Here is a 55,259-nt window from a genome sequence, read left to right on the forward strand (position 1 = left end):
ATCAAAATGTCTTTTCAAGTCTTTCTGAATTTTCAAATTCTGCAATTTAGCATTGAAGCTTTTTTTAAATGTTCAGGTGCGCATCATACAGGGATAGCTTAGGGTTAATTTATCCATATTTTCCAAGGAGGATATATGATTGGTTGATATGAATATAATAAAAAATAAATTAGTCTTTCGAATACATTTTTCTTTCTGCAATTTAATATATAAATAAATGAATAACCTATAGGCGGCATATCAGTAAATCCGCTTCTGTTTGAAGAGTCATTTTGATATCATTTAAGGTTTCCAAGATATCAAGGAAACCGATTTTTTTCCAAACTTCAACACCTCCTATTTTGTTAAGCAAGCATTTGCGGACCAACGTTAATTCAGGAACAATCCCTTGAAATGTTTAATTTCCATCAACTACAATTTTCAGATTTTACCGAAGGGTACCACTTGGACTCAAAGTACTCATCAGCAATATCCGGTAGTACCAACATACTCGCCATAGTTAGGTAGCGTTCACACGCGCCTCTTATCGGAAATAAAAGGTCATCATAGGTGTGGCGAACTCCGACAACAACAACAAAGTCTCGAATGAAGATGGTACCAACAGTGGATTGCATTTCTCCGGTATGGCCCCGGACTGAGGCGGAGAAATTTTGCGAGATACATTCAATTTCTTCTTCGCGATCTTCAGTCTTCCTTTGGCAGTGCCAGTGTCAACGCACCAGTGCTTTTTTATTGTTTTTTTTTCTCAGCTGTCGTCGAGATGAGATGGGTAATTATCAACTGAATTTGTCCAGAGTTATTGTTCAAACCAACGTTGATTTATTTAATGATTTGGTACCGATTGTTCGTGGTGTTTTAACTCTTCCGGTGTTTGTGTCGCATTTGTCGCTAAGAATTTCGCGCTATTCTGCTTGATGGTTTTTTACTTCCGCAATTCGGTTTATTACATTTCAGATAGTTATCCTTATTTATAATTGTTCATAACGCGTCTTGGTTATTGTATGATTCGGGAAGGAACTTCTACATCAATTGATCTCAATTTAAAAACCATTATGGCACAAATTGTGGATTAGAGTTTCTGCTATTCAGTATATTTATAAAAAATATGTATTTGTGTCTTTGATTTAAAAGAAGAGAACTTAGATAACATTTTCCAAAAACGACGATCGAATTTTTGTCTTCAACAGTTTATAATTTACACTAATGATGCCTACTTTTCGAACACTCCAAGATTAATTTCTTTTATTTCATGGATTGAGCTTTATTTTCAAAATAAAATTCGAAAATAAATATTACACAATTACTTGTCCGAATTTGAAATAAGCATTAGAAGTTGAATTTAATTTTTTAATACAATAGGTGAATCATACATTGTTCAAATTTCACGATTTTATTTCCTTGAAAAAACAATATCACTGTACGAAGGAAAATGAGAGAATCCTTGGATCATTTCAAGAAAAAAAAGTCCTATAAACATTGACCGCAAACGCTTGTTTTTCGAGATATAGGGCGTTTCTTGTAGTCTTTCTTTTTTGTGATGATTATATCAGTTTATCAAACCTTAATTGAACTTAGCTACAGATTTGGTAAATGAATAACAAAATTTATAATTAATTAAGTCATCACAGCTTACTAACTAGATCTTTATAATGAATTAGATTTTCCTAAGGATTGCTAGAGAATTGTTTGAGATTTTTTTCTCGAAATTGGTAACGGAGAACTACAAAAAACCAAAAATGTATTACTGGACAAAGTTTCTCTTCACAACTACCAGTGGTCCACCGAAAAAAGTGTTGGAGGAAAGAGTGCCTACAGTCCCTGTAGATTTATAATAATATAATAATAATAATAAATTGCCTTTATTGAAGAAAAAATACATATCAAGAGGCGAAGTTTAGCATAGCTACTTTTACTCAACCTCTTTAAAAAAAAAAAATAAAAAATTGCATTAAAAATTATCATATCACGTGATGAAATTTTTAAATAAAATTATCTTTGCCAAATTTAAATTGAATATCTTGTGGAGGGAAACTTTAACACACCGTATCTCGAAAAATAGCTTTTGCTTTTGATCGGAATTTTTTTATGATCCGGGAATTCTGTCATTTTTGTTTGTTCCTTCAATTTGGAATGTTCAGTGATTAATTGATTCAAATTTATTTGTTGAATCGTTTTCATAACCTATCCCTTCTCAAATGATGAATTAACGCCAATAAATACCATTCTTATCATCAAAAAATCTTTCAAAACCATTTTTGAGAATCGATTTCAATAGTTCTTATGTATTTTATTGTGCAAAGCGAGTACCTTGAATGGTTGGTATTTTTCTCTCAACTACAGCTATATCAGAAAAATCAGTGATTATTCGATAAGGTTCGTTGAATTTCGGCCCGAAATTGATTTTTTTTTTGGTTCAAAATCCATGAGATTTTTGCCTATCCTTTAGAATGGAGATTGTTAGACTCTTCTCTTGCTTTGCAAAAAGAATTCTATTTGCAGTGAAATATTTGGGAGAGATTGTCTAACTGTCCGATAAGTTAATTCATTTCAAAATATACTCGAAAAGAACTCAGAAAATGACAGACAGTCAACAAATTTAGTGACAATTGACACTCAAACTGCTCGTCAGTATGTAACATACAAGCGCCAACTTGTCATCAAAAGAAATTATCCTTTCAATCAACAAATTAACGATACTTCCTTGTTAGAATATTTGCCATTATCGACTTCTTCTAAATTCCTTCATTTTGAGCTACAAAAAAAGCACTGAGCTGAAGTCTCGGGTGAAGACAAGAGCTTTGCATATCCACTTGTTCAAATTCGTTATGTAATTTTTTTTATAAAATTTTGCATGAAACGTTCGAAATGTTTCAATAAAATGTAATTACACTACAACACAACATGCCATGATGATCTACATAGAATTTGGCGACTATTTCAAAATAATGCCGTATATCATTTATTATCAAAATAATTAATATATGCTTGGAAGGCTCCATTCTTCTTCTCTCAATACCAATATGACAAAATGAATGAAAGAGGAACATACCTACTTCATGTTTCTCTATTCTGGATGAAATCTATCTTTTTATTGAAACTTAATTAGGAAACTTTTTTTTTTTTTGATAGTGAAATAGACTCTCCGAAAGATATTCTTCGGTTAAAAGATCATAAGATCAGAAAAACTATTATTTTTTCCATGTGAGAGCTACCAAGATTAATTTTGTGTGCATCAAAATTCATTTTCTGATGTAGAAACAATATTAGTAATTTTGCTAGTGGCTTCAGTTTCGCGTTGACTATTTCTGGAGAAAATATTCATTCTTGAGCAAATTTTTTTTTGAGTTTATTTCGCTGAAAAGAGTTTTTCCCCCTTTTGACAGACCGTTTTTTTATATATGATTTTATGTGTGGAACAAACTGCCTTGTTCACATGGATATTGCGTGAGTGAAGTTTTTCAATATTGCTTCGATTGAAATGATAATAATGAACTGAACTATTCCGAAGATTCATTAAAGTTAGTGTTAATAAAAAATCTCGCTCTTTGACTTATTTGTAGAATTGCCTACAGCGCACTCCCACGCTACGCCCAGATCGCGCAATTAATCAAATTTTAAGCAATCCGACCCTAATGTTCAATAATAACATGTTTTAACTATTGTTAGCAAAGTTCCCAAGGGGACATAGAATATAACATGAAAAATTGCGAATTATTCCTAAAGTTAGAGATGTGTCGAAATTCCATTTTCGAAATTAATTATTCTATTGAAGGATTTCGATACCGAAAGCTTTATAATTAAGTAGAAATTTGATTTTATAGCATCTAATTATATTAAGGCATGTGAAATTCATTGACGTTCATCTTGTTGAATTTCGCGGAAACATCTTATATGTCTGACTTTCTTCATCATTTAATGGGACGAAAATATTTTACCTAATAAGAGAGGATATACCTATTGTTTCGAAAAGTTTTCTAAATTAGATCTATAAATTTTATTACTCACTCTTTTCATCGATGATTTTTAAAATCTACAATAGAGCTATATCCTCATTATGGGGGACCATAAGATATGCCTCTTTTTTTTGGTTTATTAGGTACTTGTGGATAATCGTTTAATGTACCAGTGTGTTTGGATTAGTTTCCAATCTGAACATTTTCGATATTTTTGTCCACTCGTTATTGGAATTTTTTGGGGAAAACTCCAATTTTCAAATTTATTCAATAAATAAAGTACAATCCATTTGAATGAGTGAAAAATGAGTACCTTTTTGGAATTTTCAAATTTTAAGTTTTTTCTTATAAAATCAGTAAATGAAAGTATGACTATTATCTATTGGTAATTTATTTTCAATAATGAACTTTCGGCCAAGGAAAAGAACCTCTGAAATGTTCAGTTTGAGATTTTGTATATATAGAATGCAAAAATCGAATAAAAAAACATTAAACCGTCTGCTGCCCTGAACTTTTTTCAAAAATATGAAAGCTATTCGTATGAAATTTGGTACAATAAATTGGTTGTTTCTGCCTCAAAAACACATAGAGTGCCTAAGTACTCACTTTTTATTAACTTTCAGGAGTTATAAATTTTCATTTGGAATTTTCCTGCTTGTTACTGTAAATATTCTTTAGAACTTTTCATATTCATATTTATTATATATTTTTTTCACGTATAGAGTAATTTTGTGATTTTTGAGATAAAATGATATATCAACTTTAGTGTAAAGAGCGGTGTTTTTCTGCCAAGTAGGTTATTTGATCTGTTCAATCGGAACTTGAAAAATAGTTATGTTTTATTATGTAAGTAAGTTTGATTCATTTTAATTGTTTCAACGGATCGACATATTTAGATCGGAATTTAATTGTTACTATTTAAACTGTAACGAAGACATAAATTCAATAATACTTACTAAAGTACATGAATAATGAAAAGGAACAAACTTTTTAATTACAGGGTGTAAATTGGAGGTGAAAAGAAAAATGAGAGATTCATTGGGTAATTTCAAGAAAAAATGTTGGGTCCGCAACGCTTTGTTTTCGAGATACACGGTGTTTTTTGTAGCCCTTTTTTTTGTGAAATTATGCTGGTTTATCGAATCTTTATTATTATTCGTTGAATATTGGGTGAATAGGTACCAAAACTTATAATTAATTTATTCATAACAGCTCAATAACTGAATCTTTTAATAATTTGGATTTCCCTGAGAATTACTATAGAATTGTTTAAATTTTTTTTCTCGAAAACGGTTGCAGATACCACATAACTACAAGAAACCAAAAAGTGTAAAACTGGACCAAATTTTTTCTTAATATTTTTTTATACTACCAGTGATACACTAAAAAAAGATCTGGAGGAAAGAAGCGGGCACTATTTCAGGAAAAATTTCACCTTGTTGATTTGCATTCAAAATAGGCATACCTAATGATGAAATCTTCGAATTGAAATATCTAAGCCAATAAGTTGAATATCTTGTGAAGGGAAGGTGCTAAGAGAAAAAAAACTTTGAAAAAAATCAAACTTTAACACTCTTATCTCGAAAACAAAGTGTTTCTAGGACATTTTTTTTCTTTAAAGTATCCGAGTAGTCTATCACTTTCATTTGTATCTCCAATTTAGAAACAACTGTATATTCTAACTAGAAGATCTTTGATTTTTCTTGTTTATTGAGATAAATGATGTTTATTCTGGAAAATGGAAATATTTAAAGGTCATAAAATTGTCAATTTCTTTTTAATTCACGCGGAAATTATCGTTCATTCAGTTTATTAACAGTGCTTCATTCCATCAGTTCATGAAAAAATGTATTTTTAATTATTTTGCAATGGATAAAAATTTCGAACAGAGATTCTCCTTAAAAAAATTGGGGAAGACTCATTACCTACCTTTGAACCATGATTATGATCAAAAACACACCACCATATTCCCCCAAAAAAGCTACGTTCGACTTTTTTCTATCCAAAACAAAAATTACAATTTCGAAGATCTATTTTTGGACGATTGAAGACACAAAAACGGAAATAGTAGAAATTTTTTCAAGAATGTTTTGTTGATTATTGATTATTCGTTGAATTAAAAGTGGTATTTCACGATTAATTTGAAGGTTATATAATTTCGGATAAATAGTACTTACATTAATTACTAGGGTCCACACATTTGGCTTTAATTTTCTTTAAAATAGAAAATTAATACAATTTTTTAATACTTCACCAAGTGATTTATGATATCAACATAGGTTATACACCTACATGTTTTGTGTTTGGTTGCTCAATTCCTGGCACTTTTTGACATTGTAGTATATCTATCGTCTATCATAGAAAGCTTTTCGTCGAGATAATTTGTAATAGCAACATGAGAATGAGGACTTGTTACAAGTATCGTAGGATGAAGGATCATTACAGTATGTGTATATGATCATACATTTTCAAGGGTTACCGCCAAAGAAATTCTTCAAGATTACACAGACAACGCCATGTAGGGCATGGGTACCAGAGAAAGTGGAGCCTGGCTGGTTTTGTTCGACTCATTACCAAATTTATCGACATACGGACAAGAAACGTTCTGGTATTTTTTTTTCAATAATTGACGTTTGAAAATAGTTGATAATTGGGTAATTCGCCTAGCAATTTTCGTATATGTGAAGCGGTATCATTGTGGAATCGTTCTATTGAAATGTGATTGATTTTTAAATTACTATGAAATATATTATTATAAATCACGAGTTTGTCAGATGGTGGTCCATTTTTGCATGTTTATTCAAGTGAAACAGTGGGTTATAATTTGGGCAGAACGTCTGAAATTTTCGAATTCTAGGTCGTGAGTGGTATTTAATAATGAGGTTCAATACAAGATGAAGAATTCAAGGTCCAAATCGATTCTGTCTGTCCGGCGGGCCGGCCGCCGCTAATACGATAACTCTCGATCGAACTATGCAAGAGACAAATTGCCGTTAAGTGCGTAAATGGGCCAAACCCATTCTGATGAGGTTCTAGAATTATACCCATATGAAATATCATTTTTTGTGGTTTTTATCAGCTTGAAATTCTATATGAAGCTTGGAATTATTATTTCATTTCAATGCCCAGAATCACGAATCTGTTGTTTTTTTTTGTGACAAAAATATTGGGTAATTTATTTTCTATATTCAAGCCCAATTTTTTATAGTTCCGGTTATGCGATCTGTATCAAATTTTGCACGAGGCTTGGAATTGTCATTCTACATCGAAATGCAAATTTTCATCTCGATTTGAAATTAGCAGAAGTACAAAATTTCGATCATTCATATTCACGGCCATTTTAATAGAAATTTCTATGATTTTGGTGGAATGATCTCAATGAAATTTTGTACACTATGGAATTAACTCATGAAAATTTTCGAGTTATAAAAATTATGACTTTCGACGAGGTCCAACTTAAGAGAAAAATGCATCTATCAACTAAATTCAACTTTTTTTTTTTTTTCAAGTACCATTTAAAGCCACTGTGTATCGCTGGTACACTGAATTCAAACGTGGACGTATTCGCTCACGGACGAAGTTAAAGAAGGTCGTCCAAAATCAGTCGTGGTGCCGGAATAGTTATTTATAATACAAGTGCAGAAGGCATTGATATTCTTCCACGAGTTCAAAATTCAAAAACGATCCACGAAGTGGCGAGTTTTTGAATGAAGGAGTGGTAGGATGAGCCTTCTGTACGAGTATTATACATTATTTTCTATAATTCATTGCATTTTTATTGAAATCAATGAAATATTTCCATAAATATCATTTAGTGATTTTTGCATTGAAAAATGTTGGTTGGCAGAACTGATTTCTTTAAGGCAAATTGATTAATTGACAGATAAAGCCGTGGCGGAAAGTTCGGAAACCAACATATAATAATAAAATATAACCATGAAAACTGTGCGTTTCTGATATATTCTCGCACGATTTTGTTCTACAAGATGTGGAAGAATGATTGGAGAAGATCGTCATGTGACATATCAGGGAATCGAGAGATGTTTAAGCATTGGATTGACAAGCATACAAAAGATTTAGCACAAATGTGTGTTCGGTAGCTCTGTGCAAGTTGGATTCCACATTTTTTGAATGATGCTCAAAAAAATGCTAGTGTCAATTGGTGCCGTGAAATGAGTTCTAAATACAACTGTGATGCATCCAAAGCGATATACAACATCGTCACAGGTGCTGAGTTGTGGATTTATGCAAAAGAGCCAGAAAGAAAAGGCCAATCAGCAGTTTGGGTGTTTCAATGTGTAAGTAAAGCCAACAATAGTTGTTCGTTCTCGAAGCGTTAAGAAGCAAATGGTGGTGCCTTTCTTCACGAAAACTGGTCCTGTGGCAATTGTGGCTCTTGAAAATCAAAAGCCTGTTTGCCTGAAGTTTTCGGTAAATTGAGAGAAACAAACCCAAAACGACGATCATCTTACATCATGACAATGCAAGCTTACACACATCAAATGCAACGAATGAGTAATTGGAGACACAAAAAATCAAATTAATGGGTCATCCGCCTTAAAGTCCCGACATGGCACCGAATGACTTCTTCCTCTTCCCAGAAATTAAAAACAAACTTCGTGCACAATGATTTTAATCGCAAGATGCGGTTGAGGCCTTCAAATCGCATGTTTTAGAACTCATATTTTCTGACTGAAAAAAATTGTTCGAATGATGGTTCAATCGCATGCAAAAGTGTATAGATCTTGAAGGCGATTTTTTGAAAAGCAGTAAAAATATTTTGCATCAATATCGCTTGTTTATTTTTTGTATTCTCAATACATAAATAGTAACCCTCGTACATTGCAAGGAAATGATAGATCGATCGGTTTGGAGAGAACGAGCGCTCAAAAAGCAATTCTACGTAACTCCCTTTTGCAGAGATTGGAAATCGACAGTTTCATGTATGCTGTGCTATATTTGGTTTCAGAGAAATGGAGAGTTGTAATTCCAAGATTTGTCACACCCAAATAAAGGAGAGGAAAAAGAAATTGCATTTCTAATTCATCACATTGGCCACAGATTTCCAAATTCATATTACAAAAGTACGATTAGGGGAAAATGCTATCGTATTATTTCGTTTCTTCATGAAATTGTGTCATAGAAATATCACTGGTTTATTATTTCTTTTCTAGCAATGAAACAGCTTCAGAAAAAACCTGGGTGGAAGGGTGTGGCACTACCCTTCGTTATTGGTCTTGTAACACTACCCTTAGGAGTTATAATTTGGCCATACGCAACGGACAACGTTCATTAAGAGGGAACACCACCACGTGGGTGCTCAATTCAAAACGAAATTGGAAATATTTCTTCTTACGAATCACCGATTTTTATGGGGTTTTCACATACTTTCCTTAAACAATAATCTACAGGGAATGAAGAGAACATTTTCAATTTGCGAATGAAAAGAATTTTTTTCTTGGTACATAAGCGTACAACTTTGCTTCCGCCGTTTTTTTCGAAATTCGAGGCTTTATTGTAGAAAACTGTTTATTCAGTTATGATTCAAAGTATTGTCCATCGCTGGACACTACCTTCTCTCAACTTTCGGGCAGCGTACGAATCCCGCGTTGAAAAAACTGGTCATCTCTTGAAGCGATCCACGAATCGATCCAATTTTTTACTTCGTCCTAAGACCGGAAGTGCTGGTCAGCCAGGCTGTATGCTATTGATGGACACAAGTGATAGTCCGAGGGGGCAACGTCTGGAGAATACGGCGACTAGGGTAGGACTTCCCATTTCAACGTTTCCAAGTATGTCTCGACCACTTTTGTAACATGGCGTCGAGTATAGTCATGCTGTAAGATCTCTGGTTGTATTGCAGCCATTTGTCTTTCAATTCTCGGCTCAAACACATTAATTGCGTTCGATAACGATCGCCTGTGATTGTTTCAGTCGGTTTTAACAGCTCATAATACACGACGCCGATTTGGTCTCACCAAATACTGAGAATGATCTTGGAACTGTGAATATTTGGATTGGCCTTCGACGTGGAAGCATGGCTGGGATACCCCGATGATTTTCTACGCTTGGAATTATCGTAATGAACTCATTTTTCGTCTCCAGTCACAATGCGATGCAGAAATACCTTCAGTATTCACCTTGCAAACAGCTGTTCACAAGCAAACAAACGTCGTTCAACATCTTTCGACTTCAACTCGTACGGTACCCACTTTCCTTGTTCCTGAATCATTCCCATGACTTTCAGGCGTTTTGAAATGGTTTGTTGCGTTACTCCAAATGATATTGAAAATTATTGTTGCGTTTGACACGAGTCTTGATCGAGTAATACCTCCGGTTCTGCATCTTCGAAAACCTTCTCTCATTCACCGCCATGCTGATCTTCGACGTCAAAATCACCGTTCTTGAAGCTTTGAAAACACTCTCGGAATGTTATTTCACTAATAGGGGCCTCACTATATGTACTTGAGAGCATTCGATGAGCCCCAGCCGCAGATTTCTTCATATTGAAGCAGAAAATTAAAACCTCCGGCAAATTACAAGAATTTGGATCGTTAGCTGACATGCTTAATCGAGAATAACTTTATGCTACAGAGACAAATCGACTAATATTTCGATGGCGTTAGGTTTACAAATAACTAAGCTTATTGTGTGACATCTACGATCTATTCATTTCGACTACCACTTACCGCTACAGCCATCTATTGCAGGCTAGAAGACCTGGATCTGACAAAAAACAATGCACATCGTTGAGGGATGACATATTCCACAAGTCTTTAAAATCGCCATCTCATTGCTGTTGAAGTTCAAAATCGATTGATGGGGGTAGGTCAGGTAAAGTGGATGGACCGTGAGATGGCGTCCCTTAAAATCAAATTTACGACCAAACAAACCTGCGATAGGTCCAGAACTCCTCAGAGAGCATCGAAATACGCATCTTCAATTTGCACGAGATTACATAAACTGGTTAGAAACTCAGTGGCCAATGGTACTTTTTTCTGTTGGATCTAGATTCAGTATTCCAGTAGCTGATGGTCAAGGACGCGTTTATAGATGTCCAAGAGAAATATACGCTGCAGCCTGTATAGAGGAGTTCCATTTGGTGGGAGATATGTTATGCTCTGGGGAAGTGTGTCTTTAGGGGTTGCACAGAGTTGGTTTTTATGAATGGATCTTTAACAGCAGGAAGGTACATAGAGGGAATTCTTATGGACCATGTTGTACCTTATATAACACTTCTGAGAGAGCCAGCAAGTTTTATGAAAGACAATGCTGGCCCACCTACTCCTCGAATAGTGAGAGCGTACTTGAATGAGGTTGGAATTTCAAGGTTCAACTGGCCTGCACGAAGTCCTGACTTGAATCCCATCGAACATCTATGGGACCAACTGGGAAAGCGAATCAGGACTATGGTTCCATCGTGCAATTATTTAAAAGAGCTCTGTGTAGCTCTTAGTCATGAATGGGACAATACTCCAGAAGAGAATATTCGATGGCTCATCACGATTATGCGTAGACGTTTGGAAGCTATAATCAGAGCTAGGGAAGGTCACACAATACCGATACTGAAATTTTCACAGTTTCGAAAATCTTTTCAATTTCTTAATTTTTTTTTCAAAACAGCTTATTATTTTTATACAAATCATTCATTTTTCTTTGGCCAATTCTCTTTTCCGTACCATTTCAGAAATTTCATGATTGTCCTAAAAATATGTAAGAAAGGTATTTGAACAGTAATGATAAAGTGACCCGTTTTTTTCTGCTAGTCAGTGTATTTTGGAAGTACCTACTGCTGTGTCCAGTCACCTTTGAAAGAGTTTATGTTTTGAAGCGACCAGTCTTTTTGAGGCCATTTTATTAAATAGCGCCACATACTGATGAAGAAAAGTTAAATATAAGCAATCCCGAGTTCAAGTTCCAAAATAGTTATTGATGCAACAAGTGCAAAAAGTGAATTTTTGTACGAGTTACATACAATATTTTTTCTACGTTCATGCAAAAAGCAAAAAATGATTTATTGAGGTGCGGCACTAGGTGTAGGAAAATGAAAAGAGCAACTTGAATACTTGATTATTAATATCGATTTGCATTGAAACAGGAACTAATACGTCACGAACAATTCAACTCAAACTTTATTTTTACCCTCAATGTTGAAAGTGAATGAACAATTGGTGCAATTTTCAATATGAATATTTCGTAGTGAAGTACTTTTTAAATCCACTTCTTGATTTGTTACTGCTGTGAACGTACTAGTACTTGGTAACTTGTACATCGTTATTTCCTTCAGGCTGAAATATTTGTTTTGCAACACTGAGTTTGTTTGCATGTGATTCCTCTACGTATCCCTCCGCTACTGTCGACGATTTCCATCAGCACGTTGAAGTAGAATGACAGATGAGTGCAATAAAAACTTTATTGCACTAGTGCAATAAAGAACTTCTTTTTCCACTAAATATAGTTCAATAAAGTTTTGCTTTTTGCATGAATGTAGAAAAAATTATTAAAATTTAATATAATCGAAGTATTTTTATATAGCAATAAATTACAAGCTCTCTAGAAGTTTTCACAGGTAACGTTAGGATAGATTCTGTTTCCTCGAACATTGGGAATGATAAAACAATTAGAAATGAAGAAATTTTCTACTTAGGGCGTATTAATCTCACCATAGTTGTTATAATTCTCCATTCAATTCCTACCCATCTCACTGACTGATGCTTAAGCAATTCTGAGAAAATGAATTATAAGAGCGATCCATCCAATTATAAATGTGTATCTAACATATTGTGGTGGTAATTGCAGGAAACTCTACCTATTTCTTCTCAGACCTCTAATGGTACCAATCTCGAGCAGTTCAGTGAAAGCAATGAACTTTCATCTGAAAAATCTAATGAATCACCGAAACAACGATCAGAAAAAAACTTATCCTATAGACTCTTAAAGAGGAAGTTAATAATAATGAAATAGTTTGCATAAATTCGAAATGGATCGAGATAATTTACATTTGTGAATCAATAAAAACCATAGAGGATCAGGAAATAGCTTTCTTAATTATCTGTATCATCATCTACACCGTTCGTAAACTATTCACAGTTCTTCAGAAGATTATAAACTGTGTCCGTAAAGTTTGGAACAAATTCATTTTTAGCTAAAAAGACCATTTTAAAAAATTTTTCTGAAACACGTCGATTTTTTATTTTAATTTACTTTATTATAAAATAATAATCTAATATACTTTCGAGTTTTGACGTCACCGTAATTTTTCTTTAATGGAACACCCCATTTTGTCTCAATTTTCTAAATACCCCAGCTGAGCTGATTCCAATTGGTACAGGGTGGACAAAAATACAATAGTTTTGTGTGTGCTCATAAAGTAACGCGTAACATTCTTTATTAGTTAAATTAACAATATTATCAAAAATTACTTATTGTCTAGCGGCAATTGGTTTGAATGTAACGCCCTGTAGTTCGTTACATTTTTAGATTAATAAAAATGAGCTGTTTCCAAACTTGTTTGGTACTTGTGGTCTAGCAGACAGAATATGAAAGAAATTATTTCTTATTTTTATACATTTTTATTAATCTAAAAATGAAATTAACTACAGTGTGTTACATTCAAACCAATTGCCGCTAGAGAATAAGTATTTTCGATAATATTGTTAATTTAACTAATAAAGAATGTTACGCGTTATTTTATGAGCACACACAAAACTATTGTATTTTTGTCCACCCTGTACCAATTGGAATCAACATGTGATACATTTTTGGAATCAGCTCAGCTAGAGTTATCGGAAAATTCATGCAAAATGGGGGGTTCCATTAAAAAAAAATGACGGTTACGTCAAAACTCGAAAGTAATTCACCCTGTATATTAAATTATCATTTTAAAATACGGTAAATTAAAATAAAAAATCGACGTGTTTCAGGATTATTTCTTAAAATGGTCTATTTAGCTAAAAATGAATTTGTTCCATACTTTACGGACACAGTGTATGTATATGTACATGCATATACCTTACTTACAGATTTGTCAGTTTTTTCTGTTTCTTTTACATTTATAATTTTTTGTTTGTACTCCCTTCAGATGTGAATATAGTTTATTTTTTAAGCAATTTCATGGCGTCAGCGATCCAAGGAAATGCTGTTGCCAGACTGTCAGAAAATCATTATATACTGAATACAAAATAAAGTTTCAGATTATATTCCGAACGTTTCATTGTATTTGGAAATTCTTATGATATCAATAAGTTATAGAATTGCTCATAAACATGAGTAGATGAAAATTGAATCGAAAACAATAAAAACCAATTAAATAAAAACGCAAAATCAGAATAAGTTTTGTCCGATTTTGTGTGCATTTTCAAGGCGGATATAATTGGTATCTCGGTTTCGTCATCCATGACGTCATACCATTACTATATAAATATAGATACTATATAGAATACCTAAATCCATATTCCATAAGGATAAAAATTTATCGTTTTCAAACATTGTTGTCAACCTGTTCAAAACAAACATTGAAGTGAGATTTAATAAACAAACGGAATTGATACTTATGAACTTTCTCTCAGTGGAGCTGTATAGTGTTATAAACAGTGACGGCTCGTGCCCTCGAGATGTGGGTCGGCCACACACACACATATATATATATATATATATATATATATATATTTTTTTTTTTTAAATTCACACTAGCCTGGTTATATATATATATATATATATATATATATATATATATATATATATATATATATATATATATATATATATATATATATATATATATATATATATATAAATATATATAAATTTTCCCACACCACTTATCATACTTATAACTATATAAACAAATAGATTTCCACGTCACCCAAGAGGACGGGTTGGTTTTTAGTTTTTAATGGGAAACCTCACCTAGAATAGCCCTATTATAACCCAATATAAAAATGTAGTTCTCAAATCAATGAAAACTGAAATAAAATGAAACTCTTGAAAAAACAGAAATAATAAAATATTCAATTATCAACATAAAATATATATTTGAATAAACATAGAGAAAACCTCTCACGAAAACATATAAATAAATGTATAAAATATAAAAAAATCTTATAAAGCCCAAAAAAAATATTGTGGAAATGACCGCATGTATTGTGGTCGAAAATGTATGAGCTTGCTTACCCTTTATTCATTTTTATAGATCAAATCAATTCGACGATCTTTCTTTGTCGCGAAGTCATCAATTATTTTCTCGAAAAAAATGTTTCCTCTGGCTAGTTCTTTAACTAAACCTCTTTCGATTGATATCAGTGCCAGGTTATTTAAACGGTCTTGAGACATCATGTTCCTACTGAAAGATTTTATTCTTTTGAGCGCTGAAAAACTTCTTTCTACTGACGCGGATGTTGGTGGCAGGGACAAAATCATACAAAATAACTTATATAATTCAGGAACATCGGAAACAATATTATTTGAGAAAATGAATTCCGTAATACCATTCAGCATATTTGAATTGCCGAAGATAGCATTGTCCCAGTACATGATCAGAAAATCAATACCTAACTACTATCGAACGGCATAAATAAGTTTTTTTCTGATTAAGACGTTATATCCCATAATCAACCATTCATTTGAATATATTTATTATATTTTCATGATCTGAAAATCAATTGCTACTATCGAACGGCATAAATAAGTTCTTTTCTGATTAGGACATAATGTCTCATAATTAACCATTCATTTAATTATCAAATATTTGAAATAAACTGTAAAAAGTTGCTGCTTGACGCTCTGCAATAGGATAACCGGCCAGCCGACCCTGTGTATTGGGAAGCGACCTTACATCGAGTTGTTGTGCCGTTCTACTGAGTGGTCGTATTCTGGGCGTATGTCGTAGTATCTTTTCCTTTACGTAGCGCTCTCGGTAGCGCTGGTTCCGCCATCGGCTCTCGGCCGACCTAACGTGATGAGATGCTTTCAGTGATATTCCAGGAGTTGCAATTGTATAATTGTAACATTTGTGTTACATTTCAGACCTAATGTTACGGTGTTACGTAAAATTCTGGAATAACTTGTTTGGGGTGATGTTACGAAAAGTAACCATTTACGATTGTGGTTTGTTACAATTTATGAAAGGGAATAACAACGCTGGATGCTTTGGAAATCGAATATTAGGTGGGTCCGAAAGAAAATATTGGCCGGTATAAGTTATATTTTCCTGTTCTGAGTGGACATATTCATTACCGAGGGAATTTGGATATCGAAATCGATAACTCCGATTGAGTTTGAATGAATTGAATATCTAGAACTATTTTCTATTTCCTGATAATTTTTGGGTCGGCCCGGCCGACCCTGCCGACCCTGACGAGCCGTCACTGGTTATAAAGATGGCAATTTTTGTTACTTCCTTTGGAAAACTCGTTCGGTATAATAATGCCTTAATTGAAAGTGTACAATATGATCTCTGGAGTCTTATAGTTCGAGTAGGTCAAACGTGATATATTGAAAAAGCCAGCAGATATGAATTCCATCACGTTTTTTGGGATACACCCAATATTGCATTCATTCTTGATATTTTACGTAATTTGAATGTTATATCTTGTGAAAGAGAAGTTTTCTTGATATTGAAATTAATATTTTTCTGATCTGCTTAGATAGCGCAATTCTCAACTTTCAAATTACGAAGTGCCTAATAACTAAAATTGTTACTATATTGTATTATTTTTTTTTTCTATTTTGTAAACTGGAAAGGTTAAGAGTTTAAGAGTTACTTTAGCAAATCTTCGCCTTTTCAGGGCAAATGTATATACATTTGTTGAATAAAGTCGATTTATTATTATTATTACCTCATCAATTGAGACAAAGGACCAGTTAAAGATAACAAACTAATTCCTCTGTATGTGTGATCTCAGCTTTGACCAACTTCCTATAAGGTATTTTACAAACTGATTTGAAGTTAAGAGCTCTTATTAACGAACTTAACCGATCCATTCAAGATCAGTTGAGTAGTTATCGTATTTACGGCCAAACGGCCGGACAGTTTTGAATTTGACCACGAATTCATCATCAGTGAATTGAACCTTATCATTTGAGACCATTCCCGAGTTAAAATTCGAAATATATAAACAAACATTGTGATGAAATGATAGAACAATCTGTTCAGTGACGAGTGCACAAAAATCAAGAGAAAGCTGATTAGTGGTATAAACGAACAAATAAAATAAGGTATACTCAGTCTCATAATGAAATGAATATTCGCTCACAATTAAAAGTCATCGACTATTTGAAATTTAGTATTCATGATCCTCCATCGCGTTTCATTTATGCAAATACAATAAAAATATAAACAACGAAAGATGTTCGGGATGATTTTCACATCACTTTCACTAGTTCAGCTAATCTCCGAGTACATATTTCTTGGTATCCGTCTGCGACCTAGACCATCAACATCTTGATGAGCCAATGTCGTGTGACTTGAATAAATTAATATGTCAGACTATAATGAGTTATGCTAATACATATGCATGAGTTAGGGTCATCTATGGAATTTGGAGATGAAACAGTTATGAAATGAGTCCTCAAGCAATATTAGACTAGATAAGTCTAAAAATAATAATAAGATGCATTTCTTCACATCATTTTTTTGAAGTTCGTCACAATGTTTGTAATTTCGAGCCGGGAATGGTTTAAAACCAGGGCTGGCGTTGGGGGTGAAACAGCAGAGCGACAGCTTCAGGTGCCTCTATTTGAGGGGCGGCAATTCGGCTTAGATTAACGGCAGCCTTTTCATATTTCATCCTTGATACTTGAAAAAACATACGGTTCTTCCGCTCCACTGATTTTGTTAACATTCCCTGCAATAAAAATCTCCAAACCACCTTCACTAAGACGCCTGGTTAATAAATAATACATGGCAGCCCAACCAATATGAACAGAGAATTCCCTATAACCCGAATTGAAAGAGGGATAAAATCATCATGGATTTCACACATATGAAAAACATCATTATCTTTTTTCTTTTTATGGAAAATTCCTATTAACACATAAATCCCAATTTTCAGAGCAATACTGAAACTTTGCCCAAAATTTGATTTTTATTGGGGGGGCGGTTACGAGAGAGGTCCTGTTGTTAATGATGCTTTTTCAGCATGGGCGCCAAATAATTATTTGCTTCAGGCGACAAATTTACTAGCGCTGTCCCTTTTTAAAACGATAAGACCTATTGCAAATTTTGGTGTTGATCAACTTACTAGAAAATTCATGAAGAATATAGAACAAAATTATCCATTAGAATAATAAATTAATATAAAATAATTATATTAAGTTTGGTGCAAAATAGTAAGCTGATCATATTATAACAACCATAAAAATTCGAGAAAAATATTGAGAAGGACAAAATCAAAAAAGTCCACAAAATAATTTTGAATGATCGTAAAGTGAAGTTGATCGAGATCGAAATAGCAGACATTGTGAAGATAACATCTGAATGTTGACATCATATCATACACGAATATTTGTACATGAGAAAGCTATGTGCAAAATGGGTGCCGTGCGAGCTCACAATCGATCAAAAGCAACTACGTGTTAATGATTCTGAGCAGTTTTTGAAGCTGTTTAAGTGCAATAAACCTGCATTTTTGTGACAATGTCTCATGTCTCCATCATTTCACTCTGGAGTCCAATCGACAGTCAGCTGTGTGGACTGCACACGATGAACCGAATCCAAAGCGAGGAAAAACACAACAGTCAGCTGGCAAGGTTATGGCATCAGTATTCTGGTATGCGCAAGGTATAATATTCATTGATTACCTCCAAAAGGGCCAAACCATCAACAGCGATTATTATAAAGCGTTTTTGGATCGTTTAAAAGATGAAATCGTTAAAAAACGGCCCCATTTGAAGAAAAAAAGGTGCTGTTTCATCAAGACAATGCGCCGTGTCACAAATCAATGAAAACAATGGCAAAATTGCATGAATTTGGATTCGAACTGCTTCTGCGTCCATCGTATTCGCCAGATCTGGCCTCAAGCGACTTTTTCCTGTTCTCAGAATTCAAAAGAATGCTCGCTGAAGACAATTTAAAAGAATTTAGCACCAATGAAGAAATAATCGCCGAAACTGAGGCCTATTTTGAAGCGACAGACAAATCGTACTACAAAAATGGTATCGAAAAGTTAAAAGATCGCTATAATCGATGTATCGCCCTCGAAGGAGACTATGTTGAATAACAAAATCGAATTTTGACAAAAAAAAACGGGTTTTACTATGGTAGACCGGGGACTTTTCAATCGGCCTGTTAGTGAAGATTTTGCTAATATGTGATGTAAAATAAATTTGATCGCGTCATTAAAATCATAGAATATCCAAGACAAGGACGTACAATCTATATATATAAAAGGAGAAACTGACTGACTGACTGACTGACTGACTGACTGACATATCAACGCACAGCCCAAACGGCTAAACGTAGGCACTTGAAATTTGGAAGGGACGTAGCTTAGGTACCGTAGGGGTGCACTAAGAAAGGAATTCCCGAAATTCCCACGGGAACGGGAATTAGCGGGAAAAAACTTTTGTATGAAAAAATCTAAACCGCGTAAGTTAGATGATTGAAATTTGACATGCATATACCTTAGTGAATGCAAAGTTAAGTCATGATTGGATTTTCCAAAATTCCCATGGGAACGGGAATAGCGGTAGCGAGGCGCGGAGGGGGGCGCAGATACCCGAGTGAGCAACCGGAACGCGGCAGACGCGTGAGGGCAGACGTCGTTGATGGTCGTGTCAAATATTGAATTTTGCGGGCGAACTTTTTACTATTCTTGGATGGTTTAAATCTTTAGTAGGTAGTTTTCTGTTGTAGATTACTGTTGAATTTTCCAGGCGGACATTTCACGGTCTTGGATTATCTTATAATTTTCTGTTGTAGTTTCTAAATTTTGTTCTAATAATTGTAGGTTATAAGTCTTTACGATTTCTTAATTTTGTTCTTATAGGCTTTTCGCCGTTCTTGGATGCTTTTTTTATTTTCTATTGTAGATTCTAAATTTTGTTCTTAAAATAATTGCAGGTTATAAGACTTCAAGATTTTTTATTTTTGTTCTTATAGGCTTTTCGCCGTTCTTGGATACTTTAATAATTTTCTGTTGTAGTTTCTAAATTTTGTTCTTAGAATAATTGTAGGTTTTAAGTCTTTACGATTTCTTAATTTTGTTCTTAGGCATTTCGCCGTTCTTGGATGCTTAAAATCTTTATTAGTTTTCTGTTGTAGGATTTCTTTATTTTGTTCGTAAAATAAATTAAAAAATTACTATTTTTTTTTCTTATTTCGGTTATTACGATTTCTTATTTGATTCTTAGTGGTTTCTTATAAACAACATAGGTTGATTTAGTTATTGTTTCTTTTATTTTGTTGGAATAATTGTTATCTTTTCGTATCTTTTAAAAGTATCTTTCAAAATGAAGGTAGAAAATATAAACATTAACGGAGAGATAGTGCCACAATTAGCAGTGGAAATGGAAGGAGATGGGGCTTGCCTTTTCAGAGCTCTTTCATTCCTGATGTACGGCACTCAGGAAAATGCTTTTGCCACACGGCAAGAAGTGGTCGTTTATGTAGTAGAACATTGGGATGAATTTTCTATAATGTCTCACGACATAAACGGTGACAATTACAGTTCCGCAGAACAATATTTTGCGGATATGATTAAACGCAACACATATGGTGGATTATGTGAATTAATCGCGGCAGGGAGAATATACAATTTCGTTTTTCAAGTTTATCGCAACGGTGAATTGTATGTTGAAGTTGGTACTCAAGGTCGCCCAATAAAACGCCTTCGCTTCAAAAATAATCTATCCGACGGGCATTTTGATGTTTACCTACCTTATGAAGAATTTAACCCCATGGTGGTATTGAACGTTGTGGAACTAAGGTCCAATCAACCAGGGCTAAACGAACCGAAGGCGAAAAAGAATAAAAATAGTGAAGCACTTGATGTTGTGCCTCCTATTTGTTCTTCCGAATCAGAATCTGCAGTTTCTGCTGACCTGTCTTTAGAAATGAGTACATCATCTGTCAGGAAGACTAAGAAACGTAGGGCTAGATTTACAGACAAAACAAGAAAGATGCAAATTCATCGCAATCAGAAAAAATATGTCCAAAATAATCCTGTGCCACACAGAAACGCTACTGCTAATTACCAGCGTAAAAATCCTGAAGTACATCGAAAATCTGTTGTTGTTTATCAGGAGAAGCACCCTGAAGTGCACAGAGAATCTGTTGCTACTTATCAGGAGAAACACCCTGAAGTACACAGAGAATCAGTTGCCGCGTACCAGAAGAAGCACCCTGAAGTACATAAAAAATATGTTGCTACTTATCAGGAGAACCATCCTGAAGTACACAGAAAGTCTTCCGGTACTTATCAGGAGAAGCATCCTGAAGTACACAGAAAATCTGTTGCCGCTTATCAGGAGAAGCACCCTGAAGTACACCGAGCAGCTCAAACTCGATATAATACAAATGTAACAACACGCCCATGGAATACTAAGTGTCAATCGGCAATGTCTTATCAGCCCGAAATAGATTACGAATGTGACAAATTAGTAGCAATAGGTAATATGAGTCAGAAATGTCAATGGTGTAACGCGCTTAAGTGGAAAGACGAGACCCCTGGACTTTGTTGCGGCAGCGGAAAAGTTCAACTCAATTCACTCAGTAAACCTCCTGAACCACTTCACAGTTTACTGATGGATCTCCATCCTGATCATAAGCATTTTATGGCTAATGTCCGTAAATACAATAATTGTTTTCAGATGTCGTCTTTTGGTGGAAAACAGGTTGGAGGTGATGGATTTACGCCGACATTTAAAGTACAAGGGCAGGTGTATCATTTAGCAGGTAGTTTATTACCAGAACCTGGAAAAGCAGCACAGTTTTTACAGATTTATTTTGTCGGAGAAGATGAAAGGGAAGCAAATTTAAGACTAGCCAACTATCCGCATTTGAAGCCAAACATTGTCAAGCAGCTTCAAAAATTGTTACACGAAGTCAATCCCTATATTAGAGACCTAAAGTGTGTTATTGACAAGGTGCCTGCTTCATGCGATACGTTCAAGGTAGTTATACATGCGGAAAAAAATCCACAAGGTGCTCACAGAGGACGCTATAATAGCCCTGCTGTCAATGAAGTAGCATTAGTGCTATTGGATCAACAGTTTGAGCAACGGGATATTATATTAGAAAGTCGCAGTAGTCAACTACAACGCATAAGTGAATTCCATCGGTCATACGATGCTTTACAGTACCCGTTAATGTTCAGCCACGGAGAAGACGGTTATTCGATTGGTATATCACAGCGGGACCCCAACACTAAACTACCTCTGAAAAAGACAGTTTCAGCTGCCAGTTTCTATTCATATCACATAATGATACGGGAGGGGGAAGAAAACTACCTGCTTTACTTCGGTGCTCTATTTAGCCAATACATAGTGGACCAGTACGCCAAAATAGAGACTGAGAGACTTAATTTCATTAGGTACAATCAGGCAAAACTCCGAGCTGAGAGCTACATACACCTAAAAGATGCGATTGGTCAACAAGATGTAGAAGCTAATCAGTTAGGTCAAATTGTTGTACTGCCATCCTCATTCACCGGTGGGCCAAGATATATGCATGAGCGGACCCAGGACGCCATGACATACGTCCGACACTATGGCCGCCCGGATTTATTTATCACCTTTACTTGCAACCCTAAATGGGAAGAAATTACAAAGCTACTGCACCCAAATCAAAAATCCTACGACCGCCATGATTTAATAGCAAGAATATTTCGCCTCAAAGTAAAAAAAATGATGGATTTGATAAATAAGGGCAAAATCTTTGGTGAAGTTCGATGTTACATGTATTCCGTGGAATATCAAAAACGTGGTCTCCCACACATACACATTCTTTTATGGCTAATTGAGCACATTTCTGCTGACATGATTGACAATATTATTTGCGCAGAGATTCCGGATCCAGATGCTGATCCGAAACTTTATCAAATAATCAGATCGAACATGATACATGGCCCCTGTGGCAACTTTAATAACAAGTCTCCGTGTATGAAAGATAGCGTGTGCTCTAAACGGTTTCCAAGACCTTTACTTTCAGAAACACAGACCGGTGATGACGGCTATCCCCAATATAGGCGACGATCTCCAGGGGATGGTGGCTTTACTGTACATATCAACGGGGTAGAGCTCGACAACCGCTGGGTTGTTCCATATAATGCGGTTCTTTTGAGAACATTTAATGCTCATATTAATGTTGAGTACTGTAACTCCGTAAAATCCATAAAATATATTTGTAAATATGTAAATAAGGGGTCGGATCAAGCGACTGTTACACTGGAGGATTCGAAAGATGAGGTGAAAATGTATGAAAGTGGAAGGTATATAAGTAGTGCTGAAGCGGTCTGGCGAATACTTGGGTTTCCTATTCATGAGCGATATCCTACAGTTATACATCTGGCGGTGCATTTAGAAAACGGTCAAAGAGTTTATTTTAATCCATCTAATTTGGCTGATAGGGTATCCAGTCCACCAAAAACAACACTGACCTCATTCTTTGAACTATGTAGATTCGACGATTTTGCAAAAACTTTATTATACTGTGAAGTACCGGCATATTATGTTTGGAACAATAATAAATTTGAAAGAAGAAAACGAGGAGCAAATGTAGATGGTTGGCCAGGTGTTAAAAAAGAGCACGCGTTGGGTAGGGTTTACACCGTACACCCGAATAATACAGAGTGCTACCACCTCCGATTGCTCTTACACGAAGTTCGAGGTCCAACATCGTTTGAATCACTAAGGACTATAAACGGTGTTGTACAACCAACATTTAAATCTGCTTGCAAGGCCCTTGGATTACTTGAAGATGACCAACATTGGCGTACAACACTTCAAGAGGCAGCCCTTTGTCAGTCTCCGTTCATGATGAGAGAACTCTTTACTAATTTTTTTGTTGTTTTGTCAAGTTGCAGATCATGTCAGTCTCAAATCTTCAAATCTTCAATAGGTGCCTTTTGGAGATAGAAACAGCATGCTTAGCTCTAGGTGGATGCGCAATAGAAGGGTACGGATTACCAAAGCCGACTAGATCGGAAGGATTTAATAATGAATTAGGAGTATATATTAATGAACTAAACTATGATGTCCCTACATTGCAAAGATTTGTTAATACAAATGAGGATTGCTTAACAGATGAACAAAAATTGATATACAATAAAATTATAGCAAACATCAATACAAACGACGGAAAAATTTTCTTTTTGGACGCCCCTGGAGGAACTGGTAAAACTTATCTCATTAATTTGATACTTGCAAAGATTAGAAGCAATCGTGGAATTGCCATAGCTGTCGCTTCATCGGGGATTGCTGCAACTTTATTGGAAGGAGGTCGCACTGCTCACTCGGCTTTAAAGTTACCGCTTAATTTATCTATTTCGGAAACCCCAATTTGCAATATTCCAAAGCAAAGCAATCTTGCCAAAGTTTTACGTAAAGCTGAAATCATAATCTGGGATGAGAGCACTATGGCTCATAAAAAATGTTTTGAGGCGTTGAATAGGACTTTACAAGACTTGAGAGATAATAACTCTCTGATGGGTGGCTTGACACTTTTGTTAGCCGGAGATTTCAGACAAACATTACCGGTTGTACCAAGGGGAACTCGGGCAGACGAGATCAAAGCATGTTTAAAAAGATCAGTTTTATGGCCATCTATTGAAATTCTTAACTTAACTAAAAATATGCGAGTGCTCTTAAAAGGGGATATCAATGCAGGTAACTTTTCAAATATACTACTTAAAATAGGAAATGGCATATACCCAGAAAAAGACGGTTTGATAAATTTACCAGAAAATTTATGCACTGTAGTTACAACAGTCCCGGAATTAATAGATAAAGTATATCCAAATATAGCTCGAATTCAACATAAACCTATAGAATCGCTGCATGAAAGAGCTATTTTATCACCCACAAATGAACACGCCGCACTAATAAATGACGTTTTGCTAAATTCATTTGAAGGTGAAGAAATGATATATAAATCAGTAGATACAGTAATACATACAGAAGACGCTGTTCACTATCCGGTTGAGTTTTTGAACACTATTAATCCAGCTGGTCTTCCATACCACAGTCTTAGATTACGAGTCGGTGCACCAGTAATGTTGCTCAGGAATTTGAAACCACCTAAATTATGCAACGGCACGAGACTTCAAGTCAGGGTCTTGCATCGTAATATTGTCGAAGGTATTATTTTAACTGGGTCTGCAAAGGGAGAAACGGTATTTATACCGCGAATACCGTTAATCCCAAATGATCTTCCTTTCGAATTTCGGAGACTACAATTTCCATTGAAGGTATGTTTCGCCATGACCATTAATAAGTCGCAGGGTCAAACACTCGCGCTAGCAGGAGTTGATTTGCGACAGCCCTGCTTCTCCCATGGTCAGTTATATGTGGCGTGCTCCCGCGTAAGTTCGCCATCCAGTCTGGTCATTCTCGCACCACCCTCCAGAACGACCAGAAACGTTGTTTATAAGGAAATTTTATAAATATGTTTCCTAAATACATTTCTGTCTAGCTCTTATCCCGGTTGCACCAGCCACCCACCAACCGAACCACTCTTCCATGCTACTCTTTTTAGGGTTCCGTACCCAAAAGGTGAAAACGGGACCCTATTACTGAGACTTCGCTGTCTGTCTGTCCGTCTGTCACCAGGCTGTATCTCATGAACGCTGATAGGTAGGCAGTTGAAATTTTCACAGGTGATGTTTTTCTGTTGCCGCTACAACAACAAATACTCAAAATAAAAATATAATAAATATTTAGGGGGGCTCCCATACAAAAATCGTGATTTCTTGCACGTTTTTACAGATAAGGCTGTATCTTATGAACCGTGACAGTAAGACAGTTGAAATTTTCACAGAATATGTATATCTATTGTTGCTATAACAACAAATACTGAAAATAAGAATAAAATAAAAAATTTTGTACGGAACCCTTCGTGCGCGAGTCCGACTCGCACTTGGCCGGTTTTTAGTTTTCATGTGGTCAAACTTTTACTTTCATACCGACTGACATTCACATTCACACCTCTGAACTCCAGACGAAAGCCTATAGGTACTTTAGGGTTATAATAGCCTCCCCTGATCGTTTTATCCTAAATTTATAAGAAACCAAATTATCCTAAACTAATAATCTAAAAATTAATAACAATACATTATTCAGCTGAGCTACTTATACTATAACCTAATTTAAAAATAATAAAATTAAGCATTTTTTAAACTTTTCTCCAACACCCACAAAGATCTCTCTTTTATAACACGCCACGCGGACGAAGTCGCGGGCAAAAGCTAGTATTTTATAAAAATGATCAATGCTACTATCACCTTGAGGTGGTTATCCTGTAGCGCCTATATAAAGCCGTCCTATAAATCACCGATCCTCAGTGACATTCTTGTGTGTTTTCATTGCGTCATCCACATTTGGCAGGTTGCGAGAGCATCAATGAAATTGATCATGCCCCATGGCAGTTTCCAGTATGCGTATGAGAGAAATTCCGAGTAGCAGGATTCACACTTTCTCCCCGATGTCTAGGTCGGTCTTCGACAATAAATCGTGCCGTATGACTTTTAGCAGGTTGGTGAAAACAAAACGATTTAAATATCGACGAATCGGATCTCAATAGGACCTAGTTGACATTCAGTTTAATGCATCGAATTGGGTGATACATGAGAACGTTGTATGATTTGGTATTTTGTTTGGAGAAAGAAAATGAAAGAAGTAACAGGCCAATGGAAAAGTCCCCGGTCTACCATAGTAAAACACATTTTTCTGACAAAATTCGATTTTATTATTCAATATAGTTGCCTTCGAGGGCGATATAGCGATTATAGCAATCTTCAAACTTTTCGATACCATTTTTGTAGTACGATTTATCTTTCGCTTCAAAACAGGCCTCAGTTTCGGCGATTTCTTCTTCATTGGCGCTAAATTTTTTTCCAGCGAGCATTCTTTTGAGCTCTGAGAACAAAAAAAAGTCGCTGGAGGCCAGATCTGGCGAATACGGTGGATGCAGAAGCAATTCGAAGCCCAATTCATGCAATTTTGCCATTGTTTTCATTGATTTGTGACACGGAGCATTGTCTAGATGAAATAGCATTTTTTTTTTTTCAAATGGGGACGTTTTGACGATTTCATCTATTAAATTAAATTTAATCTATTAAACGATCCAAAAACGCTATATAATAATCGCTGTTGATGGTCTGGCCTTCTGAAGGTAATCAATGAATATTATACCTTGCGCATCCGAGAATACTGATGCCATAACCTTGCCAGCTGACTGTTGTGTTTTTTCTCGCTTTGGATTCGGTTCATTGTGTGCATTCCACTCCGCTGACTGTCGATTGGACTCCGGAGTGAAATGATGGAGCCATGTTTTATCCATTGTCACATATTGAAGCAAAATTCAGGTTTATTGCACTTAAACAGCTTCAAACACTGCTCAGAATCAATAACAACTTGTTTTTGATCGATTGTGAGCTCGCGCAACACCCATTTTGCACACAGCTTTCTCATGTACAAATATTCGTGAATGATATGATGTACACGTTCAGATGATATCTTCACAATGTCTGCCTTCTCGATCAATTTCTCTTAACGGTCAAAATTATTTTGTGACCTTTTTTGATTTTTTCGTCGGTGACAGCCTCTGTTGGGCGTCCACTGCGTTCGCCGTCTTCGGTGCTCATTTCACCATGTTTGAACTTAGCATACCAATCAATTTTCCTGGTGCAGATCCCGGAAACTCTTCATCAAGTCAAGATTTTGCTTCAACTGTATTTTTGTCCTTCAAAAAGCAATATTTTATCAGCACACGAAATTCTTTTTTTTCCCTTTTTTTTAAATAACAAAAGTAGCTACACTCACAACGCAATATCTCACAGACTAATGGTCGGACTGCTATCAAACTTTGACACGTATCGTTTGAAGGTTAGTACTAATTAAAAATCATATAGATTTAATACTAGCACCGCCATCTGAGCATTAGACCGGGGACTTTTCAATTGGCCTAATATGCGTTTGAAGAGTGAGATATTATATCTCCTTTTTATTTTTCTAATGTCTAACCTTTTCAGAATTTGTTCTGAAATTTTTGGATAAAGCCACACAGGTGAATGCCGTACCTTTACATAGATTTTACGATTTAAAGCATTTGATTGTATAAATCATAAGATCATGTTGAAAAATTTAGGGACCAGATGGAGTTTTTCAGACGGTTTGGTACTGTTGATCGGATCTTATTTGTTCGATAGACGCCACTTTGTTAGTTTCGAACGGCACTCTTCTTTTGAGTTTGTAGCGGGATCTGGTGTACCACAGGGCTCAAATTTGGGCCCGCTTCTGTTTCTCCTTTTTGTCGATGATGTGATGGACTCCATTGATACTCGTAAAGTCATATATGCCGACGATTAGAAAATATTCGCTAGAATAAAGACCGTAAATACGGTAAATTATTGTATCAACTCAGTGCTGTATCAGATTGGTGTGCGGTGAACAAATTGAACTTGAATGTTGAGAAGTGCAATGTTGTTACATATAGTAGGAAGATTCATAATGTTCACTTTGAGTATACCATTGGTGAATCTGTTTTTAGTAGGGTTGACGAGATTCGGGATCTTGGCATTACCAGATTTTAACTTTCATCCCTCAGATAAACTCTGCCTTATATTCTGCATTCAAAGTGTTTGGTTTTATTATGCGCAATGCTAGAAGCTTTATGGACACTGGAAAAATTCTAGAATTATTTCACTCATTGGTTAAAAGCAGAATGATTTTTGGCTGTGTTATTTGGCACCCTATCTATAACATCCATCGTCGCCATAATTTCACTTTTGTTAGTGTTTTCCTTCTTTTTTCTTCTCAATTTTTTTTAAATTTAATTTGTTTTATTTTTTCTTAATATTAATTATATTGTAATATGTAATGATAGTGAGATTTCCTGTAACTGGATATATACTAAGCATAGTAAAAGATATAGGAGGTCGTTGAAGATTTTTTCTCTAAGTCTTATAGTTTTAGAGTTTCTGAGCAATATTTCATTGAGTGTAGTCAGTTAGGTATAACCTTTGAAACTCCAATTCTGGTCACATCAGTGTATATTCGAATGTTCAATTCGGAAAAGGTAAAGAACTCTGAAAAAAATTCAAAATGGCGGAAAAACTACAATTTTTGTGAATTACCCTTGAAACCTCCCTCCCCCCATATCTATGACCCTAATGCGAAATATCCTGACCCCAAGTTAATGTTTCTCTGGAATTGGATGAGTTCTGTTCAAATATTCAAATGGAATTCAATATGAGGAAATGTGAAATTATAAAAAACTCAGTCCAATAATGAATCTCTCCAATTTCATTGTTGCTAATGTTGTTGTACGATTACATTAGCACATTAAGCGTATTGTAACAAATAACTGACTTTTTTCTCTTTTTCAAGGTATTGGTCATCCTCCTCTCCCTCATAGGAATCCACGCTCAAGAAGATGAGAGCAACGAAGTCATAATAGCTCCATCTTCGACAAAATCTCCACTAAACCTGGACACCAACCTGCGTAAAGCTCTTCTCAAGGCTTTGGTTGAACTGGAAAACGAAGAGAAATCAACTCTACAACGAGACGTCAGAAACGATTACGTCAACATAATAACCCATCTGGACTCCAAAGACAGGACAGTCGAGAAAGCTTCAGCATCATCCATATCATTTTTTTCGCGACCTGAACGAGTCAACATGACCGTAACCGTGAAAAAGTCCACTTCCAAACCCAAACAATCCGTTGTCGTCCAGAGAAGTCAAGGTTTGCACAAGACAATCTACGATATCGAAGATCACAAGGGGTCAGATACACCTGAACAAATAATAACCAGCGCTTCCAATAGTTTTGCCTCTGCCAAATCTGAAAACTCAAAAATCATAACAGGGGGAGCGCAACTAAACTCACTTAGCAGAACAAAAACGAAGAAGAACAAATATGAACAAACCACAACTATAAGACCAACTTCATCTACTGAAGAAAGCGAAGCGAATGTCGAAAGTTTGCAGTTCTTTTCAGCCCCTTTGGTAGCAGCGTTCACCGTACATCAAGATGAAAAAGGTCTTCCAAAGAGTGTTGTTCCTATTTACAACCAAGGTAACGTTGCAACTAGCACCACTGAAAAACAACAGGAGGAAAGTTCGAGAAACCAAGAAGAACTTCAGAGGGAAGTACAGAAACAGCAGAAAGAACTGGAAGCTAGACAAGAGGATCAGCTGAAAATCAAGCAATTGGAGTTGGAAGGGGAGATTGAACGGCTGAAAAAACTCAGAGAAGAACAAGAGAACTTCATAAGGGAACAAAAAATTCTTTACGAACAAAAATTAGTGGAACAACAGAAGAGATTGCTAGACGAACAAACTAGACTATTCAATGTCCAATCTTTAGGTTCTACACGTCCCACAACCACCACCCCCACTCCTGAATTCCGGAATAATTTCAATGATAACTTGAGGAGGCAACCTGCAAATACATTAGTATCCATTCAACCAAGTGTAGGTTTCGTTCAACCAGTCGTTAGTACTTTGCCACAAAATGCTCAGATTTTACCTATAAAAAACCCGGTGGACTTCAGAACACCTTTTCCTCATAATTTCGATCAATTCGAAATCCACAATAGCTTAAGACCTTTAGGTACCAGTCAATCCTTCTTGACAAGACCTCAATCTACATTTGTCCCATCAATTTCATTTAATCCAATACAAAATTCGTTTGTACCTTCCATAGCTACAGAACAAAATTCCTTGGTACCTATTTTCAATACTCCTCAAAATTCTGGTGTGTTTCAAAGTCTTCCTTCGACTCAAATCACTTCAATATTCCATCAAGCGCCAACTCTAAGCCATAATGCTTTAGTAGCTACCCAAAGTCTACCACTGGCGACAACACAAACAATTGCGTTCAGAACTCCGCCATTGCACGGTACCAGAAGCTTAAGGCAGGAATCTGGTACTGGAAATTTTTTGAACAACAGATACAATTCCCAAGATACCAGTAACAAGTTCTTCAGAGATCATAGATTCAACACCAACACTTTATCTTCCCAGCAGACACATACAAACGCGCAAACTTCACAATTTCCAAGAAGTACCTTTAGTTTCAACAATCCAAATAATGTAAATCAGTACCAATACAACACGTTGCAGTATTCTGTAGATCAGCCTTCTTTGGATCAGAGGTTCAACAATCTTCTCTTGAACGCAGGTCTGGGTCAAGGAAGACAACAAGAAAATCTCAACATCGTATCAAAGGTGTTATCTTTGAACCACTTTGGTACCGATTCTCAAACCAGTAACACCAATAACGACTTCAAGAGGATACGAGTACCTCCAAACTGGAGGGTGGTGTAACATATCTAATTTATTATGTTTGTTTCATTGAGACCCTTTGGTGTGAGGCTCATGAGTGAGAGAGATTGGTTTTATTCTTTGGTTACCACTACCTCATATACCAATGTTTGAAATGTTCTAGTATTTTATTCTGAATAACATTGAGGTCTGAACTCGAATTGTTGTCAATGCAAAGTATAAAACCACTTGTTTATTTATGATTATTGTTTAAGCTACTAATGTATATTTGAATATTTGTGCCAATTCAAAATAAATATTTGTGAGAGATTTTTATCTTCTTATAAAAAAAATGTTTGTGTGTGTTTTTATATTTTCAACTACAATTTCGTTTTAAGATAGATATCATCTTACAATTTATCTCATATTAAATAGGTGTAAACAATGTGAAGATATCAAACCAACTGATTGCTTTATGGTGGAGGAGCGTAAGGTTGAGTTTTTCTAGTACGAAAGAAATACAATCCACTCCTGAAATATATAAGATATGAAAATGAGAAATTATGTGTATGTAGAAACGTACCTGTAAGTAGATGGTTGTCCCAAGTATATATCGGTTTCTTCAAAACAATTTTCACCCAAAGCCTCCTCTACCGAAACGCATCTTGTGCACTTGAAGGCCTTCGGATTCACAACAGACTCTGCAAAATATTGATACGATCTCGCATGGTTGCAGTGTAGACTTTCCCCGATTTTCCCTGAATAATCAAATATTTTCCTAGTAGGTTCAGTCAGAGATAAAACTTTAGAGTAATAAACATAGAAAGAGAGAGCATATCTCATTTTCAGTAAGCAAATTTTGTCCCCAACATGTAGGTACTATCAAATTTGACATGAAGCGCGCGGAAATGAAAACATATAAGTGATACGATATTTCACCCAATTCGCGAGTTTCTCCACAAAGTACGCATCTCATAGTGAATCAACGTTCTATATTAACTCAAAATATATTAAAATAAATACCTTAATATATCAGAAATTCAGAAAACATACTTCAAGCGCGCCAAAGGACACGAAACAAACGATGACACTAGGAGAGCAAAAGTTGCCAAACCATGGATTTCAGCAGGTAGATACAGAAAATAATAAATATTATCTATGCTTATTATAAATTCGACAATTAGGAAGAATATGGGATTCCAAATATCCAAATTTGCATATTTAATCGGGAATCATTCAAATGAATATACTTCAATCAATATAATATACATTCATAATGATATAGTAAAATTGTGGATTTGAAAATATTTCACAATCCGACAACGTAATCTTACCATGTTGGGGACATGTAAAAATTGCGTATACTTCCGCTATCTATGTTTATTACTCTATGGGTAAAACTTACAAATATCATAGATATCGGGACAACCAGGCTGGTATCTACCACCATTTGCATAGAAGTCTATATGACCTAGTGGTCGAGCATATCCAAGAATCTTCATGTATGTGTGTATAACTTCCACCAGTTCTGCGTCACTTGGGTCTAGTTTAACGTGTGGACCTCTTTCGTTGTAGCCTGGTAAAGCAGGATCCAAACCTAGGCAGGGTGGCTTTGGAACAGTTCAAGTCTATTTTTGGTGTTCATGTAAAGTTTTCCTAATATGAAACACAGTGCAAACTGACCAAATTGGTCACTTCGAAGGAAAAATTTTATTTATAGGACAACATAGAACAAAGTTGGGCTAATTACATAATTTTTAACTCAACAACAGCGGAAATGATTTTTATGATTTGCTGAATCTGTTTACATCACAAGTACAAGTAGGTAGCAGAATGATTATCAAAAAATAAGGAAATTAAAGAGAAGGTGAGTTGTTTTCTAGAAAAATGATCACTAAGGAGGCTGAGTAGGGTTTGATAATATTATCTTACTGTAGAGGTCAGGAAGATTTAGAGGTTTTGATAATCCATTTCAAGATGCAGAATTTAAATTGATGTTAGGCTGGTTTTAGAGTCACGCTGACCGTCGGCGCTGACAGGCCAATATGTATGATTATTTATGAAGCGTTTTAGAATAACGCCGACGGCTCAGCGCTGAGGAATCGAGTGCGTACGCGCAACGCGTCGGCGCCGCTGACCACGCCGCGCTGACGCGCTGCCGAGCTCAGGGATCGTTACTGTGTTACGTAAAACGTACGCTCTGACGGGGACAGTCAACGCAACAATGAATCGCGATATTGATACTGGTCGTGTGATTGAAGTTGTGGTTGGGCTTGACTGTACCTCACGACGTTCAGCGTGACTCTGAAACGACTTGCTAGTTGCTACGCGCTGAGAGCTACGCGCGTAGGCTTCAGCGCTGACGGTCAGCGTGACTCTAAAACCAGCCTCAGTTTAACAGACATTGGTTGGTTCCCGATAAGATAAATTCTGACCAGCATAAAACGCTGCTTGATTAATTTTTATGGTACGCCCTCTCTCGGGTGATTGCAGGGTCCCTGCCATATGCACCGTCCATCTTCAAAGTGAAGAGTGGTGACTTTTCCGTAGGACGGTTTGGTTTATGCCTCAAGAAGTGAATTACGTAGTGTTCCTGTAGCAAAGGGCTACCACTTTCATTATCAAGAAACCTTGTATAATTTACCTGTAATTCTGGAAACCTTTCCGGATCTAAGCTTGCTACCCGCCATACCGGCCACATGAGCTCCCAAGCTGTGTCCAACAAGATGCATATCTTTTAACGAAACGCCTTGCATCACCAACCATTCAACCATTTCCACCAAGTACTGCGAAGCTATCTGGGCACCACGCATAGCTGACAGATATTCGAATTCGCATAGAGCAGACCAGTCCATTCCTATGACATTATAGTCTCCAGTTTTCAGAAAAGCTACAAAGAGAAAATGTGTCAGGTTCATTCCTGTTTTTCTTTCAAATCTAATCAAAGTAGAGAAAGCTTTGTAATCAATTTTGAGTTAAAAAGTTTTTGCTTTTCTATTTGAACATTTCTATGGGCATAAAGCTTTTTTCACCATTCTGAATAATTTTTTCCTAGTGTTTAACGGTGGCCGCAAATTCTTATGATATCCAAAACCTCTACAATTTCTATCCGATTTTTCTGATCCAATTTAGTGAAAAACTCTTGGGCAGATTCTCCAGATATAGGGTGTACGTTGAGTATGCGCTAATATTAAAATCCTGGGATATCTTGTGAACTACTAGTTCGACTTTCGATAAAATTCAAGCAGTTATTTCTAATATGCGATGCTTTTGCGCATGTGCAAATGTGAAATTATTTGCTTCCGAAATAGGTTTCTTTCCCTGGAGGATTCTTTTGAAGTTGAGGTTTTGAGGTGAGTAGTCAAGCAATTGGAACGCATTTCATTCAATTCGACTATATGACTATGGTTTTTTTCTTTTGCATTTGAGGACATTTTTTCATCATTTCTGCACTTAATTGATTCAATAATGTTATTTTGTATTCATTGTTGATGATTTTACCTTCATTATCAGATAGTCAATAAGAAATATAACATACTCGTCTCAAAATACGGATGCCATAACTTTGCCAGCTGATGTTTGAGATTTTGGTCGTTTTGGACCGCTTTCTTGGTCTGTTTTTGTTTTCCACTTAGCTGATGATCACCTTGATAGGGGTGAAGTGATGAACCACTATCACATAACGACGGTGATCAAGGTGCACGGTGCGCGGCACCTTTTTTCTACCGAAGCTTCAGAACTATCACAAACAACTTCAATTTACGATCGCTCAAAACCATTTCTTGGAGTTTTTTGAAATAACTGCCCAATTTGGGCGACTAGATGGACCCTGGAATCATACTGCCAGGGGTCTCTGTTGACCTGGGAGTGCCGTAACACCAAAAGGCAACTGGCCAGAGGCAATAAAGTGACTCTACTATGGGTACCAGGGCACTGTGGTGTTGAAGGAAACGAAAAAGCAGATGAACTTGCAAAAAGTGCATCAAGGTTAACACATGCTGGACCTGAGCCTTTCTGTGGGCTAGAAAACCAATATAAGGCAGCGGTCCAGCTATGGGAGTTGAATAACAGGATAACCCAGTAGACAAACACCCTTGGACTTAATCAGACCAAGAAATTCGTGATGGTTTCACCTACCTACTCTAAAAAGCTCTTGAAGCTGTCACAAGCCGAGCTCCGGGTGATGGTGGGACTGCTGACGAGGCAATGTCGGTACATATACATATCATATATATACATATCATTTGTACCGTATGGAAAGTTAGCAGATGACATTTGCAGGCTCTGTGGATCAGAAGCAGAAACAGGTGAACACATGTTATGCAAGTGTCCAGAGCTGGCTGGCCTAAGAACCATTCATATGGGGAAGCCGATCCTGGATACCCGAGAGGTAACGGCCAAGCCCCTAAGGAGGTTGTCAAAGCCATTGAAGACCTTCTTGGATTTTCATGAATGAGTAGAGTAGAGAGAAGCTTATCGAGCCACAACGACCCTAGTTCAAACAATAATAATAATTGGGAGACCAGAGCATTCAGCATCGTCTGTGGTTGTTCGATCAAGTTCAAAGTCATCATACCACCTTTTAATCGTTGCTATCGATAGAGCAGAGTCTGAATAATCCTTTTCAAGTCATTGCTTTGCTTGCACAGTATTTTTTCCATAAAAAAACATAGTTTCATCAATACATGAAACAACAACAAATGTAGCATTATTTAACATTCAAACCCTCGATCCAAACTTGACTCTATGCTACAAAATTTTGACAGGTACCGTTTGAAGTTTGGTAATAATAAGAAAAAAGTTGCTTAGTATTAGTGGTGCCACCTGTGTGCCATGTCTGGGACTTCAGTGTCCTTGTATTTCTAGGGGACGGTATTATAAAGGATAACCGACGGTTGAACCGTGCGTCAACTACCAAATTCCGTATTTCTATTTTCTAGTGAGGAATTTGGTAGTTTACTTCGGTTGAACCGTCGGTTATCTTTCATAATACCGGCTGATCCTGGTCGAGTTCGAGTCTAGGTTCAGAAAATACATTTTCTAGTTAAGGGCAACTATTGGGCGCGTTCAGCAGACACAACAGTTGTGGAACAGTTGTCAATATTCTATGATTTTTCTGCTGAACGCAATTTATCAGTTTCCGCTAGGGAGCGTATGCTACGGAGCAGTCGCCATTTTAGGTAGCGAATTTATTTTAGGCTACTTTTTGGGAACATGTTGAGTAACTGACAAGTGACAGTGGTTTTGGGACGAAATTTGAATTTGAACTTGAAACCGTAACATATAGGTTAGGCGATTAAATCAACTCGCCGAAATTACAAAAGAATTAAAAGAGCACAACAGATTATTGGCAGACAGGAATGAGATTTTGAGGCAATTCATTTCTAAATCTAATCAAGAGGATGACTAGTAAAAATGAAATTGCTTGTGTTAATTTTTTTTTTCAATGAACATTTCAAGAACAGATAATTGACTTAATGTTAAGAATAATTTATTGAGTTTTTTTTTTTTTTTTTGATAACATGTATTAGCTAAAAGCCTTGGTGCCAGTTTTATAGTCTGAAATAAATGTTTTGAAAACAAATTTATATTTTTTCCTTGATGAATTTTATTTTCGGTTTTATAGATACAATAAGTATATTCGCACATTTCAATTCAAAACAGGGATTCTGCCAATGAGTTTCACATAATTAATTTATAAGTTTGAATTGCATACTTCCACTGGTGAAGCAGAAAACACTATATGTTTTTACTATGTTGACAACATTTCCCTCTAGTTATCCGGGACAAACAATATTTGCACAGACTATAGATCTATCTTACTTCAAGTATAATAATATAAAGAGTTATTCAAAATTCATCATAACTAATGAAATACTATTCTGAAAACTTCTCCAAAAAATAAAATGAAAGGGGGGCTTTTGGAATAACGGCTTTACTTCTCAAATTAGGCAAGGGTTCAGCCAATTCTAGAACAGATCCAATGATTGTGTGATTATATCTTCGTCGTCATCAAAAACGAATGGAATAACTCTCATATCCATGATCGATGTTTCGAAGGTGTCGAAATGAAAAAGTAATAATACCGAAAGGTGAAGTTAAACTTGGAAATTAAAATCAATTATAACCCAAAATTCTGTAATCATAACATAACCTTCAAGAAGAACCCACAGAACAGAACTGTCAAGAAAAGGAGCAACCCGTCCAGCAGAGAAAATCAACGTTACCAAACTGATACCTATCAGTAGCGCTACTTACGCTACCGATCTTTCTGCTGAAAGCGTCCATTCACTTTTGAAAAAAAATTCGACAGTGCTGAAGTTGAGGTTGCGATGAAACACATTACCAAAGCCTAGAAGGTTCTCCTTACTAGTACAAACTCTCTGAGAGACCTTACAGAGGCCTACTATATAAATACGGGATAGAAAAATTCAACACTGAAAGATTTTCGTTGCTATTAAAGATTATTGTATGAGAAAAGTCTATAGGAGGTCGCTGCTTATATTTCGAAAAATATTATTATAGATTAACTTAAGATTTTGAATTATCTCTGTCCAAGAAGAGATTGTTCAATAAAAAAAAATGTAACCTTACCGTCCTTGTTGAGTGTGAAAACTTCTTGTTTGATACTACTCATGAAACCATGGATTATTATTTTAGTAGGTGCTGTTATATTGAATTTCGACTTATCGAATTTATTTTGATCGTGTAGCCTCAAATTGAATGGCGATGAATTTCTGTAAAATAAGTGAATGAATGAATGAAATGAAACCCGTAATAGAGGGTCTAACTCTTACCTTTTATGCAGAATGAATTGAACATCTGGTCCGTTAGGATCCAAGCCTTCATTGGCATCGGTATTGTTATTCAGATCTGCAAACTTTTTTTGGTTGAAATAGCCGTTCATATCTGAAATGTTAACTTTTATTATTAAATTTATAATGTATGAAAACATATTCTATTCCAGTAGATCTATAAAAGGTACCACGTACTACGTAGTACCGGGTAGTAAGGGTGTCAATAAATACGAGTCAATAATGCTTTAATTCTTTTTTCCCAAGACGCTGCCATGAGGAGATATGTGCCTCCAAATGGTACTCGTGTAATTCAGGTTTTTTTTAATAACTTTCGAACGACTCAACCCATCCTGATATATTTTTGATTTCGTGTGAATACAAAAATAACTAATGATTTGCTTCCAATACTTTCTTTATATTCGAAATAGATTCCTTGCATATCCCTTGATCAAACATAATTTTATTATTAATAAAAGAATATAAACTATACACATGACTTTAAGTTTCACAATTTCTAATAAAATATATAAAATCTTGTTGCCATTCATGTTTCGGGTTTCATTCCATTCTCAAAACCCAAAAACTGAATATGAAATAATATACAAAAATACATATAGATTATAACTAGGTGATAGAAGTTAAAAGTGGAGACAGTCGAAAATCTAATTGATCGTTTACAATTGGGAGATGTTGTTTGTGAGCTGAGGATATTTCCAAAAACTCAAGAGGTCTGAACGTTTGCCTTCAAACCTTTGTGTAAAATTTTTGTCTTATTGAAATCTATAAAGTGATTGGAAGGGATATAGTGATTGAAAAAAACAGTTGACTTATTTTGAAGAATTGATCTTTTATTTTCTTCAATTCTAATTCCGAGAGATCGACCGGTCTGACCTATATAAAATGCAGGACATTCGCCACAAAACAATTTTTAAACACCACTCAATTGTAAAATACTGAGTCGACTCTTATCACTAAAAAACATTGATCTTAAATTTCTCTTATTAGTAGATATAACATCATTATCATTTTATCTAATTCTCTTACTTATCACTAATAGATGGAATGTAATAAATTAATGTATACAAATTTTTTCAATTTGATCTTCAGATTGAGGTGGATAGACTTAAGTTAACAATTTATTCTGTTGATTATATTTTCCTTATAAGTCTTCAAGAAATTCCTAACATTTATGTATTCAAATATAAAAGGTTTATCGGTGCAACATCGAAAAAATGTGCTGTTTTCGATTTACTAGCATTTTTATGATTGAATGGAAATTTATTATTTCAATGGGTAATATTAGAATTATTATTAAGATATTTAGATATCTAATCATACTGTGAAAATTTCAGGCGGTAATTTACTTCATTCTGCTAAAAAAAGAACAACATCGAAAAAAAGCACTGTTTTCGAGTTACGAGCATTTTTTTGAGTAGATAATGTAGATATAAATTTTTTTTATGATATAGCTCATTGAAAAAATCCCATGTTTTATTATTGGAAATAATATACATCCGTTCTCGAAAACTATAAGAGCTATTGACCTCAAATTCGGTACAAAATTCAGTTGTCATACCGCATTGATTCTCCTAGCTCTAGAGCTCGATCCATGAAGTTTTTAAGCAAAAACTCATGAATACATATTTAAAAAATTGGCAACACAAAACCATTAAAGTGAGGATATATATGGTGCTATACTATTGCATGGATTATTTTCTATCGTAAATTCTTAGCACTTCTAGTTCCGGAGATATTGATTATTGAAATTTTGGGATTTATTATACAGGGATCGAAAGCCGAATTTTTTTTGAATTGATAATTTGAATATGTATAATGTTGAGTTTAGGATTTTTCAAAAAAAAATGATCATAAACTTTGAATTATTATTTTCACTCCGAATGACGTGAAAGAACATGTGGTAAGGAAAATTTTTCATCCATAGTTGAGTTTCTATGTGGAGGGAAAAAGAAACTTTATTGAGTTAATTCTAAATATCGCCTTGAAGTCCTAGTCTTGATGGTTATGGAGATGGACAGATTTTCATCAATAGTGAAGAAAAAATAGCCTCTTTACAAAATATGCAATAACATTGCTTATTGTAATTTGATTTTATGAAAACCAATCTATTATATTCCCCTGAATTAAAACGTCATAAAACCAAGATGAAGAATATGTTTAGCCAATGAACTTACAGAAAACAGTTGCAACTAAGGTTACTGTAGTTATCAAACCTGCAAAAGGTGCAGCTAAGTCCATTTCGATTTCAATTCAGCAATAATCACTTGGACACATATATCACCAACGTTCCAATGGATAACTGGTCGTCCCATAATGATTCAAAAAGTCAACAACGACAATAATCATCATCAGGGAAATTATTGATACTATCTGATAGGCATGGTTGGCCATATAAGTCGGTTGAAAAAAGTGTAACAACAAAAGGCATTTAGGTAGACGGAAATGCTATTTTGTACTTTCCCTTCGCCATACAGTGTGTAAATAGGAGAATTTTTTTGATGGATAGTTGAATTCAATAAGTATCGAAAGGATAAGTGATCTTTTACATACTGAAAACTCTGAAAGTTGTAATCTAAGTTTTAGATTTCATAGTGAGGAATATTCATATAAGTGGGTATTCGTTAATCAATGGGAAAATTTTTAACATGTTTCAAACGATATTCTGCGTCTAGTTATGGGGGAAATGTGGACAAAATGACAAACTGTTTAGTTTTTCAATCATATATATTTAGTTATTGCAATAATACTCTCATTTTGGTACTAAATACTAACTTTGGTTGATTGTTTTCAAGAATTATAAGTTGAGAATTGAATTGAATCACAAAAATAAAAGATATAAGAAGTTATTTTGACTTCTAACAGAATCCGTTTTGCCCGTATACTAAGGACAAAATGACACACTAGTAATGAACATAATGACATACATAATAATTAAATGCAAAGTTCGCGTTTTGATTCTTTTCGAGACAGTAGCAAACGATTGAAAACACTGAATGCAACGTAGCCACTGTTCACCAGGTTTGGAACGAAAAAAAACGTCACTACAATTAATGCAGGGGCAGTCATCGTCATCCTAATTTTTTTTCCAATTTAAAACGGCTTAGTATCAGATTCTTCGTGGTCATCGAGTTTTTGTTCGCAGCAGATATAGCCTTGATTTTGTCAAAATTAGGCCTTATCATTGAGGAAGTGGTGAATTTCATTACGAAAGGATAATGTTCCTTTAAAAGTTCCTGGTATATTGTAATCATCAGGAATCGATAGTTAATTTACCTATTTTTTACAAGATACAGAGGTACTAGAAATTTCAGGTTTTATCACGTATAGTGCATACAAACCTACAAAATAACATAAAAATAAGCTGTTTAGTTTCACGTGAAAATCAATCTATTAAATTCTATATTATTTCCAAAAATATGTTTTCTTCACATGTATCGGACAAAATGACATACTATGTCATTTGACTTGTCCCATACATACTTGTTATATGTCTGAAGGGAATGAATAAAGATTATTATTATTATTATTATGTCATTTTGTCCGATACACCCTTTTTATAATATTGTACAATTTCCAAACAAGACCAATTCATCTCAAAACTTAAACATCTTTATTACCTCATAATCGTAATAACAAGAATACATTCAATATACAACGAATATTGTCATGACACTCTCCAGAAACAATTTAGAAACCAAGTGAACAAAAAAAATTCAACCGATCAAAACACATTTATGGCTATTGCACCATAAACAGACGATAGGACGTCAATCTAAAAGTTCATTTTGTCCGCATATGTCATTTTGTCCGCATTTCCCCTAGATATAGTTTTAAGAACTGTGCACTCAAGTATCTCGTAATTTTAATCAACTCTTCTTCATTAACTCCTTTTTTGGTCAATGCTGAAATGGCAGATACTCTAAAGAAATGGTTTTTTGACCTTTTTGTGCTCCTTCCATTTTCCATATTTTTTGCACGTTTCGTCCATTTTGAAATTGCTTTGAGCTTCTGAGAGGTCTAGGAGAGTCTAGGAGAAAAATTTGAAACAAACAAGACTGGGGTAAAATCAAGGGAATACAGAGGTTGCTAACATTTTTTGGCCAATAATTCTTTCACTATGAGAGCCATTAAGATGAGGCGGTTTCATTATGCAAAATCAGTTTGCTCTATTTTCTTTTTGGTTCTCATACACTCAGATAATATTCAGTCTCCATTTACCATCTCATTTTTTGGAGAGAATTTTGATTGCAGACCTATAAAAAAAATTGTGAACATCACCTTCACTTTTGATCGACTTTAGATTCGATATAGATTGCCTTCAGCGACCTTTAAATGTTCTTATAGAAAATGAAGGTGTTCGTTGCCCAAAAAAAAGTTAGATACTGTATATAAATTAATTTGTGTGACGCGGAAATTTGTTACACTCAAACGAAGATTTTCCGATAATATCTCATTTACTTTAGCGATGTTGGGTTCAGATGCCAACGTTGATAGCTGACCAGAACGATTAAAATATGGTGCAACTGGCCCTTAGCCTGCCAGGTGGTTCTTAAAATATGAAACTCTGTGGTACTCAAAATAAGAGAGATAGACCAAACATATGTTATATATATTCGAAATCAGGGGAAAAAGAACTAGTCAAATATAGAAAAATACACAGGGTGTTCCATTTGAAAAAATGAAGTTGCAATCAATATGTTGCCCACTCTGTATATATTTCATTTTTCGAAATCATTTTGAAAAACACTAGTCGATTTCATGAAACTTTTGTTGAAAACATTTTTTTTGTACCTCTTTTAGTAACAAAGTTAAAGGGGGGGTCAAATTATGATGAAAAACCCGGTACATTCATGCATTGATCGTTATAACTGGTTATACATTTATGATCCAAAATATTGTCCATTGCTGGCCACTACTTTCTCCCATCTTTCGGGTAGCGTACGAATCCCGCATTGAAAAAACTGGCCTTGTGCCATTGATAGTAACAAGTGATAGTCCGAGAGAGAAACTTCTGGAGGCTACGGCGGGTGGGGTAGGACTCCCATTCAACATTTCCAAGTATGTCTTGACCACTTTCACAACATGGGGTCGAGCATTGTAATGATGTAAAATCACTTTATCATGTCTCTCCTTGTATAGCGGCCGTATGTCTTTCAATGCCTGGCTCAAAGGCATTAATTGCGTTCGATAACGATCGCCTGTGATTGTTTCAGTCGGTTTTAACAATTCATAATACACTACGCCGAGCTGGTCCCACCAAATACTGAGCATGACCTTGGAACCGTGAGTATTCGGTTTGACCGTCGACATGGAAGCATGGCCGGGATATCCCCATGATTTTCTGCGCTTGGGATTATCGTAATGAAACCATTTTTCGTCTCCAGTCACTATTGGACACAGAAATCCCTTCCATCTTCGCCGTTCAACATCTCTCGGCTTCAACTCGTACGGCACCCAATTTCCTTGTTTCTGAATCATTCCGATGACTTTTAGGCGTTTTGGAATGGCTTGTTGCGTCACTGCCAATGATCCTGCCAATTTTTGTTACGTTTGACACGAGTCTTGATCAAGTAATGCCTCCAATTCTGCATATTGGAAAACCTTTTCTCTTCCACCGCTATGCTGGTCTTCGACGTCAAAATCACTGTTCTTGAAGCGTTGAAACCAAGTTCTTTTACCAATAGCGGTTTCGCCATAGGTACTTGAGAGCATTCGATGAGCCTCAGCCGCGGATTTCTTCATATTAAAGCATACAATTAAAACCTCTCGTAAATTACGAGAATTTGGCTCGTGATCTGACATGTTGAATCGAGAATAACTTTATGATGCAGACACAAATCGACTTATATTTTGATTATGTTGTTTTCAAATACCTAAGCTTATTATATGACATCTACAATCTATTTATTTCGACCTTCACTTACCGCTACAGCTATCTATTGCAAAACGGCGGAAGCAAAGTTGTACACCATGTACACATGTACCAATTTTGGACGTCCAATGGATGACGCGAACGTCGATAAGTAACGTCCATTGTACATCCATTGTACGTATAAGTGCTGTGTGGGTTCATGGATCATTCATATGAAATTCTAACCTGTCCTGCTGAATTGTTTGTTTTCAGTAGCTATATTGCCACTGATCATTTGAGAAAAGCGAAATTCTTCTTGGTGTTTTTATTCAAAATACCGCGTTAACTGAAAGGGATGCATCAATTGAGCAAAAAAAAAGAAAAAAAAGAAATGGATCTCTTTTATTTGGAGTCTAGGTAGTAGAAACCTCCATTTATCTTAATGTGTTTTCCACGTTTCAATGATTAGTTGAGCAATTTATGACTAATATTTCATGTGAATGATTAATGGATACATTAAAGTCATTCAGACGTCAATCCGTTTATATAGCCATCTGTGACGAATCGTGAAAAATTTTTTGTACGAAACTTTCGTCTTTTTGGCGTAGAGTACGAACCTGCACAAAAACAATGATTCGCATTTGAAATTCCAAAGTTGACCCCTTCCCCTAAAGAGTGAAGGATATGGAATAGGTTATTTCATAAGTGGACTTCCTTCTCAAATCCACCAACTCTTTATTGGAAACATTTTGCCATTAAAAATTCTTTCCTCATTTTTGAATGATAATTCCTTGCTTTGATCATGATCCGTCCTATTTTATGTACTGTATCTGTAGAGTAGGTATCAGCTTTTCTAGAACACTCTTTTGTAATGGAAAATGAGAGTATAATCCGGCAGAAACAGAATCTCCATCTCTTTCAGATGAATCGGAAGAAATCTTCTAATGTTCATCATTAACCCACTGTTGATGAATTGGTAGGTACCTTCCATTGAATCTTATCTCTGCAGAACAATGAAATGAACAATTGCAATAAACACCAACCACATCGATGGGGCATCTGTGTGAAACTTGAACAATTATTGTTTTCCATTATCGGTAGACCCCTAATAAAATGAATAATACAAAACGATTCTCATAGAACAAATGTTTGTTATTCGAAATTAATAAGAACAAAATGAGTAATGGGAATTTTTTTTATGATTCAAAGGAAATTGGGGCATGTTCATTTTCACTCTCTAATGTCTTTCACTATTGGAATCAAAGTGAAAATAATGTACACTAACAAATCTGGAATTGATCTTCAATTATCATTATTACTGATTACTTCTCAGTGGATATGATAACTAGATCTTCAATTCGTCATAAAAAGTCATGAATACATATTTTGTTTTATTAACTCAGACAATGAATTTTTGGTACCTATTGCTCGACTGGTTACATAGTTTTGGTACATTCGTAAGAGCTAAAAATAGAATGATTGATGGCAAAAATCATTTATGATGAAAACTAATTAAATTTGAAACTAATATTGCTATTATGACATTGAATATATTTTTTCACTTTAAAGTCATAAGATTATTGTTTTCCGAGTATTGAATTCAAGCTAATTCTTTTAGGATTTACGATTTTTTAGCGCTTGTTACCTGGATCACAATACTTGTAAATTTTGAATTCTGAGCCGGGAATGTTAACGATAAAGTTCGACTCTCTAATAATGAATTTTTGATCAAGTATGTCTATCCGACCGGTCAGCCGTAAACACGATTACTCCCGAACGGGAAGACTCAGAAACTTGAGATTTTCAAGGAAGCTAGAATATAGGAATGTGGTATAGAAATAGCTCTTACAGCAAAAGAGCGAATGAGTTTTATTTAACTTTTTGATTCTATAAATTCCTGTGAATATTTCAGGAGGAATCAGAAATTTTTTCTCTGTCGATACCTTACCATTATCATTTAAAAAAGAGAATCAAAACCTGTGAACCTACCTATGAGCTATTCAAAAATTTTGAAATCTAATAGTTATATTTATAGCTATATGAAACTTGATACATATAAAAAAAACAGCGAATTTTACACTATGGTATACTATTTCCTCTTTCAAAGCAAAGTATTTCATTACGTGACGAATAAATTAAAATTTATCAATGTAAAAAATCTTAATGAGCTTTATTCTATGTTTGGATTCTACAGGTGTTTCTTAAATTATATGCTTTATTCAAGGAAGCGATTCTGGGAGCCAATTTAAGAAAGAAAATTCATATGAACGTATTAAGATACAAGTTGGTAAAGTTTCCAGAATTTTTTTTTTTTTATAATCACAATAATACTACTGCAGATATTTCTATGAAATTCGGTTCACTTTTTCACTGCATCAATATACATGTACAAACAATTCCATTATTTTCACCAGTGGCGGCTTCATAAGTTTTGCATTGAATATTTTTAGAAAAAAAAATGGGATGTCTCTTTTATTTTTCAAATTAGTTTTTTTTTTGAAATTCTCATTCATTTCTGAACACATTCATCTATTTCACTTTGTCCGGTGCATGGTTATCGCTTAAAATAATAAAAAATTTTTTTCCTCAGGGACAAATTGTTAAAAGTGTCATGGTGTGATTTTTGTACCTATCGAAAAATAAATAAATGAAATTGTTTGCGCCTGCACCATAAATGTATTTTGATGCAGTGGAATTTTTTTTTTTTTATTGAAAATAATGAACCAAAATGAAATCTTAACGAACTTGACCACCATCGTTCAATGAACATATCGTACAGTTCAGTACCTATTGGTGGCTACAGCGATATAATTTACTGAAATTGAAACCACGCACAACCAAATTCTGCTGCAGAGTTGCCGCCAGGACCGGCAAATCGATCATTTTGCCAAATTGTAGGGGTGCAAAGTCAGTTAATGAAACAAAACATTCTTTTCGACATAACATGTTTTCCTAGTGAAAAAACCACTATTTGTAGAAAATAATGAAATTGTCAAGAGCAATTTTTCTGTAATCGAATATGCGCTTTCAACTATATAGTTATGAAAATAGGTTTTTTCGGCAACCGTCCGGGAAGTGCTCACTTCCCGGACGCTTTTTCTCTGAGAAAATAGCATTTCCCGGCCTAGTCCGGAAAGTACGTACTTCCCGGACTAGGCCGGAAAAGAATCATAGAATCCATAGCAACCGAGATAACGGCTGACAGTTCATATGAAATTAGTTGTCAAAAATTTGCATGTTTTTTGATCGCAATCGCAATAAAATATGTAAAGCAGCAGCGATAGTGTTATTTTACATGGTTGCCGAAAAAATATTGTACGCAACACGCCCGAAAATGGTTTTTTTCGACTCACAGACTTCCAGGACGAGCGTAAGCGAGTCCTGGAATTTTGTCTATTCGTCCAAAAAAACCCTATTTTCCGGACTTGTTACGTAAATTACTATTCTCTATTTCAGGATCGTAATGAGTTTATTACAGTTCTAAAAACAGTGCTGTAATGAACTCATTACAGCATCGTTATCAAGTTATATTTTTCGTTTTGTGGTTGGCTGTACTGCCTTCCAATCCTATAAAATTTCAACGAACGTTAATAATTGTCAACATAATGTATAATTTGGATATAGCGAAATGATTTGCAGCATAATTCGCAATTTCTCTTAATTCTGGTGGTGTTAAATCGATTTCGTCACACATAATTCATGAATTCAAAACGTTCTATTCAAATTCAAATTCCGTAATCTGTCAATTTTCCTAACAGTCACACCAACTGCCAAGATACAGTTGCAAAATGCAAATGCAAAAGTCACTAGGATGTATAATTTGAATTCTTCATTGAATTTCGAAAATATTTCACAAAGCTTGACTGAAATAGAGACAATATCGTCTAATACTCGTTGCAGAAGGCAATTCCAACACTCTTGCGTTCGAAAACGAGCGACGAAGGAGCGAGTTTCAGAATTTCGCATTCGTGTTGGAATAGAAGCCCATTCTGCAACTTGTTTTAGAATATACTATTAGAATGCACCTTTCGCCTTTCTACTATAGATTTGCAGAGCGTCGTACTTTTAAATATTCCGGGGATTTTTAGATTAAATAAAAAAAAATAATAACCTTTATAAACTTAACAAGGGGATTTTCAGTTATAAAATACGATTTCCTTCGAAATTTAAAAGATGCCTGAGAGGAATATAAAAACTTGTTTAAAGAAAATTCCGATAAATCACTCAAATGAGGGCGGTGAAATTTCATTTTGCCGGGGCGCCAAAATGTCAAAAGAAACAAATGAAAACGACACACTTCTATTTAATTTTTTTCTATGTAGGTATATCACACAGAAAATCTCGCAATTTATTTTCTAATATCTCATTACTGACCTCCGCTCAAGTAGAAGTAGCCAATTATCGAGTCTAAATAAAACCTAATCAAAATTAGGTTTCCACACAAAAAGTAAATTGGGTGTTCTCACACTTTCAAAGCACGATAATCATGCATCGAATCGAAGTTACAAAGAGTCGTGAAGTGCGACAAAATGATTTCCATACTGCAACTGGCGTATTACCCACTTCTTCGGCGCTTCATTATAAAAGAAACAGTAGCCACTTCTAAACGTCAGTGTTCAATCTACTTCAGATCTTGAGATATTATGATATTGTTACTCCTAACCGCATTATTCGTCGATCAAAATGCCGCGCAAAGAAATCGTGAACGACGCTTCAGCCTCAATAATAATGCTGATAGGCTACCCCAGTTTTCTTTGGGGTATATCAGCGAGCTTCCGATACCCTCGATGGCCTTCCCTAACCTAGTGAAACCAACAAAAGTGATCAAGACTAAAGTGTTCAACATCGTCACGAAATATGTTTACAAAAACCCCGTTTGCGTGAAAATAAACGGTAAAAAACCAAACTGTGAACAAATCGCGAAAGATACCAACCTAGAGTACACAGTGACCAAAGGGTACTTCGTGAAGGACGATCCAATCTATTTACCGGATATAAACGACTTGGATATCTATGTGGAAAGCAGTGAAGACTCCAAAGCTTTTCCGAAGCCATCGCATACTCCATCTTTAACTCAGAACGAGATAAAGGAATTGCTGATAGAAGATCGTCTGGACCAACTCGAGACGATCCTACCTCATTACAAAAGAAGAAGAGTGTACGAAACTACGACTTTTACAGTGACCAGGGTCAAAGATGCCAACAAGGCGACCGCAACTCTTCTGGTCAAGAACTGTGTTCCCCAGGGATACTCTCTGTGTCCGCCGAAATCCAAGAAGAGGAAGTCTAAGGTGGCTCTGTGGACTAACAGTTCGAGTGAAAGTTTCTTTGGTTGAAATTTGTAGCTATAGATGAATTATTTATTGAATATTTTTCCAATCCTTATTTCCGAATTGATCTTGTGTGGAGCTTAATTCTGAATTGTTGATATTTTCTTATTCGAATTCATTGAATCACCTTCGACTTGTGGAGTCCTTTTCTGGATTTCTATTTACTATTGAATAAGTAAAAATAAACATAAATTAATATTATTTATTGTACTATGGATCTAATTAATAATGATAAATATGGATCTATTTAATAATAATAAAATAAAAAAATACATTGATCCCTTGAGACAATTGTATGGGACAACTCAATGTTATCAAAAATATTAAAAGTATGAACAAATAATTATTCATACAAATTTAACAAAAAAGAAAAATCAAATTTCTACAATTTGAATAATCAAAGAGGGTATTATCTCCAGTATACTCTGAAACTGAACAACATTTTCCCAACAATAATTTCCTTATTGTACTTTTTGAAATCATTATTCACTAAAAATTTCCAAGAATTCGGTAAATGATTGGAATTTAGAAAGACTAATACTTACTCTGGTAAGAAGGCGAACTCTCATATAAGTTGACGTTCTATGATTTGGCAAAATCAGATCGATGGGGTTCTGATCAAAACACAGAATTCTAACTTCACCGAAGCTTTTCAAAATAAAAAATCACTACAATCATTTTCTTCTTCCCAAATTTCGATGTTTTAGCACTACCACTTTCAAATCAGAGGAGATAGATAAAATAGAATACCCCTGTCTCGTTCTCATTTTCTGAGAAACTAACTAAAGTGTTATTCATTTTTCGCTATCTCCTTTTGTTTTCGAGTTATAAGAGAAAATTGGAAAATGGCGATATCGAAAAAATTCTATATTCTGCTAATACTGAAGATAGAGCTCTAAAATTAAAACATAATTCAGCCACTTTTTTACGTAGAATTTAAGGGCATGCTTGTCTATTCAGCAGGATTTTTAATTACGAAGCTTTGAATAAAAGTTTTTTTAAATGGTTACCATTGATTTATGTGCATTTTTTTAAATTTAATTTTTGATTATTTCAAAAATATACAACATTGTATGGTTTATATCATTATAAATAATAGAAAATGGTCAAAAACTTCTTTTCATCTAAGAGTCTCAATATTTCTATGTTTCCAACTGTTGATGCGAGCACAGAAAAATGAGATTGGCGGAAGGATACTGTTCTTGTAAGGAGTCTCTGTTAGAAAACTCTATTTTCTGTGCTCATCAACAGTTGAAATAGCAATATTGAGACTCTCAAATGATAATAGTACCTTCATTGTGCAATAAGTGGGGAAAGTTCAACTTTTCTCACGAGTGTGGAAGTTTAGGGCACGAGCCTGAAAGGCAGGCATACACACGTTGCACTCTCTTTTACCCCACATGTTATACGCTATACCTTTCCTATAGCTCCTACAACTGCATCAACAGATCCTCGAAGATTGAAGGTGGCCAGGGTAGTCCCAATTTACAAAAAAAAAAACATAAATGACTCTAACAATTATCAGCTGATCTCCATTTTACCGGCCATGTCGAAGATATTGGAAGAAGTATGGAAGAGTCGTTTGCTAGCGTTTCTTGACAAATAGGAGGCAATCAGTGATTCACAACATGAATTTAGAGTTAGAAGATCTACTACTACAGCATTCATTGAGCTTCTGGTGGGAATTTCGGAGGCTTTAGATGGAAAACAGATATCTGAAGTGATGGCTTTGGATCTCAGCAAGGCCTTCGATTGTTAGTGAAATTGGAATACTATGGAGTGAGAGGAATGGCTCTTGGAATGTTCAATTCTTATCTGACAGACAGGAGTCAAATTGTTACATGGAAAGAGAGTAATTCCGATGAGAGAGGTGTTAACATGGATGTACCACAAGGCTCCATTCTTGGACCTCTTCTCTTCGTGATATACATTAACGACTTACCAGTGAATGTTTCCTCTGTGTTTCCTCCTTGTTCTATACGCCGACGATACCAGCATTTTAAATTTTGCACCAAACCGTGATGTCTTAAGGGAGCAGTCGGAAGCGTCTTTGCGATCAGCGGAAATCTGGTTTGACGTCAATGGCCTGAAAGTGAACATGGCAAAGACACAAAAGCTGAAGTTTGTATTGGATAACAACGAAGCGGGATCTTTGAATCTATTGGGGATTACTTTTCAGGATAACCTTAGCTGGAATGGCCACATAACAACTTTGACCGGTAAATTATCAACAGCTCTTTTTACTATTGGACGTATGAAGGAGATCAACACAGGAAGCATCTGCAAAACAACTTACTATGCCTGTTAAAGTGTGAGATGGCCTTAACCAAACCTGTTGTTATTCTATGATTATTCTGTGAGCGCATCTGCGCATTGTCAACGGACTGTTTCAGTAGTTAAGTAGATGTAGGGATGGGAATACCGGTTACTCACCAGTCGCGTTACATTCGCGACCGCTCCAGAAAAATACCGCTCCAAAATACCGCGATTTTGTAACTGTGGCTACAGGTTACAAAACCGTAGGCGATTGCAACTAAGTTGAGTAGCAGCGACGGAGGAACGAAGGAAACGAGACCGTTGGTATACCTAGACTATTTGTGGACTGTCCTGTTGAATAATAATTCATTGTTCATTGAGTTTCTACGTAATTTTAGAAGAACGTATGCAAGCATAACAAAATCATAAAACTATAAAAATGTTTTGGTGGCTCAGAATAACAACAAAGGTTAGAATCTTCGAAGGGCACCTCATTAAAAACAGATGGTGTAAACTCCAGTGGAAATATACCATCATCGGGTAATCTAGGTATCACGTGAAAGAAATTATATCTGGAATTTCATTGGCAAATTGAATATTACAAATTGATAGAAACTTATTTCACATATAGTAATATCTAGAATCGATTTTTTGTTTACCGTTATTTTACAGAGAGTTTTTAAATATATTTGCATTTCCGATTGAGAATAAGGTTCAATTGTTGAAAGTAATCTCGGACTAACTAATTTACATTTGCTACAACCAATTTTTATCGAAGAAATAATCAAAAAATATTTAAAAAAAAACATCGAAAATATTGAAATCATTAATCGAATTGTTTAGTTCTAATTCTGGAAAATACTATGGAAATCAAATATATTCCATTAGGCACTGAAAACACAATGGCAAAAACGATTTTTACGAAGTTACAGGAAGGTAAAGTAATTTCTCCTCGTTGAACATGGCGCAAATGAATGAAAAAAAAATTAAAAGCACTGACAGCAGGAGTTTTTGGGTGATCATAAATGAATTTAGTTTTGTAAAAAGCACTGGCGTACTATTTTTTTTTCGATGTTATTATTCGAAGTCCGGTGCCGGTACGCCGTAACTATCGTTACTTTGGAACCGGTTACTTTACGTTTGTGGAACGCGCGACTACGTTACTCAAAAATACCGTTCCAAAATCGCGGTATTGAAATACCGTCCCATCCCTAAGTAGATGTCACGTTGGTAAAAAGATGTATGGTTGCTGAAGTAGTAGTTAATATAGAGTTGTAAAAGTTAAGAATCGTTTTACTGAATCCTGATACTTCTTCACGATAATTCCTAATCAATCTAACAATGCCAATTTTCATTCAATTACGACTTACAGCATTATATTATGGGGACATAGTCCTGGACTGAGTAGAATTCTTCTTAAACAGAAGGAAGCTCTTAGAATTTTATGTGGCATATCAAGAATAACAAGTTGTCGAGAATATTTTAAGAGAGAAAGAATACTTACCGTAACGTCTGTATATATATTGGAGTGTCTGAAATACGTCCATGGCAATAAAGAAAAATTCTTGAGAAATGGCGATTATCATCCATACAACACACGAAAGGATAATGATTTGGTGGTAGAATATCATCGACTGAAAACAACGCAAGTCGCAGTTAATTCCTAGTGTTTAAGATTTTACAATAACAATAAATAAGATTATTTATTAAATAACAATGGATGATAACCAAGTAATAATTTTACAATAACATTCCGGACAATCTGAAGAACTTACCTCATGGAAGTTTCATTCGAAAAATTGGGAACCTCTTATTGGAGAAAAAAGGTAAGTTCTTCAGATTGTCCGGAATGTTATTGTAAAATTATTACTTTAATTATTACATTAATATAATAGATCGCGATCTATTATATTAATGAATTTTTTGACAGAGATATGTGATATAATTGTAAAATCCTTTTGGATTGTAAAGTGTTAGTTATCTTGTGTAAATTTTAGATTTGTTTGTTATATACTTGTATTTACGTTCTTATTGACGACCCATGTAATTACAATTTTTTTATGGTAATAAATATTATTATTATTATTAATATTGGTAAAATCTCAACGGTTTATGATTGAATAGGATTCTTAGAAAACATTAGTTGCGACAAAGACTAACATTTTTCAAATATTTCTGCAAAAAAAGTTTTTTTTTAAAGAACGTTTTTTATTTTCGATTCTGACAATACGTTGTATTATAAGTTTGTTTACGGTTTCGACCAAAAATCTACGGGGTGTTTATGAAGAGATCATTAACTTGGACAACTCAAATTCATCAAAACTTCTCTGCAGTAATTTTCAGAAAAATGTGAGGCCTTATCGCAACCAATTTTTTCATAAGAATCCCATTAACCAATAAAATGTAAAGTGTTTACCATAGTTATGGCATCTTGGTGGAATAATTATCAAATAAACTATGCAATGATGCAGCAGTGGCGTACCCAGAGATAAGCCTTGGGGAGATAAGGAAAAAAAATTGGTTATTCGTTTCCAATGTCGCTTAAATATTCAGACACTTCTTAAGATCTTTGAAATCATACAATGCTCATTAAAAGTCAAACACGGAGTATAATAAAAACATTTATCGTAGTCCACCTCAAAACTAGTCAACAGAATATACTAAACCTACTCAACTGCCTATCTTTGTGAGTGAAAATATTGAGGCAGAAAGTAATGGAATCCAAAGTGTCGACAAAGGGATAATTAGATGTAGTATGATATTATTTATTTACTATTAGGGTACTAACAAATTGGAGGATTTGCTATCATGAGTAGCGCTATTTCAATTCGAGTAGTTCGGAGCTTTCATCTGAGAATCTCATTAATTTTTACCCCATTGTTTATCACAAATTTGGCATTTATAGCCCGTATGTAAATAATGATTGTTCCCACGATAGTCGGATCAGAGTGATCCCTTTGATATAACCGCTGGTTGATGAATTCGTTGATTATATTTTCACAAAATCAAATCATTGAGAGTTGTGACTTATAGTGGATATTCATCTTGGGGGGGATATATCCCCCTTATTCCCCCTTTTGGATACGCCACTGTGATGCAGTAATATACTGGTATGCCATTTGAAATAAGAAAGTAGTAGTCTGTTTCCCGTAGAGCCATAACTTATAGAGATCTGAGAATATTTTATGGAGAGAGATCATTTCCTCGAACCTCAAAGTGCAAATTTGCAGCACAAAATTATGATTAGTTTTCCATAAATGTCTAATAGGTAATGTTTTGATATTGTGGTTTGATGTACCTGACATTATTATAAATGATTAAACTAAGGTTCTCAAATTTGGTTTGATCTTCATAAATAAAAAAAAAAATGTGTGTCAGTGCATGAAAATCAGAGAATCAAATATGTAGAACTCAATTTCTAACACACTACAGAATTGCGAAATCAAAATCGCGTGATGATATTTGGAATTAGTAAAATCAGGAAACATAACAGTGAATCTATTTGTTTTCAGCTTCTTTTTACGACTTGAAATAAATATTAGGCAACATAAAAATAATGGACCACAATGTTAATGTGTTATTGAAAGGATTATCAACCAGAATGACAAAGCAAAATGTTCTACTAAAAATA

The 55,259-nt window shown here is 35.0% G+C and overlaps 2 protein-coding genes across 2 annotated transcripts; one reads left to right on the forward strand and one right to left on the reverse strand.

The window, feature by feature from the left end:
* The first annotated feature begins 621 nt into the window (after positions 1 to 621).
* LOC123677983 (myosin-M heavy chain-like) lies at positions 622 to 31,733 on the forward strand. The gene is made up of 2 exons (XM_045614740.1): positions 622 to 769; positions 29,496 to 31,733. The coding sequence occupies exons 1-2, from the start codon at positions 761 to 763 to the stop codon at positions 31,437 to 31,439; spliced, it is 1,953 nt and encodes a 650-aa protein (XP_045470696.1). The 5' UTR covers positions 622 to 760; the 3' UTR covers positions 31,440 to 31,733.
* Positions 31,734 to 31,744: 11 nt separating this feature from the next.
* On the reverse strand, positions 31,745 to 40,486 carry LOC123677984 (pancreatic lipase-related protein 2-like). The gene is made up of 7 exons (XM_045614741.1): positions 40,366 to 40,486; positions 38,174 to 38,285; positions 37,971 to 38,113; positions 34,021 to 34,266; positions 32,782 to 32,973; positions 31,960 to 32,134; positions 31,745 to 31,907 (listed from the first exon to the last, which is right to left on the reverse strand). Exons 1-7 carry the CDS (start codon positions 40,427 to 40,429, stop codon positions 31,850 to 31,852), a joined length of 990 nt encoding a protein of 329 aa, XP_045470697.1. The 5' UTR covers positions 40,430 to 40,486; the 3' UTR covers positions 31,745 to 31,849.
* Positions 40,487 to 55,259: the final 14,773 nt, after the last annotated feature.

Source organism: Harmonia axyridis, chromosome 4, assembly GCF_914767665.1.
Source record: "Harmonia axyridis chromosome 4, icHarAxyr1.1, whole genome shotgun sequence".
Taxonomy (NCBI): Eukaryota; Metazoa; Arthropoda; class Insecta; order Coleoptera; family Coccinellidae; genus Harmonia; species Harmonia axyridis.

What these genes read in the sequence shown, in the direction of transcription:
- LOC123677984 (XM_045614741.1), bottom strand. Translation starts at nt 40,429, where the DNA reads ATGGACTTAGCTGCACCTTTTGCAGGTTTGATAACTACAGTAACCTTA. An exon ending in AAAGGTTTCCAGAATTACAG is followed by an intron (nt 32,974 to 34,020) that starts GTAAATTATACA and finishes CACCCTGCCTAG; the next exon opens with GTTTGGATCCTGCTTTACCA. An exon ending in TCCCGATATCTATGATATTT is followed by an intron (nt 32,135 to 32,781) that starts GTAAGTTTTACC and finishes TTGATTATTCAG; the next exon opens with GGAAAATCGGGGAAAGTCTA.